The sequence below is a fragment of the Seriola aureovittata genome, chromosome 15 (genome assembly GCF_021018895.1).
Source record: "Seriola aureovittata isolate HTS-2021-v1 ecotype China chromosome 15, ASM2101889v1, whole genome shotgun sequence".
NCBI classification, from domain to species: Eukaryota; Metazoa; Chordata; class Actinopteri; order Carangiformes; family Carangidae; genus Seriola; species Seriola aureovittata.
Window position 1 is genome coordinate 18173537 of NC_079378.1, and position 71435 is coordinate 18244971.

A 71435-nucleotide genomic window follows, 5' to 3' on the forward strand; every position below is an offset into this window, starting at 1 on the left:
TGTTCTGGCAGTTTGTAGGTAAAGAAAGTATTGTGTTGTACCATTTTGTAATAAGAGTGATTAAAAAATATTTCTGTATTTGATACATGTTTACAGATGGCAATTGCACTTGAGCTTTAAAAGGCTACTGTTCAGAACTTGCAGAGTTAAACAACACATTTCATTGCATTGCACTGTGGGACAGTAGCATCCATCAACACAACACTCTACACACAATATATTTAGCACACATACTTAATATTTGTGTGTAATTTACTACATACGCCACACACTGTTGCATTCAGTATGTGTTTGGCAGATAAAAGTGTCAAGGTATCTGGACAGTTTTCCCAGGAACCAGAGTTTATTTGGTTTCACTTTAAAAACAAGGCAAAATTAAAGTAACTCAAGACTAAAGAAATAATTCAAAGCTGCAACTACCAAAGTACATTTTCATGTTACAAAATAATTTCTTTTAAATAAACCGTTACTAGAGTCTTGCTATTTTTGATGAAACCTCTGCTTTTAACTTATGAACAATACTGGAACAAATGATCATTGAGCAGCTAAATATGAACAGAAACTGAAATCAATGAAAACAGTCACTTAAATCACACTGAATGATGAAACTGCTTTCTTCAGGAAATACAGCAGCACAACATTGATAGCTGCATAGTCTTCATGTGAGTTGACTTTTGTTGCTGCCTCCATTTTCTACAATCTTGCGCTTCTTCTCCTGTGTTGATGCTTTGAAGACATTGGCTCTGTAGTACTGCAGCTCTTTAATGCTCTCCCATATATCATCCAAGGCTCTGAAGGAGAAAAACAAAGTTAAAGGAACAGTGGCTACACTACTTGGATGTGGCAGAAAGAGGAAGCCATCAACGGCTGCCACCAGAGTCCTGAGGAGGCAGGTGGTCAAAAACCCTCGACTGACTGCAAAAGACCTGCAGCAAGACTTGGTGGCAGCAGGCACTGAGGTTTCAGTTTCCACAGTAAGGTGCATACTAAACGCTGAAGGGCTCCATGCCTGAACTCCAAGACGTACACCACTACTTTAATCAGTGGCAACCTATCTTTAAGAGGCAGGATTCTAGATTAACATACGCTGCACTGTTGTTTTATGTAGATCCTCACATATGTAAAGCAATAGACAAAATTTTATTTTATTTCCTATGGAAAAACCGCACTCATTAACAAAATTCCTCTCAAACTTTCCTCATTCCAAAAACTGTCTTGGTGTTTAATTTACAAATTTACAAACATAATTTCACTCCTCACAGGTTTTTTAACTGGAACAATAGATATATTTTGATAAGCATAAATCTATTTTTTTCCAAAAGTAGTTTGATAATAATATCCTATGCTAAGTCAGTTATTCAACCAACATGGTCAACTCTATAATTATATCAAATTCATTCAACACTATGGAATCCCCATCTCATCAAAGAAATTCTCTATTGCATTTGATGCTGTCCCCTCAGGTATTAATTGCTGCTTAAAGGTCTTAAAGGGAATGACAATCTTCTTGTATTGTTATATGTAACTGAAACGACTGTTTCAAGGCACACTAAGAATAAAAATAAGACTATTCGTCAACCTTTTCAGCAAGATATTACAAGTGCACCTTCTGCCATATCTTACTGGTCCTACTATGCTGGAGATATTTGTCTGGAAAAAGTTTGGTTATTTCCGCATAAGTATTTTTTGACCAAGAAAATCAAATAAATATCCTTCAAAATGCTTCACAGGTTCTATCCAACTAAAGATTACATGCAGAAACTCAGGAAAGATATTGATGTAAGCTGTACATTTTGTGGAGATTTGAGAGAAACGATTCATTTATTTTGGCTTTGTCCGCACACAAAACAACTGTGGAGTAGTATGTCACGTTTTATTACTGATCATATATATCCCCTATTTATATTATATTGGAAAAATGTATTGCTTGGAATCATTGAACTTGACAAGAGTTTCTACTCTCAGTTTTTATGTGATCAATTTGCTTATTTTTTTTAACCATATTCTATATTCACAAATCCAAATTCTTAAGCAAAAAGCTACATTTTCCAGAGCTGACTGCTAATATCAAACAATACATTTCCTCAATATCTGAATGTACACACATATAACCAATTTAAGCTTTAAAAGACATTTATTTAAATATTTATTTTCTTTTCTTTTCTTTTCTTTTCTTTTCTTTCTCCCTTGGTATATTTTTACTTGAATTTGTAACTGTATAAATGTGATGTACACACAGTGTAGTTTCATTGTTGTGTCATTGGTCATTGTTATGTACACTTCAATAAAGTTGATTAACAATTGTAAAAAAAAAAAAAAAAAATTTAAATTTAAAAAAATAAAAAGCCTGACACCCATGTGTCATAAAGTATCCCCTTGCTTTCATATTTTTATAGGTAAATAAAAACATACTGTTTGTATTACAAGTATTCAGAATTTTTCTGAGTGATATCAACGATTTTAACAATAAATGCACATATAAATAATATACTGTTGTTTTCCCTATGTTCCTCATAATTTAATTAATTGGACGGGGGCGAACAGATGAAATGATCCCCTCTATGAAGATGGAGCAAGAAGCACGATCATACATATTACACATTTAACATGGACTTTATATTGTAATTTAATTTGTCAAACGTTTCCATTCTTCACATAAATTGGCTTCATTATTCTTTGGGCTGTGTATTTACTTCTTTTCAACAAAATATGTAATTTGCCCAGGGGTGGCCAAACCTTTGCATACCACTGTAAATTGATCTGTTTTTCTTACTGTTTACCTGTGGCTGGCTTTCTTGTGAGGCACCATCTTGTATTCTTCTGGAAACCACCGTCTGAAAGTGTGTAGAGATCAAAAACGAACCCAAATCAATCTCCTTTTACATTGACCTTGTAATGTACAGTCACACTGAGAATGCTAATACTATTTTTGATTTCTTTTGATGTACTACTAAATAGAGACACTCCAATCACTGAGTTACAAAACCTACTCAGCGATGCAATATTACAACTGGGCCTTTGACATGCCAACTGATGAATGTTAGGCCCTGTTCAGACCTGGCATCAAAATTCGTCTCCAGTGTACTCTTGTCTTACTTCCCTTAAAATAATAATAATATAATAATAATAATTAAAATATTTTCCGTTCTTTATGAAACTATGTTGGGACTAATTAGACAGTGACAGAGGACACCAGTACAGTTGGCCTCTGAATGTGGTCTGAGTGATCGTATCTCAAATGCATCCTCAATGTGTGTTGGCTGCCTTCAGACCTGAACTTAGCGCTGTCCGCTTGTGATCCGATCATCTGAGATTGATGTTAAAGCCAGGTCTCAACAGGACAATACAGAAGGTTAGGGATGCCACGATCATTTTTTTTTCCCGCTGACACCGATCATCTATGAGTGAGATCGGCAGATCCACGGCCGATACCGATCATTGTTGGCATGCTTTGCAGATGGCATACGTTATATATCAGTCTCACACATGCTGGTACATATAACAAGGTGGGAGGTGGGTCTACACTACAAATAATTCTACAACAAATTCAAATACTTTTTCAGACAGAGGGATATAATACCATCTGAACAAAACAGAGCACTGAGAGAGGTCAAAACTGAGAAAATTTCCACAACTCTGCACAACAGCAGATGAACTCTCAGACACTCTCAGACACACACACACACTGGCCTGCAAATCTCCTTGACGGTGCTGACGTCAATGATTCTGTAATGAAGGTGGTACATAAACTGTGGCATGTGCTTGTCCAAGAACCTCTTGTCGGCATGCACAGAGTTCCCTGCAAGAAGAGAAATCATAAGACATGAGTATGGGAGCCAAGTCAGTTGAGTAATAGTTCTGCTGCTTGTGCTAAAAGGTAACTCACCAGCAAGGGGACACTGTCCAGGCGGGGTGTGCTGTCTGACGAAGGACAGGAACTCATATTCTGCTTGTTCCAGGGTGATTTTACTGTCCCGTACCGCCTGAGTCAGTCCTGACTAAGACACAATTACACTGGCTATTTATAGTGCATTCAGAAAGTCTTCACACACATTTTTTTTTACTCTAGGTTACAGTTTTATGCTAAAATAATACAAATTCATTTTTCCCTCATCAATCTGCACTCAATATCCCATTATGACAAAGTTAAAATTGAATTTTAGAAAATTTTGCTAATTTATTAAAAATGAAAAAATATCACATTGACATAAGTATTCGGACACTTTATTCAGTATTTGGTTGAAGCATGTTTGGCTGTGATTACAGCCTAAAGTCTTCTTGGGTTTGATGTCACAAGCTTTGCACATTTGGATTTGGGGATTTTATGCAGTTCTTCTCTGCAGATCCTCTGAAGCTCTGTCAGGTTGAACAGGTACCACTGGGTGGACACCATTTTCAGGTCTCTCCAGAGATGTTGGATTGGGTTCAAGTCGGGGCTCTGGCTTGGTCACTTAATCACATCGACAGAGTTGTCTTTAAGTCACTCCTGTGTTGTCTTGGCTGTGTGCTTAGGGTCATTGTCCTGTTGGTGAACCTTCTGGCCAGTCTTTCCCTATACCCTCACCAGTGTCCCTGTCCCTGCTGCTGAAAAACACACCCAAAGCCTGATGCTGCCTCCGCCATCCTTCACGATTGGGATGGTATTGATGAGAGGTGCTTGGTTTCCTCCAGACATGATGATTAGAACTGTGGCCAAACAGTTCAATCTTGGTTTCATCAGACCAGAGAATCTTGTTTCTCACAGTCTCAGAGACCTTTAGGTGTTTTTTTTTTTTTTTTTTTTGCAAACTCCAAGCAGCTTTCATATCTTTCACTGAGAGGAGAGGAGAGGCTTCGTCTGACCACTCTGCCATAAAGTGCTACAGTGATGGTCGTCCTACTGGAAGTTCCTCCATCTCCACACAGGATCTTTGGAGCTCAGCTAGAGTGACCATCAGGTTCTTCGAGTGACCATTAGGGTCTTGGTCTCCTGTCTTACCAAGATTCTTCTCCCTGATGTCTCAGTTAGTCTGTGGGGTCCAGGTCTAGAAAGAGTCCTGGATGTTCCAGACTTCTTCATGTAAGAATGATGGAGGCCACTGTCCACTCAGCTGAATTTACCACAGGTAGACTTGAATCAAGATGTAGAAACATTTCAAAGATGATCAAGAGAAATGGGGGAACCTGAGCTAAATTTAAAGTGTCACAGCAAAGTTTCTGAATACATATGTCAATGTGATATTTCAGTTTTTCCTTTTTAATAAATTTGAAAAATTTCTGAAATTCTGTTTTGGCTTTGGCAGTATGGGGTATTGAGAGAAGATTAAGTGAGTTTAGTTTCCACACACGCCTGCACATAACACTGCAATATCATAACTGATCTCAGAATCGTAGAATCTGAGTCAAGGATAGCTTGACAAGCACACTTTGTTAGTGACCTGTCAAATATCCCAGGATTATCCTCAATGCACAAACCTCCAAAAAAGGCTGCTGCCCTCGCCGCTTTCCAAGCCCCAGCTTTTGTCAACAGGATACAGTCACACCCACGAAAATATCAGTAACAATAGGTACAACAGCTGGAAGTCAAGCTAGCTTGCAGGGACAATACCCTGCTGCCACCACAAGTGGGCATCATTACATGATGAATGCAAATAGGCATCAGATCCTTAATGGGACAGAACGCTGTTCAGAGATCAGATGTAAGGAGAGACATTGCTTCCACTTAAGTATTGTTCAAATTGATGTCTATTTTTAGCATTAAGGTATCAGGCACTGCTTGCCTTACCTCCCCTGACAACACGCCACTGAGTCAAATATTTGAAATTTACTGTGCAAAATGATTCATGTGAGGTTGATACTTGAACACTATTCTTACTAGGGCTGAAACGATTCCTCAAGAAACCCGATTAAAAAAAATGATCAAGGTAAATTCTTTGCATCGAAGCTTTGTTTAATCCATGTGAAGTTCTTACACTGTTGATACGTGAGTTGAAGCAGACGTGATTTCATGGAGCAGTTTGGACAATGGAGAAAGAGGGGAAACAGCGAGAAGCGACGGGAAGAGAAAACGACAGAAACTGTCTAAAGTTTGGAGAATTTCAAGCTGAAAAAAAAAAACCTAAATCTCAATACACAATAGCACTATGTCAATGTTTCAGCATCTCAGCAGAAAGCATCCAGTCTACACATCCAGTTCACAAAGTGGACCCGACATGAGGTGAAGTTAACAACGTCAATCGGTATGATTGATAGTTGTGCTAGTTAATGATAGAATGCACATCCACTGTATGTAATGGCTCCTTGCTCAAGAGCATGCACCCCCCCCCCACACACACACACACACAATAAAGCAAAATAAAATATTCAGTTTATCTGACTGCAGTAAGCACCGTCAGCAGGTGTAGGGCAACCCTTCTACATGGTTAATAAAAGTACATTAGCGAATCTTATGAACTGACGGTATGATATTTAAGGCCTTGTAATAAATATCAATAATTATTATTTCACCTCACTTAAAAATCACAGCGTCGTATGGCTGCTACATGTTCAACTGAGCAAGCAGCTAAGTTCACAGAGAGCATTTTGAACATGATTGTGACAGACATGCGCTCGCTCTCTATGGAGGATGAAGGCTTTCAGAAGATGAAAGATAATATTAGATGCAGTTTAAGCAATAAAAATGTAAATTATTCTTAAAAGGAAACCGATTTGTTCCCGCTTTCTTTTCTCTTGTTTATATTTTCTATTGCTCTTTAATGAGTATTACATTTTATTTGAAAAATATTTCTCGTCCGCTTACTTGATTAATCGATAGAATAATCGGTAGAATATTCCATTACTAAAGTAATCAATAGCTTATAGCCCTAATTCTTACATCAATCTGCTGAAATTAAATATATTTACATGATAACATGATGCATCTTGATTGGTACATGATAACAGACTGCACCTTAAAACATGTCTTTTTTAATTTATATCAAAAGGTGAATAATTTATGATTTTCATTCCATTTGTGTTATTGTGGAGTTGGTGAAATAAAATGTCCTAGCTAACTTTTATGTACCGATAACAAACAGGAAACTATTTTCTTAATTTCTCCTGTACCGAGAGCAGAACCGATATTGACGGAGCTTATCAATACTACAGTCTTAAATAATTTATATCAGGGGCCCGTCTAAACCGTCTAAAGCCACTCACCCTATGCTTTTCAGAACATCTGGGAAGATTAATAAAAACTGATGTTAAAATTGCAATTGCAGTTACAAACATCAAATCTACAGAGTACAGAGAAAACAAGTACTAGAATTTTGTCGGGAGGCGGAGGGGGCACGAAATTTGACGGAGGCAGCCGCTTCCCAATTATCTATGCAGGAAAAACCCTGGTTTTGAGCAGTTTAACTTGCACTATAAGTTACTTAGGCAGCTTACCTTTCCATGATGCTCCTTACACCAGTCCGACATCCCTTCCAGCAACTCATCTGGCTGGTTAATTATCAAGTTGGGTCCCTATGACCGAGAACAGATGAGTTTAATTTACACAACAGACGACAACAGGCAGTCCAATGTTTAAGTTTATGTTACCTGAGCCAAAATGTTGAGGTCAGAGTCTGTGATAATGCATGCCATTTCAATGATCTGGTCCTTCTCAATGTCGAGACCTGTCATCTAAAAATAAATAATACACAGGGACTTAGCTCTCTAGCTGTGCCATTCAGACATTTTGAAGAGCAAGCATGTAAGAAGAAAAAAAAATTGTACCAATCAGAACTTTAACTTTGAACCGGCTGTCACATATATAGTGTTATAAAATGTGAACTTATGTGAGACTGTAGTTGCCTACAGGAGTGAAATAAATGCTGGTTGATGGACCAAATGTGTGATGTCTACAAGTACAAAATAATGTTAACTGGTCTTGCTGTATTTATTGCAAAGTTCAACTAAAATCACATCTAGTCATCCTTTTTGGAATTAGATATGTTATTAGATCTGTATTATGAAAAGATGCTATATGTCAGTATTTTAACTTAAAACATTCAAAAATTAGCTAAAATTATCCACAGAATGTGAAGTTTTAACAGCTTTGATCACTAATTCAAAGAAGCTATGGTGCAGGACAAGATACGTGTTCATGTTTGAAACCAACTGTGTAAGTATGGCCCTGTTCAGACCTCCTATTTACATCTGCCTCATGTTACCCTATCACTAGTGGCCAGCTCTAAGTACAGGGGTGAACACACCCAAGATGCATTGAGGAGGAATTTGAGATCCGATTGCTGATGGTAACTTTTTTTGTGACTTAAGTCAGGAGATCTAATGTGTGTTGTTCAGATTCTGTGGCTCTTGTGTAGCAAGCTGCTGTCTGGGATCAGTTTGATTGACATTAATAGGCCTACTTCATGCAAAATTTAATTGGCTAAATTGAAATTAAGTCTTCACATAGACAGCTAGGGGAACAGAATTCCATTAAATTAATGCTAAACTAAGGGGTTATTATGACACTGAAAAATATAAAATATAAATTTCTCCCTAATGGTGTCTATTTTTTTTTTTTAAACAAGAACACAGGATAAGATCTTAGAGCAGTCAGGTACTCGGTAGCAGACAACTACTTGGACTATAAAGATATTTCCCTCATCCATGAGCTGTTGCATTCTGGACTATTCACATCATCTTGAAGTAATATACTATGAGCTGGACTCTTCATGTACAAATGTGTAAATACTTACATTCAGGTGTTGCATATTTTAAAAAGGCATAGTGCAGCATTTACAAACAAGTTAGTTATTTAACGTTATACCGACACCCCTGGTTAGCTTGGTGCAGCCTTAGCTAATTTTAGCAAACCTATATACAGGGGCGATTAGTTAACTATACTGCTACAAGCTGGGATTTATCTTGTGACTTGCCTCCAGGTCCACCCAAACCATTCTCTGAGACATCGAGGTAGACGACATGATTCTTCTGGACACCTGAACGTCCAAACCGAAGCTGACTCTAGAAGCAATGCCGGGGCCTGATCCGGGTGCAGTAAATGGATATATTACACTGGTAAACGGTACGTTTTTGTGCAAAACACTAATGCAGTTTGAATAATACGCTGCCTCGATAGACCGGGGAACGACCTTTCTACTCCCGCAAAGAAACTCCAAGCGAATGAGGGACCATACAGAGGTCCGCAAAAACAGTGACATCCTAGGCCGACTTTCGATCTGAATTGTCGTAATTTTTCAAATCATCTTCTTCTTCTTCTTTTCTTCTTCTTCTTCTTCTTCTGATTTAATTGTTGGTTGCTAATAAGCTCTCTGATGCATTACCGCCATCTACCCGACTGGAGTAGGTGACGTTAGATTGGCAGGGGAAACAACAACTAAATATTCTTTATCATCCAGTGTTTTTGAGATACTTAATTAGATGACTGAACATTCCCCCTGATGAAAGTAGGTTCCCAACAGTGCATGTTAGCTTAGCCTTCACTAATGCTGATCTCAGAGCTTTCCTTCCCTGCTTGTAGCTCCTACATTCCAACAGCACATGCTGAACAGATTCTGGACGACCACAGTACGCACATCTAGTTGTTTGCATAGTCAAATCATCTGCATCATCAATATTTAACTGGTAAAATCACAACACACAAGGTTGCGCTCTAACAGATATTTTGGAATCAACTTGCATAAATACACAAAAGAGTTTGGGGGACACGAGACAAAGTACTGAAGAGAAGGAGGAGAGGTGCAGGGAGATGAGTGATACCATATCATAGAGTCAGTGCCCAAAGCCTGGCTATTAACAGGTACCTTACACACGGATAAACTCAAAAACAGTCTATGTTCACAATGTGATCTGCAAACACCTGCCAGATTCACTTCACTTTGCTGAGTGCATCAAATATTATGTGAGGTTATCTTGTGAGCCTTTAACAACTACCTCCCATGATGCTGTAACAGTGTGCTAATACGATCTGTTGTTTTAAATGCTAAGAAAAGATTTTAGTTAGTTTGTCTCCTTAAGCTGTAATCGTTCAAAACTAAGTTCAATTTGTCAAAGGCTGCATGTAAGCTGCTTATGTTGTAAAACAGAATCTAATAAATCATTTATTAAACTGGACTAGGACTTGAATCAGACTCAAGTAATACATTTATTTACTTTATTTAATTCATTTAATTTAATTGGATTACTTTAGTACTATGGTCCTGCACACTCAACGCACTGCAACTAAAGAAAACACACGCAAATACACAAATGTGCTGCAAATTCAGAAAACATCTTAATCAATTGCACCATATCATCCCCTCTCTCTCTCTCTCTCTCTCTCTCCCTGACTTTCCTGTCTCTCTCTCACTCTCGCTATTGGAATTAGGCAAAAAATAACTTAAAAAGAAAAAAAGTGATGACTCTGACTGGGATGCACTTGTTATTCAATACTTTTAACTTCAAAAGTCACAATGGGACATTAAATAACAAGTCCCAGCCAGGTTCATCAGTTTTTAGTGTCCCCTGGAAAGACTACCGTTGTGTTGTGTAAATTTGAAGCGCATGTGTTGTCAAATTGATGAAGATATTTTCTGAATTTGCAGCGTGTTTGTTTATTTGCATGTGTGTTCTTAAGTTGCAGTGTGTTGAGCTCTCAGGGCCACTGTACTTTAGACTAAACTTGACAGAATCAAAAAAGACCTGCAAATGTTTTACTTTAAACCAATGATGTGTGACTTTGCTTGGACTTGAATCATGTTGACGTTTGAGAAATTCTGCTCTTAAATTACTTTATTATATCACAAAGTAGAGTGTGATATGGTAAAGTAATTTAAGAGCAGAATTTCACAGTATAGTGTGATATAGTATGGTGTACTGCCAATATCCATTCACATTCACGCAGGTGAATATCACAGTTTATCTTTTCACACTTCACTCTTCTGATTATGCCTATGCACAGTTTGAAGTCCAATTTACCCCTTATGTTTTATTGTACTGTATATTGCTGATTTTAATGGAGATTGATCTTCTTTTAAGTTGTCAAGCAGGATTAACACTCTTTTCAAAACTCTTGTCGTTTATAATGAAAATGGTGGGACTGATTAGACTGTGGCAGAGGACATCAGAAGGTGGTCCTTCAATGTGGCCCAGGACGCATTTTCGTTCACACAACTAAAAGAATGTGATCACTAACTGAACAGTTTTATCATGCACCAGAGAGGTTGTGGTAGCAGGTACTGCCTATCTTAAATACACAGCTTCGCATTGCATTAGAGAACCTACTTCCATCTAACCGTGATAACCTGGCTCCACTCCCAGTCATGTCGCTACAAGGTCTTCATTGGGACTAGAGCAGCTGAGATATAGGAGATGACAGAAAATGGCACCTGGTGCTATGTGGATTCAGACAATAATCGGGCGGCTGATCTAGAAGGAAAACTCTTGACATTTTGATGTGTAGTAAATTTATGTTTTGTAATGACACAAATAAATGTTTTCAGACATGTTATTGTCTTGTATGTGTAAGGACTGCAGGGTGCAGGGTTGGACACTACAAACATGCTGGAACATGGAACTTCAAAAATTGACCGCAGTACCGGCAGAGATCCCCCTTGCGTCGTCGTTCTCATTCCTCTGGTGTGAGGCTGGTGCATCCCACCTGCATGGGTTCTGGCTCCCGCGTCGAAGGGCTGGCCTCGAAAGACTTGGAACCAGGAGGTGAGCAATGATTTGGGAGGGGTAGTCGTGCAGACTGGGCTTGAAGCTTCTCCCGACGCCGGCCTGGATACGCCGATCCAACCGAGAGGACAGTTCTTTTAAGGCGTCGAAGGAGAGGGGAGGTCATGGGAAGCCAACTCATCCTTGATGTATTCACCAAGACCCAGCAGATAGGCATCACACTGAGCCGCCATGTTCCAGTTGCTTTGGCGAGCTCAAGTGTGAAAGTCAATGGAGTAGTCAGCAACCGAGCGGTTTCCCTGGCGGACCCCCAGCAATCCATCCGCTGTTGGACTTGGTTGGCTAGTGCGGCTAATGCTTGTTCCTCATTAGCCGCCATCAGCCGGATCTCTGCAGTGGTGGGAACTAGTCTAGCCTAATGCTGCTGCAGGGCTCCTTCCAAGAGATCCAAACGAACCCTTGGGGGGTTTGCGTGCGCTGAGTCCATGTTTTTGGCAAGATTGTACTGAAACGGGTATAGTATGGACCCAAATGCAGCACACAACTGGATATAGTTTGTAATGACCTTTATTTATATATATATATATATATATATATATATGGAAACTGGAAACTGAGACTGCTTACCTTTGTTTCCTTAATGAATTATGAACCAGACATTCAGCAGGCCCATGTGCGTAGGGGATATAATGTCATTGACAGTCCAAATGACACAGAGTGTTACCATATTAAAATTACATATTTCTGTCCGTTTTTGAATTACTGGAAACATTTGGGTAGCATTTGAAGTCAGCCAAGTAGAAGAAAAGAAACTGCTTGAGGAAGGAGGATATGCTTTGTTCTTTGTAGGACACCACAGAAATTACAGTTTGCCCACAAGGCTTCTTACATGTACACATATACAAACACACACACACATACACACACACACACAAAATATATATATATATATATATATATATATATATATATATGGAAACTGGAAACTGAGACTGCTTACCTTTGTTTCCTTAATGAATTATGAACCAGACATTCAGCAGGCCCATGTGCGTAGGGGATATAATGTCATTGACAGTCCAAATGACACAGAGTGTTACCATATTAAAATTACATATTTCTGTCCGTTTTTGAATTACTGGAAACATTTGGGTAGCATTTGAAGTCAGCCAAGTAGAAGAAAAGAAACTGCTTGAGGAAGGAGGATATGCTTTGTTCTTTGTAGGACACCACAGAAATTACAGTTTGCCCACAAGGCTTCTTACATGTACACATATACAAACACACACACACATACACACACACACACAAAATATATATATATATATATATATATATATATATATATATATATACATACATGATGCAGTTGAAGTCTGGAGGAAGCATCTAAACAGATAGTGCCCAGAACCTAGACAGTTAATTAACAAAACAAACAGAGTTTCGAATAGAGTATTCTGAAATGCACTGGCATTGGCAAGAGGCCAAGTATGCAAAATCTATCACTGACAAAAAACCACTGACTCAGTGAAAAAAAGGCAAGATAACAAAATGTTTTATAAAAATGTGTTCCTATGTTTCTGAATTTCTGATTGGTCCCTTAGCAGCAAAAATAATGAAGTTCCCAGTTCTTCTTTCACTGCTGCCACAGCACAGCAAAAGTGAAGTACTACTTAATGGTGCTGTGACAGAGTCTGGGGGATAGCACATTATACTTTGTTGTAGAGTAACAAAAACACTCTCTCCAGTACAAACATATGTGATTTCTCTTTAAAAAAAAAACTTGACTAAATACATTTGCTATATTCATAAGAGTCGTCACGAGTGGACTCTTTGTTCTAACAGGTTCAAATTGTGGAATGACTCAGAACATGTGGCTTCAGTTTCCCTTCACTATCCCTGATCCAGATACAGCAACATGTATATTTACAACTTCTACTGCTACTGCACCTGCTACTTTTACTACCACTGCTGCTGCTTCTACATCTAATACTACTACACCACTGAATCTAGTTTTCTGTCCATTTTAACATGTTCAGGGTAAAACAGTACTCCATACTGCTTCTGCTGAATAATACTGATACAATAATAATTGTTTGCTTTGAGCCATGAAATACAATAACATTGTAACATCTGTGGTTTAGTGCTACTTTCCCTGCTGTTTGTTTTGCTGGCAGCAGAGAAAGTTGCAATGAACCACTGCATGAGATGCTCCCATCTCTTTATCTGAAATAGTCTAAATAAACATCTGAAGAGGTGTCATGACCACTGCAGGTGTTGTGAATCTTGTTGTCTTTCAGCCGGCAACACGATGGAAAGGACAAAGCAGACAGAAATCAGAGCTATGCTAAAGGAAGACGCAAAATGGGGGAGGTTTGAAAGTGAGAATTTAAAAGAACGCGTGAAAGAGACAAGAACAGGAAGAGAGAAAAAAAGGGTTGAGGTAATGAGAATACAAAGGCAGAAGTGCAAGCGGTTAGTGCTGAACAATGTTATGAGAGAGAGCAATGGAGGTGTGCAGGAAGACATGACGGCAGGATTGATTCATTAGACAACAAATACTTGTGAGAGGGAGGAGGAAGCGATTTAGGTTTATGAGAAGAAAACCGATAACGTTAACAAAGCAAGTGAAACTTTGGGTACAACTGAAATATGAGGTGAGTCATTTTTCTAATTACAGTTGATGAGAATTCACTTAAAACTTTAAACTCTCGAGTCATTTTTAATGGCTCACATATGTATAAAGACATGCAGAACAGTACTGCTGCCTATCAACTTTACACTTTTTTCGCCTGACAAGCTCTTTAGCTCTGACTACATTTCCTGCTGTCTCAAAGCATCTGGAGCTCGTAGCAGGTGTTTTGTTTTCACAGTTATCACACAGAAAATGAAAATATCTGTCTCCTTTGGACAGAGCATAATATTAAATCCTAAGAAAGATTTTAAGGTGTCACAATCTTGAAAAGTTAGTATATATCAGTGACAGGTGGAACATTGTAATCCATATAAGGCAGTGCTGCACTGAGCACAGGAAGTGGTTAAAATATGAAAACCTTTTTAGCAGGAAGTAAAGATTTCCCACAGGCTGCAGATTTTGCAACAGCAAGTAAACTGAAAATAACTCAATGTCAAAGTGCCTCATACGAAAATAAATATGTGCAGTACTGCCAGAAACGTTTTTGTTCCGTTTTCTCTTTCTTACATCTGTCTGAAAACATTCAAATGAATACAATTCAAATACAGATCTTTGAAATCTTTTATTATCAGTATATGTGTATGTGTGATTGAAAAGAACAAAATGCATAGAAAAAAACACTATGAATGTGAGTGAATGGGTAAATGTGGCCTGTGGTGTAAAGTGCTTTCAGTGGTGGATAAGACTAGAAAAGCTCCATATAAATGCAGTTAATTTGCAGATTCATATTTTACATACAAAGCATATGATGACTATATGATGCACTGTTCCAGATTATACTCATTTGTACACAGTTAAAATAACAATAAGTATAAAAAATTTGCTGCTTATACGTATTTATCAGTAATAATCATCAAATAATACTTTCGATGCTTCAATTTTTTGATGACACTTTACTGATTGTCCTTATGTTTAATTTTGTGAAACCGTAACTGATTAATGGAGGGTCTTTACATTGTTGTATTAATACTCTTACTTAAACTCACAGTATTTAACTTCTGCCACTAGGGGTCTTTAAATCAGAACAATAACAAAAGACATAATGTGACATCATGAAATAGCTGGGGGTCAGGGGAGTTGTTGTTTTCACCACCATTACCATAAGCTTCTCCTGGTTTGGATTACTTCAGTGTCAGTTGTTCAGGAAATCAAACAGACTCTGTGATTATAACCGTTAAAAACACTGAATAAAGCAGTTTCACATTTAATGTAAGTGTTTTACCGAAGCTGTACGGTGGACACAAGACATCAGGGAAGGGTTGGGAGCTGAGATAGCTGCTAAGATGTGTTTTGATTTTTTCTTTGATTACTTATGAACCAGACGTTCGACAGGTTTTTACCGGCAGCTGAAAAGGGACCAGGGGATTTAGACTGGTAAACAAATAAAGCAGTTCACTTGAAGAAAAAAAATCGGTGATTTGCCAACATGCTTCAGTAGAAATGGAGTAGCTGGAAACTGAGACTGCTTACCTTTGTTTCTTTAATGAATTATGAACCAGACGTACAGCAGGTCCATGCGCATAGGGGATATAATGTCATTGACAGTCAACCAAATGACACGGGGTGTTACCATATTAAAATTACATATTTCTCTCCATTTTGAATTACTAGAAACATTTGGGTAGTATTTGGATTTTTGAGTACCTAATAAAAGTATGTTTATAAAAAAATATATAACATAGGTCTAGTTATTTTTAGACATTTTAATGTGGAAAAGTTACATATCATAAGTTTTAGTAAAGGATCCAAATACTTCAGTGCTTCGCTATGTCAAGTACAACAAAATAGTGACTTATATCTGATCATGAAAGACTTTTCATTCAGTTTACCATCCATCCACTTCCTTCCACCCTGTGGTCCTTTTCTTCTCTGCATCTTGTCACGTTTCTCTCATCATCTCTCCCTTCAACAGTGAGTCCAGTATTTGCCAGGTGAGGGCAACAGTTATGCTGTACAATGACACCAGCAAGCGTTGGGTGCCAGCAGGATCTGAGACTCCTTCCTTCAGTCGCATCCATATCTATCACAACCCTGCGGCCAACACCTTCAGAGTGGTGGGCCGCAAACTGCAGGCTGACCAGCAGGTATATAAGAATTCAATTTTAAGAAGGTATAAGAGGGTATAAGAAGGCCTCTGACTTACTTCATTGTAAAGGTGTTCATGACATTGTAACCTATGACCTCAAAGTCAATCCTCAGTAGAGTCACTATCCTGTGCTTCCTGTTCATGCAAGGTGGTGATCAACTGTCCCATTATCAAAGGGATGAAGTATAATCAAGCCACACCAAATTTTCACCAGTGGCGAGATCCCAAACAGGTGTGGGGGCTGAACTTTGGCAGTAAAGAGGATGCTGCTCTGTTTGCTAAGTCCATGATGCATGCATTAGACACTCTCAATGCACCGGCGAGCACAGGTAAACAAAGTAATGAAAGACAGCACATGAGGTCCAGGTTGGCCAGTGTTAGGTGTGTCTGTATCTCATGCTCTAATTTTTATACTATAAAATCATGAATAGGTCACAAGAAGATTGTTCCTTTTTGTTATAGTCCTGTAGTCACGTATTGCTATGTGATATGACAATAACGTGTTCTTTGAAAATACATAGATTATCCAGCAGCATGTTAAGTGTTAAAAGATGTGTTAACAATTATTTACAGTTAGTGACAAATGTCAGTCATCCCCATTGTTACTGGAAACTAAAATCAAATATGCTTTCAGAAAATTATTTGAATTGAAATAGCTGTGCACATAAAATTTAATCAACACCTAATACAATGTATAATATGGAAATATGCTGTAAAGATGAATGTGAGGCTGTAGTGTAGACTACAACCCTGACTACTTTACTTTCTTTTGGTTCAGTAATCCTCCAATTATACACAAAATAAATGTTTTTGCTCAGGCCCAGCTCAGAATGGATCCTCTGCACAGGAACTGGAAAACCAGAAAAGGTACTGTTCATTATAAATGATATTAACACTGCAACTCACGTGTTCTTCATCAGTAGTTGCTGTGTTGGTCTTCAACTATTGGTTTATACAATTTTCAGAAAATAGTGAAAAATGCCAACAGGCTGCCACTAGTTTCCCAAAGCCTGACTCTCAGCTGTGAAAGAAGCCTAATATTAAATTATGAATTATCTGTTGCTCTGTGGCCAGACTAGAGCGTCAGAAGCAGGAGCAGCAGGAGAGTATGGAGAGAGAGAGGCAGGTCTCCAGTTCTGCATCTGTCCCTCCTGCTCCTCCTGCCCCACCCGCCCCACCAGCACCCCCACCACCTCCAGGCCCACCACCTCCCTCTGGACCTTGCCCACCTGCACCTCCACCACCTCCTCCTGGGGGCATGGCCCCACCTGCACCACCCCCACTCCCTGCAGGAGGAAGCGGAGGTGGAGGGGCAAATGATCTGGCTGCAGCTCTGGCAGGAGCCAAACTGCGTAAAACAGCCAAGGTAGGGATGGTATGATTTTGGTGTCCATGTTCTTGTAAGTGACAGACTGTTTAAGTCGTCCAATCGGCCAAAAACTTAGTGGATGTGCTTTTGTGTATCAAGGATGAGGGAGGAGCAGCAGCACCAGCCCCCAAACCAGCAGCCTCATCTGGTGGAGGCGGAGGAGGTGGTCTAATGGGAGAAATGAGTGCCATCCTTGCTAGGAGGTAAGTTATTATTTAAGAGACATATAAGATAGATATCTGTGATGATTTGATATTAGGGACTTCTGAATTCCCATAATTCAACTGTATTAAATAGGAGGAAAGCTGCTGACACTCCTGCTGCTAAAAAGGAAGAACTTAGTAATGTAAGTTTCCTGTCATTGATTTCATGGTTATTGGATTTTCTGTCATTATTCTGTAGTATTTGTAGAATGACCAGTAAAATGTAAGATATGAGCAGATGATAACTTGTTTGTCTGCAGGAGGAGTCTGACTCCTCAGCATCAAAATCCTCAGCACCAAGAGGTGAGTAACATTACTGTCACCGCTTCTACAGGATTGTAATAAAGAAGAATTAATTATTAGTATATCTCCATTGTCACATTACATAATACTGTGAAAAAAAATTATTTTTAAAATTAAATTTAAAATTTTTGTTTAATTTTACAATAATATACCACAACATAACATGGTATGAAGAAATACATTTTTGGTTAAAAGAGATAAACTACAAAAAAAATTTTAATTTATGGCCATGTGCTGTAATGATTCAAATAATCATATTTCACCAGAAATCAAGGAAAAGTCCAAGGAAACATCTGCCACTCTGCCAAGGTAAGAGACTGATCCTTCAAGCTTTCACTATCCATACAACTATTACACAGACACCTATAAGTTCAAAAACCCAATCAGTGGCTGTTCTGAAAGGTCTGCATGTCTTTTTTTGACATTTCTTTTTTTTTTTTTCAGGCAAAAATCTTTAACCAGCAGTCAAAAGGACACCAGCCCGAGTTCTCCCTCCTCTAACTCACCCACTACCCCAGTGTCCAGGTAAAATTCCCTCCACTGTCCTCCACTGTGGTTTCAGAAAGCATTCAGAACCCTTCGGTCCGGCAGAGTTCATTCTGTTGTGGATTCAATTGTAAATTGAAAGAAACTGCCATTATTGCCCATTAACGTACAGTCAATAATCAATAAGTCAATTTTTGGCTTCATTCATGCTTCCTTCATCTCTGACCAGTCTCCCTGTCCCTGCTGCTGAGAAGCCCCCACCATGCATGATGCTGCCATGCTTCACAGTAGGGATGGTGTTAGCAAGGTGATGAGCAGTGTCTGGTGCTCACAACAAAGGGTTTAGATTTTGTCTCAACAGACCAGAGAGTCTTTTTCCTCACACACTGAGATCTTTAAATGTTTTATGACAGACTCCGGTCTCTGCAGAGGACTTCTGAAGCTATTATAGTGACAGTTTGGATCTAGCCACTGTGCTCCTGGGCACACTCTGAGCTTTAGAAATGGTTTTACACCCTTTCTCTGATCAATGCCTCTCAACAATTTTATCATAGATCAGGTCGACAAAGATTTCCTTGGAGTTCATGGTCTTTGTCCTGACATGCAGTGTGCATTGTGGGATCTTATATACACAAGTGTAAGTCTTGATAAACTCTAAACAGTCAATTCAGTTCACCACAAGTGGATTCCAGTCAAGTTGTAGACACATCTCAAGGATAATTAAAGCAAACAGGAAGAACTCGATGACAGGGTCTGAATAGTTTTTGTTTTTCAAAAAATTTGGCTAAAATTTCTAAAAACCCGTTTTCACTTTGTTATAATGGATTATTGAGTGTAGACTGAGGAGGGGTCTGAAGACTTTCTGGAGCTACTATAGTCCTGAGATGCTTGTGTGCTGCCTACAGTTTGAACATTGAAATGAGCTCTGCATGGGTTCCACTGCTGTTTTCATCTGATGTGCTGCTTTTGCAAATCACTCACTCCAGGAAATGAAACGCTTGAGATTTTGTGATTCTTCTCTGTTATTATAGCATAGGAATTTTAAGCTGCTGAGGTGACCTTCAGTGTCCCGCTTCACTTCAACATGTTGCCATGACAGTATCTTGTAACTGAATTGAGATTTTGCTCATGACATCTGACTATCACAACAATAATGAGTATTGACAATAAACTGCAGTCAATAAACAGAAGTAGACATTTTGAAGGTACTTGAATTATACTCACCACAGGAACTTTGCTCAAATGGCTTTGTAAAGACTTGAGGAAGTGGTTGCTCTTACTGAAACACAAACTGTTTTAGGGACGATGGCAGATGATGTATTCTAAACACTGATCACATTTACTGTATAACTGTTCGCTGCTTTTCTGTTTCCCTCTATATCTCACTCTCCTGAGAGTTCCTAATACCTTTTATAATATACTTTTTGTCTGTCTGAAACAAAGTTTGATGCCTCTGCTGGCCAACTCTATAAGGCCTCCTTAATCTCAAGGAATATGTTTTAGCTGAATGTAAAAATGTATTTTTCCATTTTAGGATGAAGGTGGTGAAAAAGAATTCAGATGGTGCAGGACATGATATTGATATGGATCAAATCAAACAGGTTGGTCCCTCTATCTGTACCTGAACAAGAAACAAGATCCTACAGCTCTAAAGTCTGTAAAGTTATGTGTTATGACTTTCTCAAAGCAGAACATTTATTTTTAAATTAATTTAAAAATAAATAAAATTTCTTTCATGGGAAATTATGTGGCTTTTGTTTGTAATGAACAGAGATGGTAAAAACAATGTTATGTTGTAAGGTTCTGTTTCCTGTTCACAGTGAACTGCAAGCACCAGGAAGTAATGACATCAAACCACAGACTCTCAGTATTAGACATAATGCTCTGTCCAAGATACCATATTGTGATTTTAATTATGAAGCAGGATTTATCAAGTAATAACTTTGTAATAACTGTGTAATACCAAGGTCTTGTGTGTATCTGCGTGTTTATAGGAAATCCTTGAGGAAGTGAAAAAAGAACTTCACAAAGTGAAGGAGGAGATTATCACAGGTAAGGTCCAGCTTGTGGAACTCTATTAATATTTGGAGAATGATTTTGTGTTACACCTGTATATTACTGTTTTTCTTTTCAAGTGCTGATCAAGGAGCTACAGAGTGCACAACTCAAAGATGAAGACTCTTGAGCTACTGAGGACTGGAATATAAAAATATGAAATACTTTTTTTTTCATTCAGTGGTCAGGCAATTTCATATTTTTACCCAAGAGAAATCATATGTTATTTTTACAAAGTCAAAACAGGCACCCTCAATAAACAGATCTGTATGTATCATTGTGTTTCTTCATATTTTCCAGTGGTATCATTTGAAGTCTGACTGATAATGGATTTTTGACAAATATTGTTATTTAAGAGATACAAAATTCTGATAACAATCTGTCAATATTGATTTTTCTACATGAACATATAAAATCCACAAACTTCTTCTTTTTCCTTTTTGATAAGTAACATGTCCCAATTTTTATTTCATTTTTTTTTTAAATATCTTGTTACTCTAGTATACATTATATATACTGAAATGTATATATAAATAAAATATATATAAATTAGCCTTGATACTAAATACTTACTTCTTTTTTTTTTTACTTTAACTGATGTGCCTGTCATCATCAGACTTCCTCCTCCTACTGTACCGTCCCACTTCCTGTCCAGCCAATTAAATATTCATAAGGTTCAGCTGAGGTTATGTAGAAACTCCAACTTTCCCCCATCCTAGATTTGTGTACTGCTGTGCTTATTTACGTACTCACATCTGTAGAAAATAACAGCTGGGTGTAATATTGTTCCATTTATGGAAGAAGTCCTCTATAAATGTACTCAATTACAAGTAAAGTAAGTCTTGCATTAAAAGTATATAAGTATTATTGGCAAAAAAAAGTAGTGCATAATGGGTGTCAGAATGTTAATTTATTTGATATGATTATTGATGTATTAAAGTGTGAGCAGCATTCAGTGTTATAGCAGGTTGAGGTGTTCAACATTTAAATATTTACTGTTAGTCACCAAAATGTATTTAGAAAAACTGAAAATTAGTTAATATCTAGCATGGGTACCCACATGAATCACACACTGCATCCATGTTTTTGTATTCTATACGTTGACTTGACATTGACCTTCCAGCACAAATACAAGTTCTTTCCACTCGTGGGTTTCTGGCAACCAGCTGTTAACAACAGGAATGAGCAGACAGGTACAGTATACTGTATGTTTGATATAAACACTGTATAATGTTTACCTGTCTGAGTTTTATAATGCTTGCACCTTTGGATGGGATTATTAAAATGAGTAGTTGATATGAGGGCACCTCGGTAGCTCACCTGGTAGAGCGCGCACCATTAAGGCTTAGTCCTAGCCGCAGCAATCATGGGTGTGACTCCGACCCACGGCCCTTTGCTGCATGTCATCCTCTCTCTCCCTGAATTTCCTGTCTCTCTCAATGTCCTGTCTGAATAAATGCCCAAAAATACAACTTGAAAAACTGTTCCATCTTATTAACTCTTACCCTTATTAGTCTCAATTATGAGAGCATGTGTAAGGCAAATCAGCACTGTGTATATGTGAGTGCGCTCATGTCACATGTTCATGTAAGCTCTGTGTCTTCCGGTTGCAAACAGGTGTTGCTCTTTAACAGCCTGATTGATCTCTTTCAGGTTTACAAGAACAACCAGACACACACACACACACACACACTCAGGCAGGCAGAAAGCTGTTTATAAGTTAGTGCTCAGAGAGGGAGATAACAGTTCATGCCGGTAAAAAAGGCTTGTGCAGGTGGATCAATGTAAAATTATGTAATCAGGGCCCTATGAAACATAAATGCAAAGATTGAGTGGAGGAATACAATATTCAAAAAGTTTCTTGATCAAATATATCAGGCTATGAAAAATGTCGACAGCTCTGGGTTTATGAATGTGGACAAGTTACCAAATGTGTAATGTATGATCGGGTTCTACAGATAAATCCAACATGCCAAAAAAAAAATAAATGTATTATTTGGTTAGTTTCGCTGTAAATTTCTGTTATTGATTAGTCAGACTGGCTACAGTAGCTAGGCTAACCAACGCTATTTTAGCTCAAAGTCAGTATGAGTGTGAGAATAAGAAATTATTTTAACGTCATTTCAATAGCATCGCACATATGCCCACAATGTAACAGACAAGACAAACTTAAACATTTCTTTATCTGGAGTTATTTTGTCAATAAAGGCAGAGATATATGCATTTGTCGCAGGACTTGTCATAAAAGCAGGCCATGGACATCAAATTTGCGTATGCATCAGGAGGCAGTGATGGTCGGGCAGTGGCTGACCACTGTCAAGTGGCAACTGCCGCTGGGAAACGGTATGTGCCGGTGGAACACGAGTGGCATACCACTGGGGATTGGCATAGTATGCCACTGAGAGCATCGGCATAAACAGCTCCTCCACTAGCAGCATACCATTAGCCACTTTTCAATCTCGCCATCACTCGCTATCAGCCCAGGCCTGAAATTAAGAGACATGCTTGAAATAAAAAACGATCTGACTCTGCCTCAGCTAAAACCAATATTAAAGGGACATTATGAGGAAGATGACACATCAGACCCGTACCAAAAACTGAGTCAGAAGAGTCAGGAGAGAGAGTCCGAGGAACACTACAGTGCAGACCTAGTCAAAAAGAAGTTTCTCAGATCAGTTGGTACAGGTCTGCTCAATGACAATATAAAATTGAAGTAAATGAAGCATCTAACCTTGAGGCTGAGTGACTCATTAAGCTTAAAAGAAACAGCCCCAAGGCACCCAGAGTGAATGAGCTGCAGACAGCCAGCAGATTGTGGGACAGCTCAGAGCGCTCATCAACTCAGAACACACAGTTGATGAGGAACAACAACAAGACTCCTAAGGAAAAGACAAAGGCAGCTCACCCCCCACCTGAGCCTGAGATGCACACCATGGTAAGAGAGCTTCAGTCAGAGGTACATTAGCTGAAATGGAAACGCATGGCGTTGGCATCCATGAGCACTGGCAAACCACAAAACTCCAAGCAAGTGGAAGAGAACAAAGACACCTGGAAAAAAGTTCTTTCTTTCAATGGTCCACATACACAACTTAGGGGTGGGAACCACCATAATCCCCACGATACGATATTATCACGAAACTTTCTTCCACTTATGTTATTCCTACACCAGACTAATGGTGTTATCAACTAAATGTCACCAGATAACAAAATCTATCTAAGTTTCATGCAGAAATAGTTTATTTTAGTAATATTGTGCACAGTAGCTCACCAACTATATGCAGACGGTGCTTTTCTGATTTATTTCTCCGATGGATATTTGTTTTACCAATTTCCTCCTGCACGCTGACCGTCACCTTTGCTGACCTCACTAGAAAAAAACAACAACACCATCTAGCGGACTGAAATAGCAATTGATTTTATAATTCTAGTACCAAAAAGTTCAATTCGTATTTGCAATTTATATAATAAAAGATCAGTACTTGGCATCCATGAATCCATACAATATTGCCACGCAAAATATCAGGATACAATGCTGTATTGTTTTTTCCCCCACCTCTCATATTACACTGTACTAAAACTACAAACGAGACCAACATGGAACTGATAGCTGATACAAATGTTGCAGCCCGGTCGGAATTTATCGCCGTACACACAGCTGGTCCTAGTTTGCGAAGTAACTGCGTTTCGTATTATTTTTCTTCTAACCTGCCTTTCCTATGCACACACTCACACTTTTGCATATACAAATACACATATAGACTAAAGGCATTCAAAACACACACACAAATAAGTCTCTCACTCTCTCTCTCTCTCCTTCACTCACACAAGTCTCTCTATGGCCCTGTTCAGACCTGGTATTAACATGCATCTTCAGTGATCCAATCACAAGTGGTCAGCTACAAGTTTGTCAGTTTCGCACATGCCTCTCCACATGCGTCTTGATTGATCACTTGTGACCGGATCTCACTTCCCTGTTTTGTTTGCAAATAAACAGGTATGCATTGTTGTTTTTAGCCAACGGGGTGCTTTTGTGTCTGTGTGTGTGTGTGTGTGTGTGTGTGTGTGTGTGTGTGTGTGTGTGTGTGTGTGTGTGTGTGTCTTTTTGTCTGTGTGTCTGTGTTTGTGTGTAAGGGAGAGAGTCTGGCTGTTGAAGACACAGAGCTCATACAAATCTATGGGAGAAAAGGGTCAGCGAAACTCTCAAACTCCTGCCATTTAATACAAAACGGTGCATAATATCAGCAAGATTATCACATGGTCAGCACCACAAGACTCTCCTGAAGTCTATGGGACAGTTGGAGGGTACTCCCATCAGTGTGAGGCTGACAGTTAGTTCTTTTAGTCTCTGTGCAAAGGTAGTCACTTTATATGAAACAGGACAAATTTGTCTACTAATGAGGACGAAATTATGTCCTCTTTAATATTATTTTACATTTTCAATGAATAAAAATGTTGATATGTTACAGTAAATACAATTATCTCACCCTGTAGGTTGTCTGCTACTTCTGTTTAAAACAACTAGCTATTGATTCAGAGGCTATCCTTTTATTTTTCTTGATTTGGGCAACACATGACAGGGCCACAGTGATGCTGAAACTCATCTTTGAACTATATTTTTAGAAAAATATGTTATTTTTCATTAATCTTTCACTATAGGACATCAGACATCTCACCAGAGCCTGCAGCTCACCCGTCTGTGTCTCTGTGATATCTGAGTAGGTCTTACAGAAACTGGAGACCAGTCTGTGCAGCAGTGCCTACATTGTCATGCACTCTATGTGTGTATTTTACTGTAGCCTACATTCAACATTTCACCACCAGGTTTAGAGTAGCTTACTGAAATACACTTAGAATGTTGTTAAATACAGTTAGTATTTATTATTATTGTATCAGTTATTTCAAATGATGCGCTGGCAACAAGTGGCAGCAAGTCCGCATAGCTCGTAGTTTTTGCAATATATTTGTATATATTAGTATATTTTTTGTCGATTGAAGTTTTTTATTCTATGTCGTTGTTTCGTCTGACGATGGAGAAAATAATGTACACAAAGGACGGACTCCTGGCTTCAAAGTTTACCAGATATGGAGTTAAACATCCCATACCGACTGAGCTGAAGAAGCCGTAATGTGGATGCAGAGCCGGGGCTAAGCTAAAGGCTAGGAGATGGAGATATAAGCCTTTTCTACCATCGATCGTAATGGGAAATGTCAACTCTGGCTAACAAGTGTGATGAACTGGAGGCACTTGTGAAGAACCAGTGAGCATATCGTGAGTGTAGTCTCATGTGTTTTACGGAGACCTGGTTAAATGACAACACACCTCCAAGACCAAGGAGATGGTCATCAACTTTCGGAGGTCAAAGCCCACCCTTATAAATACCAAGGTGTGCACCTGGACAGTAAACTGGACTCATCCCTGAACACGGATGCCATCTACCGGATGGGGCAGAGTCGGCTCTTTTTCCTCTGGAAGCTCAGGTCCTTTGATAAAACGTGCAGCATTTCACTGGAGACGTCAGCCAGTGGTGGCCAGTGTATTGTTTTATGCTGCAGTCTGCTGGGGCAGCAGCATGTCCTACATGAACAAAAAGAGACTGGACAAGCTGGTTCAAAAAGGCTGGGTTTGTGCTTGGCAGGAGTCCGGACTCATTCAGGACTGTTGTGGAGAGACACATGCAATGTAAGATGGAGGCCATTTTAGACAATATCAACCATCCTCTCAACAACATTCTGGCAGGACAGAGAAGCAGCTACAGGTGCAGCAAACGTCTCAACTCACTGCGCTGCAGAACAGAAAGGTTCAGGAGATCTTTTGTTCCCACTGCCATCAGGGTGAAAACATTCTCTATGCTTTCTTTGTGTGAAGTTATGTATCATAAATAAACCCGCTTCAACTGAAAGTACGTCTATTGTCCGCCTGTGTCTCCGGCTGCAACAGGGACTTACATATTTTTCTGTTAGAACACTGCTTGGTGATGGATTGCTTCAGAGAGAGAGAGAGAGAGCTTGGGAGGTGATTCACTTCCTCGAAGCTTCAGGTTTAGAACTCAGTGCTAAAGTATTAATTACGATGTTTCGCCAGTGGGAGGCAGCAAACCGTGCCCAGTTTACCCGGAAGAAGAACAAGAAGAGGAAGAAGAAGAATAAGAAAAAGAACATGAAGAAGCAGCAGCAGCAGAAGAAGAACTAACAGAAGAAGAAGAAGAACTAACAGAAGAAGAAGAAGAACTAACAGAAGGAGAAGAAGAACTAACAGAAGAAGAAGAAGAAGAAGAAGAACTAATAAAAGAAAAAGAAGAAGACGAAGAACTAACAGAAGAAGAAGAAGAAGAAGACGAAGAACTAACAGAAGAAGAAGAACTAACAGAAGAAGAAGAACTAACAGAAGAAGAAGAAGTCGTCGTCGTCGTCGTCGTCGTCGTCCACGGTGTTTTCCTGGGTGGATGGCCTTCTCTAATCCAGCTTGTGAAAACTGCATTGAACCGAGACGTGGGATAAAGTCAGTGAAATGTGTGTTAAAGCTTGTTGTTATATCATCAAGTGTAAAAGATATCGGTTTACGAGATAAGCCGAAGGGCCTGTAAATCAGTTGATAAGAATAGCTGTGTGACTACCTCGCTATTAGCAAAGCTACATCAGTAACCTACAGGTACACATGATCGCAAATGTAAGAGCGTTTACAAATAATAAACATGCATTTTTAACCTATGGTAGATCATGCAGTCATTAGTAACATTATAATACAGTGGTACAATCCTTTAAAGGCGCCGCACGGAGAGCACAATGTGTCTTTTAGTCGTAAAATACTAACTTAAAACGTGATATTAAGCTTTAATTAGCAAAATTAGGTCTACCCTAGATGACATGTATTTGAAATTCCGAAAGCGTTATTTGATGTTTTGGTGGTTCATGTTCACAGTAAATATAGATTCATTGTCAAATGTTGGTGGGTCAATAACTGACTAGATTGACAGTTCCCAGTATAATCTCCCGTACATAGTTCATTGAAAGTTAATTTATCACTGGTAGCATATAGCTAACGGTAACTGCTCTTAGCGTTTAATGCTAGCGTTAGTGTTAGCTAAATAACTTTGAACGACAGCCAACCACAACAGAGAGATTATTTTAAATTATTAAGAACAAAAATTCAATAATGAATAATTCAACGTTTTCTTTATCTCTAACCTACTAAAGTATGGAATAGGATCAGGACCACATGCATAAAAAAATATTTATTCTTTTTTGAATTTTGATTTTAATCTCAGAATTTTGACTTTAATCTCAGAATTTTGACTTTTTTCTCAGAATTGTGATTTTTAATATCAGGATTCAGACTGTAGAGACATACATTTCCTGCGTGTGTGAATTTGACGTTAGTGTTATTAGTTCTAAATGTAGCCCTTCTCCCTACAGTAGCCTTCTCTGTTGGATGATCAGATCACACATGAAACTCATCCATTTACTTTCAGTAATAACTTACACTGTTTGCCATTGCCGTTAAATATTTGTATTGGTGTAAAGGTGAAAAAAGGGGACGGCAGGATCCGATGCTAGCCAAATGTCGATTTCTTATCTGCTTTGCAATGCGTTTTATGTATGCAGAAAGGAAGTGTTACCCATACCTCTCCAGAACCGAGTTATTTCTCACATGTGCATCAAATCTATGCAGATAAACAACATTACAGAATTATGTTGATGAATAGTTTATGAAGAGAGTTTATTCATTTTCATGTTCATTTTTAAAAGATTCTTAAATGTTAAATTGAACTTAATAAAACTTTAGACTGTTGGTCTGCAAACAAAGTGAACTGAATTTACCCCCTGTACCCACTGTTGACTGTCTTAACTCCTCTGTCACTCTTTTAGAATGTTTCTTTTTTGAAAGTATTTGAAGATGGCCATGTTTAATTTGCACTGCTCATTTCATTCATTAGGTACTACTGTTTGGATTTGAAACAGTGACTGAGACAGGCCCAAAAGAGAAATCCACTGTTCCCCTCCCCGACCTCTCGTTCCTGACCCTCTTTGAAACACATCTCTCACCATGAATGAAGTTAATATAGTCAGAGAGGGTTGGCTCCACAAAAGAGGTAAGGTAATATGCTGACAAAGGCTTGGCGTTACAAGTGTTATAAATGGTCATGCTTAGGCCCACCTAGAATTATAAACTTGAGATGTCAATCAGATTTAGCTAAAGTGTTCATGTTAAAATGCCAGTGATGTTCCTATTGATTGAAACTTGTACTCAAATTTCATTTCTCTTTCTGACCCAGGTGAATATATCAAAACATGGAGGCCCAGGTATTTCATCCTGAAGAGTGACGGTTCCTTCATCGGCTACAAGGAGAAGCCAGATCTAAACGACCAGACTTCACCACCCCTCAACAACTTCTCAGTAGCAGGTTTGTCCTGCACATGGTCAAATCTAACTCAGAACATTGCTTTATCTTGATAACTATCAGTTGGATGTTTTAAGTGTTATACTGGTCAGACTCCAGTTTTCCAGTCTTCAACAGTTTTCTGTAAACGTCCATCTTAATTGTATACTTCACAGAATGCCAGTTAATGAAGACAGAAAGACCCCGGCCCAACACATTTGTCATCCGTTGCCTACAGTGGACTACTGTCATTGAACGTACCTTTCATGTGGACAGCAATGAGGAGAGGTAAGAACAGGGTAAAATACAATATCAAGCAAGCTACTATCTTTGTCTAAGAGAATTGTGTCAAACTATGGTGCAAACACTTGAAGTGATGCCCAAATGGCATTCAATGGCCTTCATCTGTAAGAGGCGCTCCAATACTTGGTTCATCTGTTTGAGGCCTCAGTCATGTAATGCCTGACAAATTCTGGGATTTTTGCTTCTCAGAGAGGAGTGGATGCGGGCAATCCAGTCTGTGGCAAATAGTCTGAAGATGAGAGAACAGGAGGAAGAAGAGCCAATGGATATGTTTGGCTCACCTAGTGAAAGCAGCCTCGAGGAGATGGAGGTGGCGATGTCCAAGAGCAACACCAAAGTGGTGAGAGGATCAGTTGTTGGGGACATAGAAGATAAAGAGCTCTAGTCTGAATGAATACAATGAAATGTTGGCAATGTTTAGCTTTTGCCTTGTGAAGGCATTTGAAAACACAAACAAAGAAGCAGTATTCATTTTTGAGGAGCACTATATGAAGCACAGTGAGTTCTTGTTTTAACTGTATAGTTTCTACAGTAGTAATAATTCATTAAGCAGTCCCTCCAGATGTTGCGATGCCGCAATTGCAATACTTAACGCAAATGCAACCAATTCCCGTGAATTCTGTGCGGCTTTTCATTTGTGTCCAATCACTGCAACTTTTTTCTGCAAATTTGATTTGCACAGTGATTTACAGACACACTCCGGCGGACACGGGACTCAATGTCTCCAGTGGCTGGGAGCTGAGCTGCCTAGCCTGTTAAAACATATAGTTGAAAACCACCAATGCGTAAAAAGTGTATGTGGCTTAAAACTAGAAGTCAAGTTTAAGCTTCTGATAGGCAACTACAACACCTACCCATGCATAGGGGATATGATATCATTGACAGGCAAAAATTTCACAGAGCATTGCCATATTAAAATTACATATTTCTCTAGGTGTGCGAATTACTGGAAAATGTAAGTACACAACTCAAAACATTTTTTAGACATTTTAGTGAGGAAAAGTTACATACTCTCACCCCCACAGGGTGAGTGCAGTGTTCAAAATACTCAAAAGACCAGTGAATGTCCACACCAAAGAATTTAATTCAAATTGTTTAGTGAATCTTTTCAACAAGCAATGAACAATTACAAAATTCTGGATCAGATGTGCCTTTTCCTAACCAATAACAAGTGTTGGTCAGTCCACAGTCTGACAACCTAACTTTCCCTGATCCAGTGTATTTATACAAGTACAAACAAAGAAATGTGCATATGGGCGTTTAGTCGTCTTCTGATTGGCTCTGCTGGCTTCCTCCTTCCCACCTGACTCCGACCTCAAGTGTAACCTAAAGCTCAGCACGCTCAAAGGAAGACAGTTAATGTATACATATAAATTACCAATTATCTACCTCTGTTACCTCCGGCTGCCCCCCCCTACACATGCCCATAGGGTGATCTTTATCAGTGGTTGTAAATAGTTTCCCTGGGGCAGATGTTTAAACAACAACTCACCCTTAGCACCTAAATATCCACTAGCATAAATCATTGAACAGTTTTAACTTTAATAGTCTGAAATACTACAACAAAATGTATTTTTATTAGTAGATTTTCACCTTGGTACTGTCTAGCCAGCAATGCAGAAAAGTGGGTCAGTTGACTGCGTCATAATGTCTGTATTGTCTTGCATGCCTTATAGAGATACTTTTAGAGAACTGGCCAGACGTCGAGCCTCATATAAGACCAATTTTGTATTCCTCTCCTAAACCTCTTTTACTTCCTTCTGTGAGATTTACTCAGATGAGTGTTCCAACAAACATTCTGAATTGCTTATTTCAACCTGATTAATGACATTTTTGTGTTCATGAGGTTTGATTATTATATATATTATAGATATTATACATATATACTATAATTGATACCCCCAAATATGAGTATGGCGGTGTGCTTGGACACAGTGGCTCGGCGCTATACCTGGACTGAAATTTTGGGAGTTAGAGACAATTGTAAAGGACGTGTCCCCAGAGAGCTTAGTTCATTCACGGTGGACATAACTTGCTCCGCAAAGCAAACAGTGACTAACAAACCAGCAGCAAGGAGGCACAGGCAGCCAACAACTGTGTGTGTGATGTGAGTTTTTAATGCTGAAATGCAGACATTTTACTTGCCCAGGGAGTTCTCAGCAGTTTTTATCATAGCTTTGTACTGTATGTCCACCCTCAAGCTAGTGCTAAGCTAGCTATGCACAAACTGCATGATGCCATCAGCAGGCAACAAAACAAGCTACCTGGCAGTATTTTTATTGTGGCAGGTGACTTCAACCACTCCAACCTTTAAAATTGTTTTACCTAAATTCCACAAGAATGTTGATGTTAAAACAAGGAAGTGCAAAACATTGGACCAGATGTATATAAATATATCTGGAACCTTCGAAACTCATCCATCACCCCACCTTGGACAGTCTAATCATTTGTCCTTCTTTGTGACCCCAGCATAGAAACTCTCATAGATCTAAACCTCAGACCAAGACAGTGCAGATTTGGACCAAAGAATCCAATTCAGCACTACAGGATGAAGACACATTGTGATCACTCTTTGAACACCCAGACATCGAGCACTACACCTCCATAGTGTTGGCATGGATCAACTTCTGTGTTGATAAAGTTGCTGTAAGAAAGCACATTAAGGTGTTCCCTAACCAGAAACCCTGGTTCAACAGCAGTGTGTGGCTTCTACTCAAAGTCAGGAAGGCAGCACTTACAGTAGATCAGGAGAGAGGAAGGCCTCAAAGGGTGAGGCATCAAAAGTGTCAAACAGAAGTACAATCAGTGCATTAATTTCACAGACAACAATCAATGCACTATGTGGCAATATATCAGGAAAATAACTGTTTACAAACAATACACTTGTATTGTAAACCTCAGTTGACACCTCCCTCCCAGAACAGCTCATTTTTTGCCCCCTTCGAGAACAGCTCCAAAACTGGACAAGCTACAATTATCACCCCACAAGAGAGTGAGCAGCCACTTGCACTCCCCCCCCCCCCCCCCCTTACAAAATCCATCGGACATTATTGGTTCTGCTCTCAGTACTGAAGAAATTATGAAATTAATTTCCAATTTGTTATTGCAACATAAAAGTTCTCATGCACATTCACCAACTCCGCTTCTGATTAAGTCATTCGTCGATGCATTTTGGCTGTTCCCTACGCCCCTACGCATAGGTTCTTCTGCATCTCCCTCTCTGACCCTGAGTGTGAGAGGCGGGGCAGCGCTCTCACACTGGAGCACCAGTCTAATGAGCTAATTAAAGTTCTTAAAGTCTTTCAGCTCAGATCTACAGAATTTTATTACAGAAAGATCCAGTGAAGGAGAAAAACTACTAAAATCAATAGATGTCTCGTGTTGTATTTACTGCTGTACTATCCACCCAATTGTCGATAACTCTAATGATCATTGATCATCAATATCACCAGCGCTTTAGATCGTTAAAATAAAGCCCACTGTGTTTGTTTTCATTAATGACTTAGTTGAAGATCAGATCACATCATCTCTGTCTGGAGGTTTATTTTCTCACACTTGTGTTTTTTAATTAAGTTTTGCACAATTTTAAACAATTAGTTAAAATCCACATTACTAATGAATTCTCACACCCCAGACCTGTGTACTTTACAGACAATGAGTGACTTTGAGTACCTGAAGCTGCTTGGCAAGGGGACATTTGGGAAGGTGATTCTGGTCAAGGAGAAGTCCACCGGAGTACATTATGCCATGAAAATACTGCGCAAAGAGGTCATAATAGCCAAGGTGAGTAAGAGGTGCTTGTGTGTGCATGCGTGTGTGTAAACAATTTGTTTTAGCTACAGCAGTTACTCGCCTCGTTTTGCTTGGCACCTCAATACCTTCAGTGTCCTGATTTCCAGTATGGGGATATTATCTCAGACTACAAAACAGTATTTTCAGTATGTTTACTATACTATTTACCATGACCAAACTCCCCAGCCTAAACAAAGTGTTCTTTGTTTCCTTAACTTAAAAATGTTGTAGGGATGGGTTCAGTGGCATTTTATTGAATCTGAAACGGGTTCCAAATCTGTTTATTAAATCCCTCATCAAATTTGTTTTTGGTTTTGAATTAAAGCATCGGTTAGTTTTAAAAAAGTACTTTTTTATCACTCAGTGCAGTAATACAATACATTTCAACTGTTTTCTGCAACAAAAGACAAAACTTGTGTAATGTGCAATTATTTATACGGCTGCTAGATTATGGCAAAAATGATTATTTTGATCAATAATGTGATCATGATTATTTAACTGTTTTTTTTTTAACTTTTCATAAAACTGTCTTTTTTAACAGTGGACTTTCTTGAACTTTAAGTACAATACAATATACATTTTTTTAATTTAACGTTTTAGAAACCCTAATGTTCAAGCAGTACAACACATCAACCCTGGCAGCACACTTGTTTATAGTAAAGTTAATATCAAGCACAACACACAACAGAAAATAAAAAACAGATTTCTAAACAAAAAGCATTGTGTCTATGTAGTTTTTCCGGATATACACGATATTACAGAGCACAGACAGCGTAGACAGACCTGTCACCTGTCCAGCACGGTGCTGTTAAACCAGAAACACCGCAGCTATACAGAGCATGGGGATTACAGAGTGAGCGCAGCTTCAAAATAAGTTTTAAAAACACGGTGAAAAAAAGTTTCCCACAGATTTCGATTCTTTTGTGGCACTATTATTAAATATTAGCATATATAAGGTGCTCCATTGCAAATACTTGTTGCCAAGTACTTGACAAATATACAGCAACATATACAGGTCCATCTCTATTTGCTGTCAGTCTCACCTGTTGCCTCTGCCCTAGCTGGTTTTCCCACCGCAGCATTTTGGCTGCTGTCCTCCCTCTCCTCTTCTACATCTGTCTTCATTAGATACAGCTATCACCTCCTGGTGGTCTCTTGCTGTTTCAGCTGCCAAGAATTCATTCAAATTATGATAAAATACACTTAATACATTTTATTAAATTACTTAAGTCATCTACATATGAGACAGATATAGATATATCTCTCATAGATATACTCCTACCATATTATAATAATTTTGTCAGGATTGCAACAGCGGGGCAGGCTCTATAATTTGGAATATCACTGCCTGACTGGCTGACTGACTGAGTGATCATATTTCCACCACTGGTCAGTCAAATGCCTGGTCACTACGTTGGAGTTCCTGGTGAACACAGGTTCTGTTAGGTGGATATTTACAGCCTGAAGTGTTGCCAACTTAGCACATTGTCACTATATTTAGAGACTGGGTATAACTCTTGTATATAACTGGATGGTGTATGGATGCCGAATGGGGGCTTAGGGCTACACCTCTTGTTATCGGCAATCGAAAGAACCGCTCTGGTTTCCTGGCCAGGAACTTCAGGGAACTACTAAAGAATATAGTAGATCTGAATAGCATGTTAACAACAGAAATACCAGAACTGGAAATGAGATACTATGCACAGCAATAAAAGCCCTGTTAAGTTATGACGGCCATGTTTTGTTTTGTTTTTTTTATCAATCTTGCTTATTTTTAACAGAGATTTGTCTGTCAGTGCCCCAAGGCTATCAGTCAAATTTGGTGTTGCTAAACTTGTGATTGTCAAATTTGAAGTCAATCAGACAAATGGTGTGAGGGGCACTTTTTGGAGCCTTTTGGAGCCTTAATTACACTACCACCATGTGGCAGTTTCGTGTTTCTCGCTCATTCCAGCTCACGGCAATTGTGAGCTGGAATGTGTGTAATTTCTGCTGCTAGGGGTCTCTCAATCAAAACAATAGCAAAAGACAATGTTGAGTGACATTGTGAAGTAGCAGGAGATTATAGGATTTTTTGTCTTCACCATTGCCATCAGCATTCTGCTGTGAAGAGCACTGTATTGTGGGATTATGACAACTGTTGTAAAGGTAAGTGGGCATCCCAGAGGAGATTTCATGAGTTCCACCTCACAGATGTCAGCTGCCGGTTGTTGGTGGACAGAGGTGTTACAATTAAGATGCACACAAATGTAATAAAGGTAATGATGCCACGCTAGGCTGTTGCTGACTCAGGGACAAGTGGCAGAATAAAATGAGAGACCATTGTATACATATCTAAATTCTTGAACATTTGGAAACAAAAATTATGTCAAACCCCAATGTTACAGTCTTAATGCCTGTTGCTGATTTAAGTAAAGCTTTACATATTATATTGCATGTTTTCAGTCTTCAGTCTTGTGTTTGTTTGCAGGATGAGGTGGCCCACACAGTTACAGAGAGCAGAGTGTTACAAAACACACGACACCCCTTCCTCACGGTGAGAACACCTCTTTTCTCATGTAAAACCGCCTGCACTCACTTAAAATGTTCTTTTTTATGAGCCAAATTGTCCATGGCTCAGTCAGAAGCTCTCAGTGCTGAGCTCCTCGTAGATGATTTCACCATTTGGCTCAACACTGAATGCTTATCAGTACAGATAGTGTATTCATTTGCATATAGTCAGTTTTAGCCACTTTGGCAGCGTACAGTAATTCTAGGGACACCAGTATTGGGCGGTCCACCACTTTTGATCCAGACTGAAATAAACTCTCAGAACATTTCATTTGGAATACCTGCTTATTCATGTAATTATCCATTCAGCCAATCATGTGCATGCATAAGATCCTGCAGAAGCAGGTCAACTGCTGATTTTCACACAGAACAGTCTCTAGAGTTTTAACTCAAAAGCCAAAAACCAAAATCATCCAATGAACAGCAGCTCTGTGGAGGAAACACCTTGATGAGAGAGGTCAGAGGAGAATGGACACAGGCTCACCAACACTGCACAGTTGAAGACTGGGAAAAAATGTAACCTGGTCTGATGGATCTAGATTTCTGCTGAGGCAGCAGATGGAAGGGTCAGAGTTTGGCATCAACAGCATGAATCCATGGACCCAACCTGCATTGTTCCAACAGTCCAGGCTGATTGTGGTGGTGTAATGGTGTGGGGAATGTTTTCAGAGTTTGTAACATTCAAACCATGATTGATTTTCATTAAGGGCCCAGTCCATCTGAGTAGTGTTGCTGACCAAGTGCTTCCCTTTATGTCCAAGTTTAACATCTCCTAATGGTTACTTCCAGCAGGATAATGCTCCATGTCACAAAGCAAAAGTCGTTTAAAAATGGTTTCATAAACATGATAGTGAGTTCAGTGAACTTCAGTGGCCTCCCCAGGCTCCAGACCTGAATCCAATAGAACACCTTTGGGTGTGGCAGAACAGAACATTGGTAGCATAAATGTGCAGCTGACAAATCTACAGAAATGATCTGAGGCAATTATGTCAACATGGCACAAAGAACTGAGGCTGTTTGATAGCAAAGGGAGGCCCTACACAACTATTAGTATGGTATTCCTAATAAGTGCTGCGTGAGAGTGTCTCAACATCTCTTTGATGAATTGCCATGAAATTTGATGAAGACATTCATGTTCTTCTCAAGATGAACTAACTAACTTTAGTGATCCTGACATTTAATCCAGCGCCATCATCAGGTCAAAATGTTAGTTTGTCCAAGGCTTTGATTTATGACATATACCCCCCCAAAGTACTCCCATCACCCTCAGCTCTACTTTATGTGCAGTACTAAATGGCAAATGGTAGCATCTTGACATGCTATACTAAGATAGCGATCATTATGCTTGTTTAACATGAGAATGTTATCATTGACGCTGTGAGCATGTTTAATATGCTGACGTTAGCCTTAAACTCAAAGCACCGCAGTGTTTGTTGCAGAGTCTTGATACAAACCTGTTGCACATGATTGAAATTTGGATGATATAAAGCTAAATTCATTATTATTTGTGTGTATTTTAAGTGTTTTGTTTTTAGGGTGATACCTAAAACAGAACTAACTAAGTTGACTCCGTTGTGGCTGAATATTCCACTTGGTTTTATTTTGTTATGTGTCTGTTGTTCCTGCATTCATCTAATTTTTCATTAAGTTTGAAAATATTCAGCATTATTACTTGATTGTGTTTTTCATCAATACCCATTACGTACAATTGTAGCAAATACTCTGCTCTTGTTTTCCATCACCTTTCTCTATTTCAACAGCACATAGTTCATTTTGAGATAAAACTTTGAAAGCTTTGCGCCATGCTGTTTTCCTGTGTCGCTTTGTATATGATGATGTCTCCAAAAGAAAAACTAACTATTATTTGACTGACAGTATTAGGTTTTACATGCAGGCTCCTTGACTGATTGGATGTAAGCAGCCAGTATTCAGCTCAGTATTTGTCTTTACAGCAGGAATTTTACCACCAGTTCACAAAAGCTTTTAAAACCACTGTCAAATCATGTTAGTGAGATTGGAGGTATCTTTCAAAGGATGTTCATCATGCCTGATCATGTGCCTCTTTTGAAGCACTTTATTTCACTGTATTTTTGGCCCCTCAGATATATTTTCCTAATGTCTTAATTTTCTTCCTGCAGACACTGAAATATGCTTTCCAAACCAATGATCGACTCTGTTTTGTAATGGAATATGCCAACGGAGGCGAGGTGAGATCACATTCACACGTCCCAGTCACGTGGAGATATACTAATATCAGTTTGTGTTAACACAAACAACTTGCCCCGCACACACCGATTTTTTTTTGTAATGGGCAAGTGCTCTCCACCTGCTCTTGCCTCTTTCAGCTCTTCTTCCACCTGTCACGGGAACGAGTCTTCACAGAAGACCGGGCACGCTTCTACGGTGCCGAGATTGTGTCAGCTCTCGAATACCTGCATTCACGTGATGTCGTTTACAGGGATCTGAAGGTGAATATTGATTATATCCATCAGTTCTGAAAATATATGAAATATCATATCCATACAAAAATCAATAGATAAATCAATAAATCATGAAGTCAGAGAACATGACTGCTTGATAATTTGTGATTTTAGATTGCCTTACCAGGACGAGAGTTTTTAAGGCCCTGATTCCAATCTGAGTCCTTTAATATTGGGTGCTGCTGATAGCGAGTCCAATCTAATGCCAATGTTTACATGAGTTTAATGTAGAGTAAAAAAGCCTGTGTATCTGATCTTTTCTAAAAACTTATTTACCTACATGTAATGGAATGAATATACCCCATTACTACCCACCTCTGTTTCTGAGTAAGCCGGGGGGAAGGGTGGTCAACATTTTTGAATACTTGACTACTGAGTATTGATCAACAACTCAATCAAATGATCTATTATGTTCTCCTGATTAAATCTATCATCATATCCATGATCATCAGAATCAGATTTGATGTGTATTTTATTCCATCTCAGCTGGAGAATCTTATGCTGGACAAAGATGGCCACATCAAAATCACAGATTTTGGCCTTTGTAAGGAGGGCATTACTCCAGATGCTACCATGAAAACCTTCTGTGGAACTCCTGAATATCTAGCACCTGAGGTAAGGCACTGAAACTGACTGGGTGGCACATGTTAAACACAGCTGACCTCTACACAAGCAGTCCTATTTTCCTACATCTTTACCACCCACAATCCGCTGTATGATACATTATCCACATGTTCACACGCATTACAGACAGCTGTGATTGATGAGAGACACTTGTTCTGCTCTATTTTGTTTTTTGGGTATTTGTGTGATTAAGAAGGTGGAGCATTTAAACAGATGGTCTTGACCAGTGCATGTATTTATTAACCATCTCAAAGTCACTGCTAAGAATCACACTGCACATTAAGCTGGAGCTACACATACCTCCCTCGGACTGAATGGTTTGATGAGGATGAAAATGATGTGAATCATATGCTGTGGCCTTCACATTCACCAGATCTCAACCCAGTTGAACACCTATGGGATCATACTCCAGTAGAGTAGCAGGTGGTGGCCCAACACCTTACTAAGATACTTTATGTTGCTTTTTCCTTTGTCACTCGTCTATACGTCTTTTAAGACATGGTGTCCGAATTGCAAGAGGTTCAGAGGTAACTGGACAACAGCAGTGGTAGCAGAGCTCACACATGCCTTGGAGTTGATTGATAATTGATAGAGTACCATGGTCTACATGGTTCCTTGTCAATGATCAGGAGAACACTTCATGACCAAAACCACAGAGGATTCACCACAAGATTGAAACCCCTGGTAAATCTCTGGTAACACAGAAAGGCCAGGCTGTAGTTCACTAAAACACAGAAAAAGAGAGAGTTGTGGAACAAAGTTCTATGAACTGAAGAAACAAAAAAGCTTCTATCAAAACGGCATTATCTGTCAAATATGGTGGTTCTGTTATAGCTCAGGCATGTACAGCTCCAATTGAACTGGCACACTGGCATTTATGGATGATTAATGATGATGAAAACTCATTGGAAGACATTTCACCATTCAGGAGGACAATGATCCCTAGTATATGACCAAGCAACCAAGAAGATTTTCAGGATGAAGTGGAAAAAGTTCACACATCTCTTAACTCTCTAAAGTACACAATAGTTTTGTCCTTGTATTTCCTCTTAAATTATGTTTTCTTCGAATTTTTTTTACATTTTAATAAAATTCAGTTCAGTCGAGTCTTTTTTTTTTTTTTTTTTTTTCCCAGCTCTTTGGTTTTTTTAAGCTTATCTGTATTCAAATGAAAGAATCCAGGTGGAGGATCCAGCTTGTCCAGCTCCCTGAATGGGTCTTTGACCCTGGCGAGACCGCAACAGTGGTAGTGGATATCCTCCTATTCGCTGAAACTCATCCACAGTCGTTTTCAGACACAGAGATCAGCCATGAAAAAGAAACATCCAAAGAAGAAATGACAGAAGGAACCAAACTCCATTCATTTTACTCTTCTGATAAACAGCACATCCCGTAACACGTTGCCTCCGCTGCAAAATGCATCAGGTTTTCAGCAGTGGAGATAACATTTTTCATTCTAGCTAGCAACAGCAGTCTTCTGCTGCCCCATTGCCCTTTCCTTGAGCACAGGCAGAGTAGTTTTTTTTTTTTTTTTTTTTTTTTTTTTTTTTGTCTACAGATGCTGAGTGCTCTCTTTTGGACATTTAGAGGAACTGCACATGCCCTGATTGCATGATGATTGACTATTGTCTATGTTCTACATGAAGGCATCAGGAAGTTCCCTCTGAAGGTTCCCAGTAAAATAGTGATGTCTGAGAAAATGATTTTTACACTTAACCGAAACTGCTTAAATGTAAAAACAGCCTGCATTACTAGTGAAGGCACTTAACTGTGGGTTAGGTATTCATCGTACCTCCCCTTATTCTATATGCGCAGTGAAGTGTCATGCAGGCTGCTTTGTTGTTGTGTGTAGCACACAAGATTAACCTATTAAAATTACTCTTTGTTGCACTGGACCAAATTACCAGGGTTTCTGTGTGGCACTTTAGAATAAGAGCAAAATTGTTTCATTCTTATAATTTTGAAACAAGACCAAAGATTTACTTGGCTTTATAAATTTGGGCCCTGTTGTTGGAGATGATGTCTGGTGGGAAATCGATTTTGCTCTCAGGAAGTCATCATGCAAAACTGAAAAGAAAAATATAGATTTAGGTCAGAAAAGTGTGGAGTTAAGTGATGTGTACCAATTATGCATGAACAAGGCAGCAAATTCAAAGTCACTTCCTACTGCCATTGTTGCCATTAATTAGGCAAATGTCTGTTCTTCCTCAGGTCCTAGAAGATAATGACTACGGCCGGGCAGTGGACTGGTGGGGTCTGGGTGTAGTCATGTATGAGATGATGTGTGGGCGTCTGCCTTTCTACAACCAGGACCATGAACGTTTGTTTGAGCTCATCCTCATGGAGGAGATCCGCTTCCCCCGGAACCTGTCGCCCGAGGCCAAGTCCCTGCTGGCTGGCCTGCTCAAGAAGGATCCCAAACAGAGGTGTTTAACCGGACTGATCCTGGGTGTAGTTTCTTTTTGGAAATACCCACGTTATTCTCACATGATCTTGTCTGTACTCACAGGTTAGGCGGAGGGCCCAACGATGCCAAAGATGTAATGAGTCACAAATTTTTCACCATCATCAACTGGCAAGATGTGGTACAGAAGAAGGTGAGATATTCTGAGGCTGGAAGACGTCAGACTGAGGTTTGCTTTTTAGTCAGAGGTGTGTGTGTGTGTGGGGGGGGGGGTGGTCCAGTCTAACTGCTTAGTCAGCCTTCATATCTCTGATTTCAGACTCTTGTCATCAAGGTTACATAATTATGAATCTCAATTTACGTTAAGAACGTTAGTTGGAGCCAGCAGATCATATTTTATGAGAAGTCCATGCAGAATACCAGGTCATTCCAAAGAGTTCACATTCATTTTCTTGCCACTGTATATGAACAATGCAGCTTCCATCACAGACCCCTGTCTATAAGTTAATAAATCCAGTATGGTCCCAATTAAATGGCCATTTTACCAATCTTTTCTGTCTTAGCTCACCCCCCTCTTCAGACCACAAGTGACATCAGAGACGGACACTCGGTACTTTGATGAAGAGTTCACAGCGCAGACCATCACTCTCACTCCACCAGACAAGTGTAAGTATCCTCTGACTGTGGTAGAACCTTCATGTCTTGCGAGGCGACACTGACACAGCATGATCCACCACTGTCCAGGATCAAGTTCTGGTTTCATGGCCTGAATGTGACAACTGACTTTTGCTGTCTTGTTCTCACAGATAATAGTCTGGACTGTGAGGATCCTGGCCAGCAAGCACATTTCCCCCAGTTCTCCTATTCTGCCAGCATAAGAGAGTGATAGCATCTCAGATAGACAGACGGATACACACACACATACACACACACACACACACACGTGCACGCACAAACAAAAACACAAGAGGCATGAACACTATGGCCAGAACGTCCATCTGTAATGAGTGTTTAGTCCTGGCAGGATCTAAGTGCCTCAGCTGGTGGCCATATTTCTCTATAGAAACCCCCTCCATCCACACTACAGACTAAGTCTGGCCACCCTGGCTGTACTGTATCAGACTGGACTTCAGTACTTCACATAATCAGCACAACTCAACAACACAATCAGGACTCTGCCTGTAGCACCTCTGGATGGCCTATAAACAGCTGCTGCTGCTTTTTCCAGACTGTAAACCATCTGTAATTTTTAACATTGTCCTTTTTATGGTCTTATGAGAAGCCATATAGCTCTTTAAATATGTTTCAAAGTGCTCTTCTTCAGAATTAGCTGTTACCACTGGTGATAAGACGTATATGAGGGAGGAAGAAGTGTGGCAGTTTGTTGGGTGTTTTTCTGTTAGGTGTGTGTCGATTTTTTTTTTGTTTGTTTTTAGTGAGTTTTTGTTTCTTTTGTTTGTTGTTTATTTTTGTCATTTATTTTAGTTTGTTAGGGTTAGGTGAGAAAATGTGGGCATCCAACCCAAACTCTGTGTTTTTATACAACACTTACCCAACATGCATCAGGAACAACAGATGAATTTATAACACATGATGATCAAAGTGTCTTCATGGAGAAAAGCTTTACTAAAGCGGAACACAAGAGGCCCACAGAGAGGCTGTCCTTTTTAAACTGTATGCAATGAAAACAAGTCACTTGTATATGACTTCACCTCAGACTGATCTTCATCAAGTGCGACACAGCAATTAATGGGAATTGGGAATATGTTAATGCACAAGGTGTTTGTTATTTAAACAATGTTTTGTTTTTTTTTTAAATTTGAACACGTTTGATCATCTTGATCAGCAAAATACACACCAGCGATGTGATTTAAGAGGCTCAATAAGCACTCAATGATATAAAGCAGACCTCATTTTTATTCAGATGGCCCATGTTCATAATGTAGCTGAAAGTTTCCTGGATTGGTGTCACCTCACCAAATTGTGTCTGTTATGGAAATATAATGAATATGAAAAACTGTCAGATACTAAAAGTACTGTTGATTTTTTTTTTTGACTGAATAGTTTCTACATTTTGCCAGTTTTAGATTATTTAATTTCAACAACATTCTTGTATAGCTTCTAATGTTTCAACAGCATCATTTAACATTTGAGAACTATCATTTTGGTATCTGTACTGAAACTTAGGTGTTATACGGGCACCACTATTGAACGTTTTTTTAAGTATAACTAGCCCAAGCACCAAACTGATTTTGTATCACTTTCAGAGAAGATGCTAATATTGGGAATGTCACCCTCTTTTTGCATTCAAAGCTAATACACTCATACCTATGATATATCTTATCTTTCTAGCCTTCCTGTGAAAGCCGTCTTTCCTCAAACAATAAATCACCATGCTAAACTTAACTTGCTGGAGATTTCACAAGTTTGAGTCCTCCTGGCCACTGACTATCCGTCATCTTTTTTTAATACTTAGAATGCTCCAGTGCATCCAAACTGTTGCTGCTTTTCAGACTTGAACGTACCACTAGATTTGATTGAACAGCTAAAAAAAAAAAAAAGAAAATCCAGCGAGGTGTGTATATCATGAACATGGTCCATTGTTAGATTTTGTTTTTGAGTGCAATGTGTACTTGGAAAAGGTGTCTTTTTGTTATTTTCAGTTATTCCCATCTGTTATTAACAACATTAAATGGTAACCAGTTGGGGTGCACCGTTGAGAATTGCAATGCTGGGTGTTATACTGTACATGAAAATGCACCCAACATATTGTTGGTGCTACACTGGTGTGTCACTCATAATAAAGAGCTGGAGCAGAAAACTTGCTCAACTTCCCGTTGCTCACAGAGCCTTCTACCGCATATGCTGTTTTTAAATAATTTCCGTTATTTTTATTTTTGTCTTGTTTATCTTGTAGATTTACTTCTCAACTTGCTGTTTTCCCTCATCTTTCCTCTACCCTGAACCTACTTCACAAATGGTCTCAAATTAAGGAAATTCATAATCGTTGAAAGAAATGTATGTTTTTCAGTTACATTATTCTATTAAACTGTTCATTTCTACTTGTCTATGAATGTAATTCTGAAAGACAATGATTCAATATATCTTTTTAACTGTCTTAATACATCATGGTGTCCTGATTCTTTTCATCCCTGCTCTGTAAGGTGCCAAAGCTCTGTTGCTCCACTTGGTGTCATTAGTAATACAGATACCAAACACTTGTTAGTATAAAGCATATCGAAGTAGTGGTAGGTAAACAACTGTTAACCTTGAGACAGGGAAGGTTTGTGAGTCTAGCCCTCAGCTAGGCAGTTTTCCCACCTTGACACTGTTAATTCGTCTGTGCTAACTGTATGAGGCAGATGTTACCAGCAGCCTGAGATCACAGAGGGCAGATCTTAAAAGCTGGTTGTTCCCTGCCACACTTTAGCCTTTAGCCTTGCTGATGTGTTTCTCTGCTGTTACTCTAACTGCAGCCACAACCACAGATTGGCATAATAATAACCCAGGTGTCTTTCCAAAGGTACTTTGGGCTAAAATCTGAACACAGCCACTAATATTCTGTATGTACTGATCATGTATACATTGGTTTTGCAGATCATTGAACACATGTACAGACACTGGGTTTATATTCCTCCCCAGTCCTCTGCACTGTGTAAGGTGATTTTGTACCTCTGCAAGTATCTGCAGTCCCATATAAAGAACACATCAGGCTGGTTACCTAATGTTTGAGAGCAGGAAAAGCAACTGTTGGATGGGTGTGCTAATGAAAGGTGGTGACAAAACTGTATTACACTTTTGTGGAGAATGTGAAGTTCCGTCAGAGTATGGTACAATGTTCCAAGTGTTTCCCGCTGCATTTAAGACTATAAATGGTCTCTATTCACATTGAAAGGGACATTTATGTATTTTTGTGTGGTGTTGGAAAATGTAAAAACATAAATCTCACATGTAGTTCACACTCAGGGGTCATGGTCTGGGACGATGATGACATCACTGCAGTCAAGGTTGGATACTTCTATCCAAACTGTCTGACCAGGGTGTTCACTACTCATCCATACTGGAGTCGTGAATTAGATTACATCCAAGGTAAGAGTGAAAATCTGATTTTTTTTTTTTTTTTTCCAATTGTATGCATATCACACCACAGAGCTTTCAGTTTCAAACTGTACACATATGCATACAGTGCCACTCTTCAGTAAACATGACCAAAGGCATGTGAGTAGTCTAATAAATGTCCACATAGACAAAGCGCGAGACTTCCTAAGTTGAGACGTTCAGAGGATATGCGAATTACATTCTTACGTAACCAGGCAACCCTTTACGTCTCTATCTCTGCTGTTTGTCAGAGACGGCGGGGCTGCAGTGTGTTGCGCTCCACACACACGGGAGCCTCACGGCATCCTTCAACACCGCCCCAGCAGAGAACATGTGCTGTCGGGGAGCGACCACGCCTCCACCCGCCCGTCTCACATGCTGCCGCACACATCCACTGTCTCCCAGGTTGCGTTCAGGCCGTACGGGAATACGGTAGAACAATGGTGGTCTCGCGACGTTGCTGTAGTCTCTTAAAGGCACTCATCAGCTGTTTCATTATGAAGACGGTGTTTTACAAGAAAAACAAAACAAAACGTGTCAGCTACGAGAAACCCCATGAAATTTCATGCGAGTAATGATCACAAAATGAATTACTGATTGTGTTTATCTGTCAGAACAATTCATCATTAGCCTGCCTCTTCGAGTGTAAATTAATAGTCTAGTTAAAGAATCTTGGAACCATATCAATTAGGTCCACTGGTGCTGTGCGTAATATTTGGCCTATTCACATTTTAGGGATACGTGAACGTTGACCTGGACTTGACAGGTCCATAGTAGGGTGCTCTTTTAACTAAAAATAATTTTCCGTATTGGTATTAAAGTCCGTCTTTCCTGAATGCGGCTAGTTGTAACTGGCCCCTCGCGTGCTGTGCTCCGATATGCAGCGGAAACGTGTCGACCACAGACCACACCGTTCTTTATTGGTGTAAAATCAGTTCTATACCAATAGACCTGCAATGCTCTTTAATGTAACCCGTCTGCTCTGACTGGACTCCAAAATATGACATGACATAGGTTATATAATAAGAATTTCACTTGTGACAGTCAGTAGTGTGAGTGATATTTTTGTTTATGATTAACGACGTTTGAATTAGATGAAAGATTGATTCATTTGAATTGCTGTGTCACAGTGGTGAGGTTAGTGCAGATTTATATCAGCGACGCTGTACCAATGCTACCTTTACGTGCTCCTCCTAAACTCCCCCTTTAGAGTTCCGTATTGATAAACCATCTGGCACACACTTGTAAATCAAAGAGTGAATGAGGCCGTTTACCTCGTTGTAGAGTGAAAGACTTTCTGTCCTCCCATTTGTGTGTGTGTGTGTGTGTGTCTGTGCGTGCGCGTGTGCTTGGTGTCTTCGTGCCACTGTAATTTGATATGATTGTTTTTTATGCTTTCTTTAATCATAATCAAAGCCAAATGTGAATAGCCTTTTCATTTGGTCACAGATGTAGGTTACATGTAAATTCACTTTCATGGCTATTTTGACATCGACTACGGTTGAGTTTGTGCTTTCTTCACCAGCTTTAATATTTACAACAGCAATTAAAAACATCATACTAACACCAAATGCACCGCTCACGTGGACTGTCAGCCATTGCCATCTAAACACGTGGCTCCGCACGAGATTTGCCAAACCACCTCCGTTACGTCACTGGCGAGCTGTTCAGCGCACTGACACGCTCATTAATATTTAGACGAACGGGGCGTGGCTACGCAAATGAACATCATGGATGCTTTCAGTACATGATCGGACTGGCTGTGTTTCCAGAACCAGGACGCTCCGGTAACAACAGCTTCACCGTGTATCAGTTTATCAGTTTCTAAAGTCAGAGGTGTTGCTTCCCCTGTTGTGGAGATGCTCTGTTTTCCTTCTGGTAAAAGTGAACCGTTTTTTCTCACACCAGGGATAAAACACGGACAGGTGAGCAAACTGTTTGTAGCTACTTACTTTCAAAGTATCAACATTTTAGTCCAATGACCTAATGTCCAACATGAGCCTGTTCTACATGAACTCTAATATGTTCTGGTCAGCAGTTCTGTTGTACTGTCATTACAGCCTTAAAATGTTTGTATGTTTAATGTAAATTGGCAGTGAATGGATTTACAGCAGGCTTGTGTTTTTTTCACTGGGCAGTGGCAGCAGTGTATTACATAACAGTGTTGAGGGTGGGACTGTACAATCTTCCAGGGACCATTTTATCAAGTTCTTCCTGCTGCCTCATCCACATGTGCATGCCCTCATGTTTGCAGGAGGCTGACGAACACATGACGAACACTGCCACTCACACCATTAACCTACAACCATTAATTTACATCAACTCCATCGTAGATGACAGTGTTGTGTATTTCCTATTTAAACTATGTTAAAACATTTTACTGTTTACAAAAAACACACTTTCATATTACTGTTACTTGATTCATGTCCTGTAAACTATTTGTTTGGCCACAAATGAACTGATTCTTGATAATGTCTAAGAAGTAGCACGACAAGAAACTTGACGCAGAGGTCACAGTTCTGTCAGATATGCTCATTGCACTTCTTACATTTCTTTCTAAATTCACAAAGTGGATTGTTTTTCAGTAGCAGTGGATATGTGGACAACACCTGATCATAAATGACTTAAACTTCACAGTTGAATATAGAATTAAATTTCTCAGTGAAGTCTATTGTCCACGAAGTAGGCCTCACCTGTCATTTGGGACTGCAAGGTCCTTTGGGAGAAGCTAAACTTGTTTTCTGTTCACATTTGACTATAACACATCTTGGAAAGTGCTATGTCAATAATACAGCATCACATATTAAGTAGATGTGATCCAGTTTGAGAGCACCTTGCATTTAATTTGCCTATTAATGAGGAAAAAACAATTTTACTGTTGTATTGTACTTATTGAAGTATTTTAACCATATGAGTCCATATCATTGTTCAGATTGATATTAGTTTATCTAGTCATTATTATTTATTCAATCTCATCAAGGTCAAATCTCTTGCAGGAGAGATCTATTCATGCATCATTGCAGTAAGACAGGCCAGTAACACAAAACAATAACACAAACACGCATACAGACAGAAAAATAAAATATTCACAAGGATTATTAAATATATTAGTAAGAAGAATGTTGAAATCCCTCAAAGGCACAAGTGACATTTAACTTCAGTTTGTGTTGCAGTTTATTCCAGTAGGAAGGTCCATGTTACTGGAAACCAGTATGTGGGTCAGGGATGCTGATGCCTAGTATAGTGAACTGTATAATGGCTTTTTTTCTTTTGATAGTTGGAACAAGCTCTGTTCTGTATAAGAACCCAATTTAAGTTGTTATTTTTTGACCAAGTTGTTCAGCATGAGTAGGTAGGTAGCATATAGGGTAATCTGCTGTCTAACGAAATTCCTAGTTATTTACAAAGCTATGCCCTTATTGATTAGATTCCACTGAGAGAACAGATTGGAGTAGGAACAATAAAGTTACAAGTTCCTGTGAAATTCATACCTTTAAAAAACTAAACAAAGGCTGCAGGACATCGAACATAGACTGTAATCTGGACTGATTTTCAGTAGAGCTGATGGTATACAAACAGCTGTCCCTAAGGGCAAGGTACATACAACATAGAAAGCACAAACATTCAGGGAAATGCACAATAAATTCAAAAATGCTAAAAAAAAAAAATACGGAAGCACATACAAACAGAAAATACAGGCAACAAGTTTTGCTACACTGGAGCAATTCAGCGTCCCTGGAGTTTCTCAGGGTCGCTAGGTGGAGTGATGGACTTGATTTGGACAAGCAGCATACACATGCTTTTGCTTGTCCATCAGACTTTATATGCCGTCCCTAACCTAACCTCACGTAACCCGTTAAAAAGGTTTTAGGAAATAACCATTCAGGTGAGAAAGTAACTATTTACAATTTATGTGGTCGATTTATTCAAATAATTCCTGTTTGAAAATTTGTTCTGACATTTGTGGAGATGTGAGGACCCACCTGCCACTTGAGATTGGCGGTCATCTCAGCAGCTCGGAGTCCAGCAGCTGAGATGACCAGCTGCTCAATATGCGTCCAGGGCAAGCCCTTTGATAAAATATCTGTGGCTCTGATGCCTGTAGACTATTAATATATGTTAGAATTCCTTTTGGAAGATAACATTTGGTCTCAGAATTAAAATCTCTCTCTCTCTCTCTCTCTCTCTCTCTATCTATATATATATATATATATATATATATATATATATATATATATATATATATATGTATAATAAGTTTTGCTTTATTTGTTAATATGCATTACAGATTGGATAACTGATATTTTGCTAGATTTAATGCCAGTGAGATTTCTTCCCCCGAAAAAAGTCTGTTCATGGACCTTTTGAGTAAAAATAATTTTGTCATATTATGTAAGGTGCAGCACTGAAGTGTAGGTACCAGAGCTCAGCTGAGCTAAGTCCAGACTCCTGAGGACAGGACGAATAGCAGCGCTGTGACATCAAGAGCTCAGTTCTACAGTTAGTGAGTAAGAGTGAATGATTCACTGCAAGTGATGTGGTGTGAACAATTATTGAAATTCTCATCCTTCTCAGAGATCTGGTGACTTCATAAAACATTGACAGTGAATTCCAATAAGTCCAATTAAGTGAAAAACAATCTCCCCACTTTTTTCTAGTTTGAAAACCATGTCTTCACTTTTACAGGTGACTATCGCTAACATTCAGTTACATTGCTGTAAATACTTTGTTCAATTGTACATCATTTGCCTGTTTCCTGTCAGTCTACTGCAATATTCTGTTAAATATGCAGATTTAGTTTACTCTTAAATTGCAGTCTTCTTCTGCATTACTGGCAAACTGACCACACATCCTGCAGGAGGTTGTGATATTTGTCACATAATCAGTAACCCTTTCATCAAAACCGAATTGAGCAAGAAAAATAATAAATGTAGCCGCTAGTGGCAATTATCTGGGTCCAAGCAGCTAACAAGCATTTAATGAATTGCTATTGAATTTTTGCTGAAGCAGAACTTAAGCCAAGTGGGGTTTTGAACTTCTGACCTTGATATCCCCAGAGAAGGTGACTTACTGATTGTGCCACTGGGTAACCATGTGCTGCACATGCCTTCACACAAGTTTAGGCAATGACATCAGCCAAACCGGGGTATTTAGACCTAAAAAGAAAATCACACATCTTTCTACTGGTTTCAGAATTATCATCAAATAATTTGGTGACTTTGAATCCAACACAGAGCAAAAAAGAAAATGTTGTGCATAGAGTAAAAATTACAACAACATTATCAATATCACTGAGGACTCAGCGTTTGTCCAATCCAAACACTGCTTGAAACACTTGATATGTACCATCTAGGGAATGTCTGTTTCAATTTTGGTAGCATTTGAATGAAAACTTGTGGAGATATAGAAGTTAATTGATGAAAAAATATCAATATATATAGTGACGGACTTCTGAATTGACCACAGGTTACAGTGAAGCAAACTTTCATTATCATTCAGTGGATGTGCTGGAAAAGCTAACAAGGACAAAAACAATAGGGTTCCAGCAGCATTCACTGCTTGGACCCCTAAATATAGCTGCTAGCAGCAATTAACAGGGTCCAAGCAGCTCACAAGCATTTAAATACCACATGTATGAATTGCTATTGAATTTTTTGATGGGGGACTGATGAGGGCTTCTGGGCCATGTGGGGTTTCGAACCCCTGACCTTGGGGGACAATAGGGTTCGCTGCTGCTGGGACCACTAGTGATAATATTGAGAAATAAAACATTTTATTTGTATAGGACAAAACATACGTTACAAAGTTCAATGAAAGTAAACTAAATTAAGCAAAAATAATATAAACAATGAAATAAATATTAAAACAGAACAGGCAGAAAAGATCAAGAACAAATATAGTAAAACATTAAAAAGACAAAAGGCGATGATAAAAACAAATATCTATTTAATGTGTATAAATATATACATGCATATACTGTATACATGTGTATATTTGATTCACTGCACATACAGTATATGCTGTAATAATGATATTAATAATAATACTTTTTATTTATACAGAGCTTTTAAAGGCACTCATACGCTAGGGAAAAAAGCTGAGACAAAATAGGAGGGCGAAAAGCATCAGTGACAGAGCTGAGCGTTAGCTAAAAGCAACTTTAAAAAGATGAGTTTGTGTGGGGATGGGGTCAGAACATTTAATGTCCATTTGGAGAGAGGTGGTGGCTCTCCATATGTTTTAGACCTTTCAGTGTTAAATTACAGCTTGCTATCAGCAGGAGCCTCATGGACCAGCCTTTTGTGAAATAATGGGTGAAGTGTCATAGTACATGTGCCTGAAGTTGACACCATTATCCGGTACTCAGCAGAAAGCTGACTCGGCTCAGTACAGTGGAAAACCTGCAGACAGGAGACACATTAAAGGAAAAACCTGAAAAATGAGTGAGAAATAGGACGACAATGCCCCCATCCAAAGGGCACGAGGGTTCGCTGATGGTTTGATGAGGATGAAAATGATATGATAATATAATTATATATTGGCCCTCACAGTCACCAGATCTCAATCCAGGTGAACACCTATGGGAGATTTTGAAGTGATGTGTCACAGCGCTCTCCACCACCATTATCAAAATGCCAAATGAGGGAATAACACCTTACTGAGACACTTTATGTTGCTTTTTCCTTTCATTTGTGACCATTGTATGTTTACTAGCACTTCCACTTGGAAGCCATATTATATTATGTTATTGGCTGTTTCCAGATTAATGATTCTGTTATTGCGTTATGATAATGATTCTGACGTTTTGTGCTTATGCAAAAGTCTGTGTATCTCTTTGCTTTGATATTTAGAGATTTTGAATGCCAAAGGAACAGGGGCATTTTGGGGAGCGGGCTGCTCGTAGCGCCTCAAAGAATGCCAAGGATAAGAGTAACAGCGCCACTCTGCGGGCATCCCAGGGTGGCGCCCACATGGAGCAATCAGGAATGGGTGACATGAGCAACCACATGCTGCGCTGTGACTCAGAGAAGGACTCTGAAAAAGACTCTGGGTACTCAGGTAAGCAAAGGTCCATTTGGATGTATGGATTTCTTTAAATTAAAACATGTTCACAGAAAAATGGGAATGCTTTTCTATCTTTCATGATGCAATTAATTTGGTTTTTGCAGGTTTGGGGGAGAGGGGCCTTGCTAAGAGAGGTGATCAAGAACCTGATGGTCACTCTGGCTGAGCTCCAGAGAACCTGTGTGGAAACTTCCTCTGTTACCAAGGCCCTTCTCCCTCAGTTGCTCAGTTTGGCTGGGCGGCCAGTTCTGAAAGAGTCCTGGTTGCTCCAAATTTCCTCCATTTAAGAATTATGGAGGCCACTTTGCTCTTTGGAACCTTCAATGCCGCAGATATTTTGTGTAGCCTTCACCAGCAAAGGGTTTGAATACTTATGTCATTGTTATATTTCAGTTTTTACTTTCTTTTGTGGTTCATTTTTGTGTTTGTTGTTGATGTAGACGACCAGCGCAGCAGTGTGAGTGAGACTCACAGGGAGAGCAGCAAAAGCTTGAACAACAACAATAGTGTGAATTCTGCAGGCCACAACATGCCTCCTTATGAGGAGCTCACCCCCATTTACGTCATCAAAAACCTGGTAGTCAAGCCGGTGAGATATTCAGTTACACACACAACTTGCTTTTTTTTAGACATTCTGCTTTGTTGTCTCATAAACTGTGAGACTAAAGACACTGAAGTGCAATTGAACAAGGACTGAGTGACTGATTTAAAACACATTCAGTCAGCAGTCAGTACATGATTATTAAACTGTTTCTTAATAGTGTCCTTTGTTAGTTGTTGACACATCACAAACATAAATAAATTTTTCAACTGACTGATTAGCATTGCAATATAATTTTAAAAACTAAAATGAACTCTATATAACTACTGTATAATAGCAGGCCAAATTATATTACAAAACATTTGTTTAATAACTACTAACTACAGTTAACAAACAACCACTGGGTAAGGACACAAAGACCTGTACAATATATTGTAGTTTAGGGCTGTTACAGTTATTTCCATTGTTGATTAATTTAGCAATTATTTTGTAATTTGTTTAATCTTAGTTTTAATTCATTATTTGGTCTATTAAATGTCAGAAAAGGTGAAATATGTCCATCACAGTTTCTGGGAGTCCAAGGTCACATGTTCATGTCAAGTCAAGTCAAGTAACCATTTATTTGTATAGCGCCAATACAATGATAGTAATATTAATAATAGTGATAGTAGTGGCAGTAACAGCAAAAGTACTGTAATGGTAACTGTAATGCTCCTACTAATAAAAGTCATAATGAAATCTAATAACAGTGATAATAATTATTATTAATTATAGTAGAATTTAGCAGCAGGTGTTAAACAGGATCATGGGAGCAGTAGGTGGTTTGCAGTTGCAGATCCAGACTACAGCTCTGGAGGTGGGAGGACCTGCATAGAGTGACAGGAAAGGGGGGGTAGGAAGGAGAGAGAGAAGAAGAAGGGAGAGAGAGAGGCACACAGCCTTAGCGCTCATGTCTTGTTTGGTCTGAGCAACAGTTCAAAACCTAAAGATATTCAGTTTACTGTGATGTAAAGGCAGCAGATTTTCATATTGAAGACACTGGAATGAGAGAATGTTTGGTATTTCTTCCTGAAAGTACAGAGATTTTTCACTGAAAACAGCTGTCTGTTGCTGCTGGAAACCAAAACAATGAGCTGAAAAACACTAAAAAGCTGGATGTGTGATAATACTCTGTGAGGTACACTTTTCACGTTACACCATACATTACTACATCCATTACTAGATAGTCATTTGATCCATTTTTAATATAAAGATATCCATTATAACTGCTTTAAATATAAATATAATTTTGAGACTGTACTGGAGAGGTGGTGATTTATTTCTCTATTTTATACAGGTGCAATTGTGTTAGTGCATCCCCAGTATATTTGGAAAGCATATCAATAGTACAATGATGACATTATAGTTAATAGTTGGGGCAAATCAAAGTAATTTATTAGAATGATAACTGAAATTAAAATTTATCATGGGACTTTTTTGCCCCAAATTGAACCAGGTTATGAAAGATATAGGCATAAACAAAACAACAGCAATTTTAAAATAAATAAATAAATAAACTTTAAACAATTGGTATTAATGTTGGAGCACTTTCTGTGAGACTTGATTTGGGGTAACATGGTACAGGAATTGTTAAGTATTTGTAAATGTTTAACTGCTATGTTCTGTCAATATTTTTGTGAATTGTTTGCTATATTGGTTCAGGTCTTGTTGCCTCAGTTGTTTTATGTCTTGCTACTTATCTCTTTGTGACTTTAACTTCCTCCACATCCTCTGCTCTCTCCTTTACTCTGGTCTCTATTTGCTGCTCACATATAACCCTGTTTACAACCTCCTGGCGGTACAGTCTAGACCAGAACAGCTTCTGCATGGGCACCTGGCGTGGGGCGGGGGTTGGCACTCCCTTTCCAATGGCAAAGCACCCACCCAGCTCTTACTGATCCAACAGCCAGTAATACCTGCTCTCTCCGACACTACCCCAACTCCTTCATCCAGTCAAGCTGCACCTCCAGGTCATGTTAAGACAGGAGGCAGCCGCAGCAACCAGAACCACGGCAGCAAGAACTCATACCTGCCCATCCTGAATTCTTACCCTCGTATTGCCCCCCACCCCAGGAAGGAGAGCTATGAGGGCAAGGCTACCACATGGATGGAGGAGGTTAAGGAGAGTGGCAGTGAAGGCCAGAGCCGGAGCAAGAGAGTTTGCATTGAGGAACAGAAGAGGGAGGCTGTATCTACCACCAGTCACCTCCTGAAGCTGCAGCAGCATCAAAAAGAGGGTAGAGTCCATTCCTCTTCCCAGTATAAAGGCAGAGGAGAGCACAGCTCCTTTCCCATCCTATCTCACTCTCCACTACCCAGCCATGCATCCTCCACCACCCAACACAAGTCCTACCACTGCCACCCGAACTCGGGCTCCGACAACGTGGGCTCACCTTCCATCTCCAGCTCCCAGACACCCTCACCTCCTTCTTCCTCTGACTCCCCCTCATCATCCTCTCCTCCCTCTTCATCTCCCTCTTCCTCCACGGCTCACAGCCCATGTCGCCTGGCTCCAGACAGCTCGTCCACACGCCAACGCCGTTTCTTCAATACAGCCGAGATCCTGAACCAGTCGGGCCTGCTGGCCATCACGCTACGAACCAAGGAGCTGCTGAAGCAGAATGTCGCCACAGAGAGAGAAATTACCCAACTCCGTCAGCACACCCATCTCCTGTGCCAGGTAGCCCAGGCCAGCCAGAGCAGGTGTAACAATGGCTCAGATAGTCTCGACAAACTCCTCCAATCCATGACCGAGTCAGACTCTTACCCCAACTTAGACTTAAATCAGCTGAAAGCACTCAGCAGCTGCCATAAACAGAGGAAAACTAGAACTGAGGAAGACAAAGAGAAAGATAACAACAAGAGAACCACAAAGACACACAATGACCTACTGCAGGTGGTGTCTTTACGCACAATAGATGATGGAACATCACCACCCTCGCCGCTGTTTGCCCCCTCACCAGACACAGAAGAAACACACCATGGTGACAATCCTCTAGACGCTGTCTCTGTTTCTTCTCCCAGGTCTGTTCCTGAACAGGGACGCAAACAAGAAGTCATGGCAAGAACTTAAGTGATCTCACTATGTTGCCAGAGAGCTCGACGCATAATAACTATCTCCTCTAGCTTCCTGTGGAAGAGGACATCGATCTGTAATGACTGCCAGGGAAATTTGGACTTAGCAATACAGGAGAGCATGGCTTTTTGAGCAATTTAACATGTATGTGAAAAATTAATAGAGCTGGTTGAAAGTTTAGAATGATGGTTTTATGATTTAGATCTACACACATGATTTAAACTTGTGTATGACTGATTGTGTATTTTTATTTTTTGCTGATGCCAGGTGCCCATTTTTCAAACATATTTTTTATTCATTCAGGTGGTGACATACACAGTCAGTGATGGATGTCCTACATGTGACAAGAACCAGTGAGACAACTGAAACATGTCTACAGAGAAATAGAAATCATGAGTCATGTTCTGTTATTATCATCACTCAGGGTTGTTGAGGAGATTTCCAGCATTTATAAGCTGGTAACAGTCTTTTGCTTTAATGTTTTGCTTTTAAGATATTGACAGAAGAAAATACCATTAGTTAGTTATTAGAGTGTTTTATGATTTCTTTGGCTCAGTTTTCACCAAATAATTTCAGTGTGCAAGCCTTTTAATGCAAAGAGGAAAACTCTCTGAATTCTTCCCTTTAAATACAAAATGCTGTCCTTATATACAGAGTGAACAGTCCATCACATGCCCAGTCCTGAGAACACCTCCTATCAGTTCCAGAGAAGAGATTACTGAATCATCCTTACGCTGCATCATATCAAATACTAACTTCCACATAGCACATCTTTTGTTTCTCATCACTTTTTGTATAATCTTAACCAAATTATCACTGTTTTGATGAAAATTAGTTATTATTTGACAGAATATTTTGATAATCACCATTTTATTTATAAAATCAACAATGATTCAAATTCAGTAATAAACATAATTTGTAGAGATGCTCAGATAAACTGATGTGAAGCTGTGCAGTGTATCATGTCATACCATATCATTTCATATGCCATCAGAGTTTTGCAAATTGTGAATTTTGTGCCAAAGCAAACGTAAAATATTGTAATTAAAGTATATGTGGCAGTTCAGGTGAGATAACACAGTACCTGCTGTATTCACAATCCAAATTTGATTAGCTGTCTTTGCAAAATTGAAAAAATATGACTGTTTTCATGCTATTTTTGACTGGGGAATTCTTAGTTTTTGTTACAAACAGATGTGTTCTGTTTTAATGTTGGTGCATGTTACATCATGTATGTTCACAGTCTAAGTGCACAGACAGTGTTAACCATTAGACCTCCAGTTGTGACTTTTTGAGATTTGGCTCAACTGTGAACCCTGTAACACCATAGACAGCAGTTTTTGTCTGTTTCACACCTGAATGGCTGATAGATCTGCGGATGTGTCTGCAGATCATGGTCTGGTACAAGCATGTCAAATTGATCATCTATACTTGCCCATGATCACTTGGGACATCCAGTCAGACATCCTGTGGGACTGACATTTTTACAGAGTTGTTGTATGGTCTTGCTCGGTAATGCATTATTGTGGATTATTTGCATTTTTTTCCTCAGTCATTTTTGAATGAGGAGTGCGTGCGTGTGTGCGTACGTGCATGCGAGCGTGTAGAGGTCTGTAATGTATTAGCTTGTAGATATTAATACAAATTTAATTATAGATTTATTTAATTATATCTAGATTGATTGTAGATGTGGGACATTGATCTTCATTACTGTCTAATAAATCATAATCAGGGGTATGGCAAAAGAAATGGGCTCTTCACACGTTCTCAGATACAAACTTAAACAATAAATCTGCTCTGACTCATGAAGACATCTATTGAGATTGTGTCTTTCATCCTTTTGTTGTAAACTTTGGCATGAGACTTTCACATTTTCTCCTTGTGAGACAGATGAAAGGGGCTTTAACGAGACATCAGATGTCTTCAGCAGAAGTATTGATTGATGCCTTGATGCATAGACAATTACAAATGTTAACAGGTTAACTAATGTAATGTCTTATGGAAAGGGTATTAACCCTCGGTTTCTTACATATCACCAACTATATTCCCATATAAAGCTATTCCGTATACATTTATTACATTCATGTGTGAAAATTGTACTGGATACCTAAAACTAAGACTTCTGTCTTAATAAGGACAATTCATACGATCTGTCCTTGGAATTTTAAGGTGCTTCATGGCTCCCTAAACTTGCCATCATTAAGAAGCCCTATTGTAGAAATTATTTCATTCATTCATTTTCTACCGCTTATCCTCTAGTAGGGTCGCGGGGGGGCTGGAGCCTATCCCAGCATCTTTTCGGGCGAGAGGCAGGGTACGCCCTGGACAGGTCGCCAGTCCATCGCAGGGCAAACACATAGAGACGGACAACCATTCACACTCACAGCCACACCCATGGTCAATTTAGAGTATCCAATTAGCCTAGTCCCCATTTTGCATGTCTTTGGACTGTGGGAGGAAGCCGGAGTGCCCGGAGAGAACCCACACTTGCACGGGGAGAACATGCAAACTCCACACAGAAAGATCCCACGGCCGAGCCGGGACTCGAACCCGGAACCTTCTTGCTGTGAGGCGACAGCGCTAACCACTGCAGGCCCGTGCAGCCCTTGTAGAAATTAGTTCATGCCTTTTATCTATATTTGTATTTAGAGAGGTGACGGAAGACATTATTATGTTTTAAAAGCTTTGATTCAATGAACATTGTTGTGAGCATCACCTACATTTTGTATACATTCAGTGTTGTTATTTTATTGTGGAGATGTTAAATTATTGCATATTTAGCCTGGTATTACAGCCTGTTATCTACCATTTTGGGGTTAGAGCCCTGTTGGTTTTTGCTCAGGTTTATTGTTATTATTTGTCTTCGGCGATGGCAAGATCGGTCAACATTCACAAAAGGCAGGGCTTAGCTAATATTGGCCATAACACATTAACCATTGGTCCGATCACCATAAAACTTGGTCCATATCTTTGGGCCGCGACAGGGACAGGGAGTAAGCCTACCAAAGCATTTTGATACTGCCCTCTAGGCGGTGCCAAAAAATACGTACCTCAGAATCTGGTGAACAGATTTTCATAAAAATTGGTACGCGAATTGTGGAGGCGGGTATTAAAGAAAATCTGAAGTGCCATATTGATTGATGAAAGGGGACGGGGCCTATTCATCAATATGTTCCATCTTAAGCCTTTGCTCAATTTGCAGAGAGCTGGAACAAGCCAGACACATGAAAATTATGATCATAAATGGTGTGTTAATGCTTGACAAAAAATATGATCCCATTCAGCCATATGGTGGTGCTATACTAAAAAGAGTCAAAATTGTAAAAAATTAGAAATGCTGCCCCCACCACACTGAGACCCATCATCTTCAAATGTACCTCTCAGCTACAGGTTAGTATTCTCTACAAAAAGCCACTGTGATAATAACAACTACCATTATGGATTTTGAGCTAATTGGCATAACATTAAAAACAGTAAAATTAATAGAACTTTTCGTATTTTTACTTTATCAATACCAAATTTGGTATACAGTCTTGGGTGAAAGAGAATGACAATTCTATTACAAATGAGCCAGATCGGTCGAAAAATGTGGCGCCAATAGACAAAAATATCTGCAAAAGGCAGGGCTTTGCTATGTTGGCCATAACTAATAGAACATTTGTTCGATCATCATAAATCTTGGTAGATATCTTCAGGTTGTTATGGGGAGTAGGTCTGCTGAAGCATTAAGTAGCTGAAATTCAGCTCCTTCTCTCAGTGGAGCCCAAAACAGTGAGAACCCGCGCATTGCCGCTTGCGGCTATAATTATTATTTGTCTTGTGCCTTGGCTCAAATTGCGTGAGCTGGAATGAGCCAGAAACTTGGCCATATAACTGGAAATGATGTGCGCTACTGATTAAAGAAGCATGAGCACAATCGGGCCCATGGTGGCACTGTAATTAAAGCTCGAAAAAGTCATTTTCAAAAGGCCACGCCCCTCACACCATTTGTCTGATTGACTTGAAATTTAACACACAAGTCCAGCTCAATCTGCTCAACTGAAAAGGCTCTTGGACCATTAAAGTGTGCCTGGGTAGATTTTTTGCTAATTTGCATAATTTCATGCCAAAAATACGCATCTCAAAATCAGTTGACCAGATTTTCACCAAAATTAGTACACATGTTCTGGAGCCAAGTATTAATGAAAATCGGAAGTGCCCTATTGATTGATGCAAGTGGGTGGGGCCTATTCATCAATATGTGCCATCTCAAGCCTTTGCTCAATTTGCAGAGAGCTGGAATGAGCCAGACACACGAAAATGGGTATCATAACTCCAAATGTTGAGCAAATGCTTCCTGAAAAATATGATCCCATTTGGCCATATGGTGACATTATAATCAACAGTCAAAATTGTGAAAAATTTGAAAAAAGCTGCCCACCCTACACAGAGAGTCTCATTGTCTTCTATGAATGTAGATTTGTTTCAGTATTATTTATGGGAACAGATCAACAATCCATCAGTAAATGTGTAATCTGTAACCCACAAATACAAAAATAAATTTGCAAATTCAAAAAAATATCTTGCAAATATAAAACAGATTTGCAAATACACAGACAAATTCCACAAATAAAAAATAATTATCTGTGAATACATTCAATTAATTTACAAATAAATGAAAAGTATTTGTGAATATCTTCCTAACCTAACCTAACGTTACTGGGTTTCAGCCCTGGGCTGTATGACCCTATTTTGTTTTGGCCTGTTCCTGTTACTTGTGTTTTTTTCAGGCCGATTTCACCTCAGTGGAGCATATTTAAGCTTGGAAATTCAAGATGGCCTCTCTATCTCAGCCCTCCTGGAAGCCTTGTCACTTTTAGGCACCCAACCTGATTTTTGTTTGGTTGTATGTTGTGTTTGGTTAAGGCCTAAGTTCCTGTACATGTAGTTTAAGTTGGTTCCATTTTCCTAGCACCCAACATCTACACCACACCACTGACTTCATATTTTTTAGTTTGTTTAGTTTAAATTGAGTTATCCTTAATAAATCTGGTTTCTTTAAATGGTCAATGTGTGGAACTCCCTTCTTGGTTATGCTCCTAAATGAACCCGGCATAACAGGTGAAAACAGTAAAACATTTTCCTATTTTGACATTTATGAAAAAGACACATCTACAAGGTCCTACAACATCTTTTTGTTTGAACTTTGTGAACAAGTTGATTAATTAAAGGTTTAGTAAGCAGGATATAACAAGTACAATAGTAGCACATATCAGTAGACTAATTGTCTAGTCTAAATTAAGTTATATTTAGGTGTGCCACCATTAAGTTATATTTATGTAAATAACAGGTAGCTTGTGATAGAAATAAATAAATACACTGACAGATAAATTATGTAATAATGTGGATAATTTTATTTGACAAAAGAGAGTTTGTTCAAATAATTAAATGATTTAACATAAATGATTTGTGTATTTACATTTAACCATAAAAGCAGAGCTGTCCCTTTTTTTACTTATTTATTTTTACCTGAATTCAATATTGTGTTTTCTTAAATAACCTCACCACAGCAAGGTACAACTGAATACTTGAAAAGAAGAGAAGAAAGACAAAGAAGAAAAACAAACCAACACAATAACAATAAAAAGGGAAAGAAATCAATTTAACAGCATCAAGATTTTCTGTAATCGAGAGTGGATTTCTTAGTTTAACACATTATGATAATATTCCACAGCACTCACTCTTAAAATGGTTAAAATACACTATTGAACCTTAATTTCCTAATAAAGAATATATTTTTTTACATATGCAAACAAAGGGAGTAAAGGTAAAATAATTGTGACACACACAAACCTCACACATTTTGTATCTACTCTGATCAGCAGAAATACCTTGGCATTTAGAGTTACTTTACATTTTATTAGTATTAATGATTATTTTGTGTCAAAAGAGTAGTTTGATAGCACTTGAGCAATTATTATAAATTCGGAAACCTGACAATGTTCAGTGTTTCAGGTGTCTGCCAAAACAGAACTATTTCCTGAGATTGCGATACATACTAATGAAAAAATCAAAATCAAATGTTCAGCTGTTATCTTTGCATTACAAGTGCTTAAGTAAAATACCTATTTGAGAAAAGTAGAAATGCTGTACTTTAAATTTATGCCAGAATCATCCAAATAGATATATTACAGAGACATAGACCTGTCTCTTATTTCGCCTCTGGTTACACTTGCTTGCAGCAGGCACAACAAGGGCGGCAACAACGATAGCAGTAATGCCAGAACTGACAGAGTAGCCCACTGGATGTCTCAGAAGATGCTTTAGTATCTTCTATCTTCATCTGCTCTTGATGTGTTTTGGTAGACACTTGTTGAATTGCCTGCGCTGCTTCATTTCCTGTGGTTATATCCAACTGGAATGTCTGATTAGCTTTGTTGTTAGTTGTCGTCCTAAAAGGTTTTTTACGTTCTTTGAGTTTCTCAATCTCACTGAGCATCTGAACCTTAACTTGATCGAGCTCGGCATATTTTTCATCAAGTCTTTTGTGGTCTCTCTCCCACTCACATGTACATGTGTTCTTAGTAAGTACCTGTTCCAATGTTGTCTTCTCCAATGGTTCTTTTTCTTTCTTTGACCATGCTCTCTTCAAAAACTGATTGATCACCTTCACTCTTTTCTCCAGATTTTTTCTTATTTCATGACCACTGCACTTCATCTGATCAATCTCCTTCCGATGCATTTTAGTGTCCCACCAGATCTTTCGCAAACAATCTCTTTTTGACATTTTCTCATCTGTGAAAGGATCTTGCTCTGTCGCTACCTTGGACAGTGTTACAAGCTTCTGTTTCAGTTCATTTTCCAGTTCTTCTTCTGCTACCATCAGCAGGCTGTCCCTCTGGGTTTTCAAGTATTTACCTTTTCTTTCAAGATCACCTTTATCTTCTTTAAACTTCCACTGATGCTGTAAATCTTCAGTCTGGTTCGCAACACCTGACTGCAGGACATCTCTCTCACATTCAAACTCTTTATGTTTATTCAGATCCTGTTTCTTGACATAATGCTGTTGCAGGCATTTTTTCTCAGCAACTTCAGTTTGTACCGCCTTGTCAAAGGTAATTGTCACCATGTATTTCTTCTCTCCTTGTATCAGGTCATGATAACCAGTGATTATATTTTTCAGTTCATCAAGTTCAGCACATTTGTCTTCCAGTATTGATTTCAATCCAAGTATAGCTCCACTTGTGCGCTTTAAGCTATCCATATTCTTTGTGTAGTCTTCATGTGTACTTTGATTCACCTGTCTGAGTTTTGCTCTCAGACTACCCATAGAGTTCATAACACTGGTGAGCCAATCATCTCTGATTGTTAGTTCAGACTGTTCTCCTTTCATTCGCTTCTTTACATTTAAAAACATGTCTCTCTCTCTTTCTGTAGTTGTCTTCATTTCATACAGTTGTTCTTTTTCTTGGTTTATGTCATCAAGGAGACAATAAATGTTTTGTTTCTGCTTCTGTAGCTCAGTCTTTGTGTCTTCCAATTTTTCCTTTTCGTATTTTATATCTTGTTTAACTTGTTCTAATAAGTAAGTTTGTTTCTGGATATCAGACCTCATCTGCTCCAAGTCTGTTTTTTCTTTGTTTATCATCTCATTCATTCTGTTGAGGTCTTGTCTTTCTTCCTTCAGACCTGCCTTCAGTTTGTCAAGATGTTGTTTTTCAGTCGTAAACTTTTGCTTCCATAGATTTTCAGTGTCCTCTTTCTGTATGACTAGGCCTGAAAATATCAGACCTTCCTTTTTTCTCTCTAACAGCTCAGAGTAACGAGCCATGTTTTCTTTCTGTCCATCAAGTTCTGACAACTTTTCTTCAATTGAAGTGTACACTATTAGCATATCTTCACTGTTTTGTTGTAAACTTTGCATTTTGTGTTTGATGTCATCACTCATTCTTTCATTCAGATGCTGAAGTTTTACTCGTGCACTTTCTATGACTTTCATTTTATCCATGACATGATGTTCTCTCATTATCAGCTCAGACCTTTCCCTTTCCAATTTGTCCATTTCATTCAAAATCATTTGTCTGTCTTTGTCAATGTCAATCCTCATTTGACTGAGAACTTCCCTCTCTCCACTCATGCTGTTCATGGTGGCTCCAACTTCTTCCTTTATCTTGTTGAGATTCTTCCTTAGAAGTTCCAGTTCTTTCCTTTCTGCCAGTACGTTCATCTGACTGCTTTCCAGTTGTTGTTTCACTGTTCTGATGGTGTCATCCTGTACTTCCTGTTCTTCTTGTTTCATAGTAATCTTGGTAATGGTATTTTCAAGTTTGTTTTGTTGTCTCTGAACCTGAAGGTTCAGATCTTTAATTTTGATTTTCTCTCTGTCAATCTCATCTAACAGACTATCGGCCTGTTCTTTCTTCTTTTGTAGCATAGTCTTTGTGACTTCCAACTTTTCTTTTTCGTCCATTACATCTCGTTTATCTTGTTGTAATAGCTGAGTTTGTTTCAGGATATCAGACCTCATCTGCTCCAAGTTTGCTTTTTCTTTATTTATTGTATCATTCACTCTGTCCAGATCCTCTCTTTCTTCCTTCAGTCCTGCCTTCAATTTGTCAAGATGTTGTTTTTCAGTCGTAAACATTTGCTTCCATACATTTTCAGTGTCCTCTTTCTGTACGACTAGGCCTGACAATATACTTATCAGACCTTCCTTTCCACTCTGTAACAGCTCAGTATAGAAAGCCATATTTTCTTCCTGTCCATCAAGTTCTGACAACTTTTCTTCAATTGAAGTGTACACTATTAGCATATCTTCACTGTTTTGTTGTAAACTTTGCATTTTGTGTTTGATGTCATCACTCATTCTTTCATTCAGATGCTGAAGTTTTACTCGTGCACTTTCTATGACTTTCATTTTATCCATGACATGATGTTCTCTCATTATCAGCTCAGACCTTTCCCTTTCCAATTTGTCCATTTCATTCAAAATCATTTGTCTGTCTTTGTCAATGTCAATCCTCATTTGACTGAGAACTTCCCTCTCTCCACTCATGCTGTTCATGGTGGCTCCAACTTCTTCCTTTATCTTGTTGAGATTCTTCCTTAGAAGTTCCAGTTCTTTCCTTTCTGCCAGTACGTTCATCTCACTGCTTTCCAGTTGTAGTTTTAGTCTTTTGATGGTGTCATCCTGTACTTCTTGTTCTTCTTTTTCTATACTAATCTTGGTAATGGTATTTTCAAGTTTGTTTTGTTGTCTCTGAACCTGGAGGTTCAGATCTTTAATTTTGATTTTCTCTCTGTTAATCTCATCTAACAGACTATCGGCCTGTTCTTTCTTCTTTTGTAGCATAGTCTTTGTGACTTCCAAATTTTCTTTTTCGTCCTTTATATCTCGTTTATCTTGTTTTATTAGCTCCGTTTGTTTCAGGATATCAGACCTCATCTTCTCCAAGTCTGTTTTTTCTTTGTTTATCATATTATTCACTCTGTCCAGATCTTCTCTTTCTTCCTTCAGTCCTGCCTTCAATTTGTCAAGGTTTTGTTTTTCAGTCGTAAACATTTGCTTCCATACATTTTCAGTGTCCTCTTCCTGTACGACTAGGCCTGACAATATACTCATCAGACCTTCCTTTCCACTCTGTAACAGCTCAGTATAGAAAGCCATCTTTTCTTCCTGTCCATCAAGTTCTGACAACTTTTCTTCAATTGAAGTGTACACTATTAGCATATCTTCACTGTTTTGTTGTAAACTTTGCATTTTGTGTTTGATGTCATCACTCATTCTTTCATTCAGATGCTGAAGTTTTACTCGTGCACTTTCTATGACTTTCATTTTATCCATGACATGATGTTCTCTCATTATCAGCTCAGACCTTTCCCTTTCCAGTTTGTCCTTTTCATTCAAAATCATTTGTCTGTCTTTGTCAATGTCAATCCTCATTTGACTGAGAACTTCCCTTTCTCCACTCATGCTGTTCATGGTGGCTCCAACTTCTTCCTTTATCTTGTTGAGATTCTTCCTTAGAAGTTCCAGTTCTCTCCTTTCTGCCAGTACGTTCATCTGACTGCTTTCCAGTTGTTGTTTCACTGTTCTGATGGTGTCATCCTGTACTTCCTGTTCTTCTTGTTTCATAGTAATCTTGGTAATGGTATTTTCAAGTTTGTTTTGTTGTCTCTGAACCTGAAGGTTCAGATCTTTAATTTTGATTTTCTCTCTGTTAATCTCATCTAACAGACTATCGGCCTGTTCTTTCTTCTTTTGTAGCATAGTCTTTGTGACTTCCAAATTTTCTTTTTCGTCCATTACATCTCGTTTATCTTGTTGTAATAGCTGAGTTTGTTTCAGGATATCGGACCTCATCTTCTCCAAGTTTGCTTTTTCTTTGTTTATTGTATCATTCACTCTGTCCAGATCCTCTCTTTCTTCCTTCAGCCCTGCCTTCAATTTGTCAAGGTTTTGTTTTTCAGTCGTAAACATTTGCTTCCATACATTTTCAGTGTCCTCTTTCTGTACGACTAGGCCTGACAATATACTTATCAGACCTTCCTTTCCACTCTGTAACAGCTCAGTATAGAAAGCCATCTTTTCTTCCTGTCCATCAAGTTCTGACAACTTTTCTTCAATTGAAGTGTACACTATTAGCATATCTTCATTGGATTGATGTAAACTTTGCATTTTGTGTTTGATGTCATCACTCATTCTTTCATTCAGATGCTGAAGTTTTACTCGTGCACTTTCTATGACTTTCATTTTATCCATGACATGATGTTCTCTCATTATCAGCTCAGACCTTTCCCTTTCCAGTTTGTCCATTTCATTCAAAATCATTTGTCTGTCTTTGTCAATGTCAATCCTCATTTGACTGAGAACTTCCCTTTCTCCACTCATGCTGTTCATGGTGGCTCCAACTTCTTCCTTTATCTTGTTGAGATTCTTCCTTAGAAGTTCCAGTTCTCTCCTTTCTGCCAGTACACTCTTCTCACTGCTTTCCAGTTGTAGTTTTAGTCTTTTGATGGTGTCATCCTGTACTTCCTGTTCTTCTTGTTTCATAGTAATCTTGGTAATGGTATTTTCAAGTTTGTTTTGTTGTCTCTGAACCTGAAGGTTCAGATCTTTAATTTTGATTTTCTCTCTGTTAATCTCATCTAACAGACTATCGGCCTGTTCTTTCTTCTTTTGTAGCATAGTCTTTGTGACTTCCAACTTTTCTTTTTCGTCCTTTACATCTCGTTTATCTTGTTCTAATAGCTCCGTTTGTTTCAGGATATCAGACCTCATCTTCTCCAAGTCTGTTTTTTCTTTGTTTATCATATTATTCACTCTGTCCAGATCTTCTCTTTCTTCCTTCAGTCCTGCCTTCAATTTGTCAAGGTTTTGTTTTTCAGTCGTAAACATTTGCTTCCATACATTTTCAGTGTCCTCTTTCTGTACGACTAGGCCTGACAATATACTTATCAGACCTTCCTTTCCACTCTGTAACAGCTCAGTATAGAAAGCCATATTTTCGTCCTGTCCATCAAGTTCTGACAACTTTTCTTCAATTGAAGAGTACACTATTAGCATATCTTCACTGGATTGATGTAAACTTTGCATTTTGTGTTTGATGTCATCACTCATTCTTTCATTCAGATGCTGAAGTTTTACCCGTGCACTTTCTATGACTTTCATTTTATTCATGACATGATGTTCTCTCATTATCAGCTCAGACCTTTCCCTTTCCAGTTTTTCCATTTCATTCAAAATCATTTGTCTGTCTTTGTCAATGTCAATCCTCATTTGACTGAGAACTTCCCTCTCTCCACTCATGCTGTTCATGGTGGCTCCAACTTGTTCCTTCATCTTGTTGAAATTTTTCCTTAAATGTTCCATTTCTTTTCTTTCTGCCAGTACGTTCATCTGACTGCTTTCCAGTTGTAGTTTTATTGTTTTGATGGTGTCATCCTGTACTTCCTGTTCTTCTTGTTTAATAGTAATCTTGGTAATGGTATTTTCAAGTTTGTTTTGTTGTCTCTGAACCTGAAGGTTCAGATCTTTAATTTTGATTTTCTCTCTGTTAATCTCATCTAACAGACTATCGGCCTGTTCTTTCTTCCTTTCTAGCATAGTCTTTGTGACTTCCAACTTTTCTTTTTCGTCCTTTACATATCGTTTATCTTGTTCTAATAACTCAGTTTGTTTGAGGATATCAGACCTCATTTTCTCCAAGTCTGTTTTTACTTTGCTTATCTTATCATTAACTCTGTCCCGATCTTCTCCTTCTTCCTTCAGCCCTGCGTTCAATTTCTCAAGGTGTTGTTTTTCAGTTGTAAACTTTTGCTTCCAAAGATCTTCAATGTCCTCTTTCTGTATGACTAAGCCTGACAATATACTTATCAGACCTTCCTTTTCTCTTTGTAATAATTCAGAGTAATATTCCATATTTTCTTCTTGTCCATCAAGTTCTGACAGCTTTTCTTCAATTGAAGTGTACGCTATTAGCATATCTTCACTGGATTGTTTTAAACTTTGCATTTTGTGTTTGATGTCATCACTCATTCTTTCATTCAGATGCTGAAGTTTTACTCGTGCACTTTCTATGACTTTCATTTTATCCATGACATGATGTTCTCTCATTATCAGCTCAGACCTTTCCCTTTCCAGTTTGTCCTTTTCATTCAAAATCATTTGTCTGTCTTTGTCAATGTCAATCCTCATTTGACTGAGAACTTCCCTCTCTCCACTCATGCTGTTCATGGTGGCTCCAACTTCTTCCTTTATCTTGTTGAGATTCTTCCTTAAACATTCCACTTCTTTCCTTTCTGCCAGTACACTCTTCTCACTGCTTTCCAGTTGTAGTTTTAGTCTTTTGATGGTGTCATCCTGTACTTCTTGTTCTTCTTTTTCTATACTAATCTTGGTAATGGTATTTTCAAGTTTGTTTTGCTGTCTCTGAACCTGAAGGGTCAGATCTTTAATGTTGATTTTCTCTCTGTTAATCTCATCTAACAGACTATCGGCCTGTTCGTTCTTCTCTTGTAGCCTAATCTTTGTGACTTCCAACTTTTCTTTTTCATCTTTTATATCTCGTTTACCTTGTTCTAATAGCTGAGTTTGTTTCAGGATATCGGACCTCATCTGCTCCAAGTTTGCTTTTTCTTTGTTTATTGTATCACTCACTCTGTCCAGATCCTCTCTTTCTTCCTTCAGCCCTGCCTTCAATTTGTCAAGGTTTTGTTTTTCAGTCGTAAACATTTGCTTCCATACATTTTCAGTGTCCTCTTTCTGTACGACTAGGCCTGACAATATACTTATCAGACCTTCCTTTCCCATCTGTAACAGCTCAGTGTAGCAAGACATGTTTTCTTTATGTCCATAAAGTTCTGACAACTTTTCTTCGATTGAAGTGTACACTATTAGCATATCTTCACTGTTTTGTTGTAAACTTTGCGTTTTGTGTTTGATGTCATCACTCATTCTTTCATTCAGATGCTGAAGTTTTACTCGTACACTTTCTATGACTTTCATTTTATCCATGACATGATGTTCTCTCATTATCAGCTCAGACCTTTCCCTTTCCAATTTGTCCATTTCATTCAAAATCATTTGTCTGTCTTTGTCAATGTCAATCCTCATTTGACTGAGAACTTCCCTCTCTCCACTCATGCTGTTCATGGTGGCTCCAACTTCTTCCTTCATCTTGTTGAGATTCTTCCTTAAATGTTCCACTTCTTTTCTTTCTGCCATTACGCTCTTCTCACTGCTTTCCAGTTGTAGTTTTAGTCTTTTGATGGTGTCATCCTGTACTTCCTCTTCCAGATCCCATTGTTTCTGAATGTGATTTGCAGCTAACTGCTCTGTTCCACGTTTACTCTCATCCTTTTGTCTTTGCAGCTTCAGCTTCATAATCTCTAGTTCATCTCTCTCACTGATGATCCTCTCCAGCTGCTGGTCGAGCTCTTTCTTCCTCTTCCTTGTCTCCCTCTTGACAGCATCTTTTTCTCTTTTGATCTCATCCCACATCTTTTTAACTTCCTGATCTTTTCTAATGCCTTTTCGGATCATTTGTTGATTTTCTCTTTTTTTGATCTCCAACTCAGACTTCAACACTTCAATCTCTCTTCTTTCTCTTTTAACTTTCTCTAGTCTAATAGCAAGCTCCTGTTTTTGCTTTTGGATATCATCCCTCATTTGGACTGTCCCATCCATCTCTGCTTCTGCACGTATCATCAATTTTTCAAAGGCTATCTTTATATGAGATTTTATTCTGAACATGTTGTCTCTTACAGTGCTGTTCTCACCTAGTAATGTTTTGAGCCCCTCTTTTTGTTGCACTAATTGAACATTTACATTGTCTAGAGCTCCCATTTCCATTCTAATTAATTCCAAATATTTGTGAATCTTTTGTCTCATGTTTTGTTGATCAGCAATGCAATCAGTGACCTTTGAGATTTGGTGTTCCATTTCAGCATTCTCCCTGTTGCTTCTCACCTGTTTCTTTTCCATGCACTGTTTTTCGTCTTCTCTGTATTGTTGGATAAGAGTAGTCGGGTCTTTGATAATCTGCATATTCTCAGTGACTTCTTCTGTTTGTTTTTGCAGTTTTATCCTCAACACTTCTGATTCATCCCTCTCTCTTATGGTTTTCTCCAGTCTTTCGTCTAATTCTCCTCTTGTCTTTTGGGTCTCTCTCCGTAGTAATTCCCTTTCTCTTTGTATTTCATTCCACATTTGTTCCATCTCCTCTTCTTTTCTAATGTTTTTTCTAAACATCCGTTCACTCTCTTTTCCCTTTATTTCTAGTTCTGACTTCAGCAGCTCCATTTCTCTTATTTCTCTTTTGACTGTTTGTGCTCTGTCATCCAGCTCCTGTTTCTGACATTTGATATTCTCCCTTAAACAGTTCATCTCATGTATTTCTGCCTCAGCTTTCTGTCTTTCTATTTTCACATTCTCACTCTCCAATTGAATCTGTTGTTTCAGCATCTCAATCTCTTCTCGCTTTGTCTTTTCTTTTAATTGCTCATGTATCAGTGTTATATCGTCCTCCAGTTTCTCTTTAACCTGTCTGAGTTTGAAGATTTCATTTTTGATTTCCTCCATTTCTTTGTCCTTTCTATTCTTTGTCAGTTTGTCCCTTTCTGTATCAATTTCAGCTCTGTCATGTTTCTTTACATCTTCTTTCTTTCTCTCAGTATTTTCCAGGGCAGATTCTCCATCCTTTTTCTGCATAATTTGATTCTTGAATTTTAAAAAGTCAGCTCTTTCCTGGAATATTAAAAGATAACTGCTTTCCACGTCATGT

The 71435-nt window shown here is 38.8% G+C and overlaps 5 protein-coding genes across 8 annotated transcripts in view; 3 read left to right on the forward strand and 2 right to left on the reverse strand.

Moving 5' to 3' along the window:
* Nucleotides 1-321: 321 nt before the first annotated feature.
* smfn (small fragment nuclease) lies at nucleotides 322-9208 on the reverse strand. Its single transcript, XM_056398316.1, has 7 exons — nucleotides 8886-9208; nucleotides 7561-7644; nucleotides 7408-7485; nucleotides 3887-3998; nucleotides 3691-3799; nucleotides 2781-2834; nucleotides 322-791 (listed from the first exon to the last, which is right to left on the reverse strand). Exons 1-7 carry the CDS (start codon nucleotides 9168-9170, stop codon nucleotides 659-661), a joined length of 855 nt encoding a protein of 284 aa, XP_056254291.1. The 5' UTR covers nucleotides 9171-9208; the 3' UTR covers nucleotides 322-658.
* Nucleotides 9209-14024: 4816 nt separating this feature from the next.
* On the forward strand, nucleotides 14025-21097 carry LOC130181948 (vasodilator-stimulated phosphoprotein-like). Its single transcript, XM_056396424.1, has 13 exons — nucleotides 14025-14282; nucleotides 16233-16404; nucleotides 16555-16735; nucleotides 17225-17273; nucleotides 17481-17772; nucleotides 17875-17978; nucleotides 18073-18121; nucleotides 18239-18281; nucleotides 18548-18590; nucleotides 18726-18806; nucleotides 20302-20368; nucleotides 20762-20819; nucleotides 20903-21097. The coding sequence occupies exons 1-13, from the start codon at nucleotides 14278-14280 to the stop codon at nucleotides 20950-20952; spliced, it is 1194 nt and encodes a 397-aa protein (XP_056252399.1). The 5' UTR covers nucleotides 14025-14277; the 3' UTR covers nucleotides 20953-21097.
* Nucleotides 21098-26832: 5735 nt separating this feature from the next.
* Nucleotides 26833-44479, forward strand: LOC130182328 (RAC-beta serine/threonine-protein kinase-like). 2 transcript variants are annotated; one of them, XM_056397168.1, is made up of 14 exons: nucleotides 26833-27321; nucleotides 28757-28912; nucleotides 29096-29224; nucleotides 29377-29488; nucleotides 29693-29843; nucleotides 33155-33286; nucleotides 35766-35831; nucleotides 37984-38052; nucleotides 38191-38313; nucleotides 38812-38940; nucleotides 41161-41375; nucleotides 41459-41546; nucleotides 41917-42019; nucleotides 42160-44479. In XM_056397168.1, the coding sequence occupies exons 2-14, from the start codon at nucleotides 28867-28869 to the stop codon at nucleotides 42237-42239; spliced, it is 1443 nt and encodes a 480-aa protein (XP_056253143.1). In that variant the 5' UTR covers nucleotides 26833-27321; nucleotides 28757-28866; the 3' UTR covers nucleotides 42240-44479. The 2 variants fall into 2 exon arrangements, with proteins under 2 accessions (XP_056253143.1, XP_056253142.1); XM_056397167.1 differs by having other exon boundaries at nucleotides 26834-27332.
* Nucleotides 44480-47169: 2690 nt separating this feature from the next.
* LOC130182379 (CLOCK-interacting pacemaker-like) lies at nucleotides 47170-57989 on the forward strand. 2 transcript variants are annotated; one of them, XM_056397268.1, is made up of 5 exons: nucleotides 47170-47376; nucleotides 49849-49955; nucleotides 52303-52510; nucleotides 52957-53105; nucleotides 54901-57989. In XM_056397268.1, exons 3-5 carry the CDS (start codon nucleotides 52312-52314, stop codon nucleotides 56167-56169), a joined length of 1617 nt encoding a protein of 538 aa, XP_056253243.1. In that variant the 5' UTR covers nucleotides 47170-47376; nucleotides 49849-49955; nucleotides 52303-52311; the 3' UTR covers nucleotides 56170-57989. The 2 variants fall into 2 exon arrangements, with proteins under 2 accessions (XP_056253243.1, XP_056253241.1); XM_056397266.1 differs by lacking the exon at nucleotides 49849-49955.
* Nucleotides 53885-71435, reverse strand: part of LOC130182378 (trichohyalin-like) — a 25616-nt gene continuing 8065 nt past the window's right edge. The window contains exon 5 of one of the 2 annotated variants that reach the window (XM_056397265.1): nucleotides 53885-53923. In XM_056397265.1, coding sequence (XP_056253240.1) covers nucleotides 53900-53923 — 24 coding nt within the window. In that variant the 3' untranslated portion in view covers nucleotides 53885-53899. Of the gene's footprint in view, nucleotides 53924-61544 lie in introns of those variants that run through there. The other variant, XM_056397264.1, reaches the window with a different exon arrangement.

What these genes read in the sequence shown, in the direction of transcription:
- smfn (XM_056398316.1), bottom strand. Translation starts at nt 9,170, where the DNA reads ATGTCACTGTTTTTGCGGACCTCTGTATGGTCCCTCATTCGCTTGGAG. An exon ending in GTAAGGAGCATCATGGAAAG is followed by an intron (nt 3,999 to 7,407) that starts GTAAGCTGCCTA and finishes ATTGTGTCTTAG; the next exon opens with TCAGGACTGACTCAGGCGGT. An exon ending in TGGACAGTGTCCCCTTGCTG is followed by an intron (nt 3,800 to 3,886) that starts GTGAGTTACCTT and finishes CTCTTCTTGCAG; the next exon opens with GGAACTCTGTGCATGCCGAC.
- LOC130181948 (XM_056396424.1), top strand. An exon ending in AACTGCAGGCTGACCAGCAG is followed by an intron (nt 16,405 to 16,554) that starts GTATATAAGAAT and finishes TGTTCATGCAAG; the next exon opens with GTGGTGATCAACTGTCCCAT. An exon ending in AACTGCGTAAAACAGCCAAG is followed by an intron (nt 17,773 to 17,874) that starts GTAGGGATGGTA and finishes TTGTGTATCAAG; the next exon opens with GATGAGGGAGGAGCAGCAGC.
- LOC130182379 (XM_056397268.1), top strand. Translation starts at nt 52,312, where the DNA reads ATGCCAAAGGAACAGGGGCATTTTGGGGAGCGGGCTGCTCGTAGCGCC. An exon ending in AAAAGACTCTGGGTACTCAG is followed by an intron (nt 52,511 to 52,956) that starts GTAAGCAAAGGT and finishes TTGTTGATGTAG; the next exon opens with ACGACCAGCGCAGCAGTGTG. An exon ending in AAAACCTGGTAGTCAAGCCG is followed by an intron (nt 53,106 to 54,900) that starts GTGAGATATTCA and finishes CTGGCGGTACAG; the next exon opens with TCTAGACCAGAACAGCTTCT.
- LOC130182328 (XM_056397168.1), top strand. Translation starts at nt 28,867, where the DNA reads ATGAATGAAGTTAATATAGTCAGAGAGGGTTGGCTCCACAAAAGAG. An exon ending in CCAAGAGCAACACCAAAGTG is followed by an intron (nt 29,844 to 33,154) that starts GTGAGAGGATCA and finishes TGTACTTTACAG; the next exon opens with ACAATGAGTGACTTTGAGTA. An exon ending in AAGATGTGGTACAGAAGAAG is followed by an intron (nt 41,547 to 41,916) that starts GTGAGATATTCT and finishes TTTCTGTCTTAG; the next exon opens with CTCACCCCCCTCTTCAGACC.